General features: G+C 37.2%; 1 protein-coding gene across 1 annotated transcript; it reads left to right on the top strand.

Annotated features, from left to right (window-relative positions):
• The first annotated feature begins 36,141 nt into the window (after window positions 1-36,141).
• On the top strand, window positions 36,142-65,274 carry LOC138987573 (protein piccolo-like). Its single transcript, XM_070368856.1, has 6 exons — window positions 36,142-36,411; window positions 37,356-37,448; window positions 42,470-42,516; window positions 42,599-44,252; window positions 61,772-63,169; window positions 65,221-65,274. The coding sequence occupies exons 1-6, from the start codon at window positions 36,142-36,144 to the stop codon at window positions 65,272-65,274; spliced, it is 3,516 nt and encodes a 1,171-aa protein (XP_070224957.1).
• The last annotated feature ends 6,815 nt before the right edge of the window (window positions 65,275-72,089 follow it).

The raw sequence follows: 72,089 nt of genomic DNA, 5'->3' as shown, positions 1-72,089 counted from the left end.
AGGAAACTATAAGCAAGGTGAAAAGACAGCCTTCAGAGTGGGAGAAAATAATAGCAAATGAAGCAACTGACAAAGAATTAATCTCAAAAATAAACAGCTCATGCAGCTCAATACCAGAAAAATAAATGACCCAATCAAAAAATGGGTCAAAGAACTAAACAGACATTTCTCCAAAGAAGACATACAGATGGCTAACAAACACATGAAAAGATGCTCAACATCACTCATTATCAGAGAAATGCAAATCAAAACTACAATGAGGTATCATCTCATGCAGGTCAGAATGGCTGCTATCAAAAAGTCTACAAACAAGTGCTAGAGAGGGTGTGGAGAAAAGGGAACTCTCTTACACTGTTGATGGGAATGCCAACTATTACAGCCATTATGGAGAACAATGTGGAGATTCCTTAAAAAACTGAAAATAGAACTGCCATACAACCCAGCGATCCCACTGCTGGGCATACACACTGAGGAAACAAGAATTAAAAGAGACACATGTACCCCAATGTTCATCGCAGCCCTGTTTACAATAGCTAGGATGTGAGACAGCAAAAGAGACACAGATATAAAGAACAGACTTTTGGACTCTGTGGGAGAAGGTGAGGGTGGGATGATTTGAGAGAATAACATTGAAACATGTGTATTACCCTAGGTGAAATAGATCACCAGTCCAGGTTCGATGCACAAAACAGGGCACTCAAAGCCGGTGCACTGGGACAACCCAGTGGAATGCAATGGAGAGGAACGTGAGAGGAGGGTTTGGAATGGGGAACACATGTACACCCATAGCTAGTTCATGTCAATGTATGGCAAAAATCACATTATTATAAAGTACTTAGCCATCAATTAAAATAAATAATTAATTTAAAAAACTTATCAGTATAAGTGACATTACAAAGAACACTACAGAAAAGTGCAAGTTTTAAAATCTACAATAAAGAGAATAAAATTTTTGTATAAAATTTCCTTGGCAAGTTTTCCTTTTCAGTTTTTGTCTAAAAACTGAAAGAAAGAAAGGAGGGAAGGAGGGTGTAGGGAAGAAACACCAAAAAGAATTGTTCTTTAATTTATTCATTAAAGTAAAACATTTCTTCAAATTATAGGTCTTGCTCATTATCCTTAAGTGGCAAGGAGTAAAAATAGTCAATGTAGATACTTATTTTTCTTCAAGAAAAAACTTGATATTTTCTTTCATTGACCTTACTTTCTTTGTCACCTTGGGGCCTCTGTAAAGCTGATACCAAGCTGGATCTAGATATGCAAATGATTTATGGGAGAAATGCATGTAAAAGATGAATAGGGGAGAGAGCCATGGGAGACCCCTCAGATGGATGTGTCACTGATGCCTGACACTGGACACACATGACAGGAGGAAGAGAAGGACGGATTGGGAAGGAGGAACTTTCTACTGCGGTGGAGCCTAAAACAGTCTTGGTAGGGCCTGTCTTTGAGCACTGGTTGTCCATTAGGGAAGTCCTGGGTACAGGCAGAAACAGGCCTGCTCTACACCGGTGTTGTTCCCAGTGAACGGCCAGGAACCATCCCGTGTACATGCGGCCTTGGCAGTTTGAGCTGATGAAAGTAAGAAAACAGCTGCTGGAGGCTGTCCTGTCAGCAGGTAGCCACCTTGCAGCACATTCTTTTGAAGAGAGTTCTGAGTCATGTGACTCCATAACTACACATCTTTTTTTCTCACCTGCTCTTTTCATGTCTTTTTTCTCTCTTATACTTATTTTGTATAAGCACCAGTCAATAGGAAATATTTTCTCTTTGTATTTATCTGACTGAATATTTATAACCTCATCCCACTTTTGGTTCATTGCTGACAACATAGTATACTGTAGCCCCCAGCCAAAAGGGGGATTTAATGGAAGTGATGTTTCAGACTTCTGACTCTTTGAACTTTAGCAATTTGGTGGCTATTTTAATGTGAAAAATGTGATTGATTTACAATTTTCAAACCTTTGTTTCCCATGCCTAGACAGAAATGCTTCTTCTTAACATGGGAATTTATTACCACACACGTGTAGGAAGTAAATGCGGACTGACTGTGGTGAGTTCTCTTAGCCCACATAATTACAGAAAAGCTGTTGAAAACAACCTCAGCTGTGAAGTTGAAATAAATTATTTTACCTTGATTAAGTCTTAAATTCTTTAGCTTAAAAACACATGGTATAATTTGATAGACGATTGCAATGGGGTTTATGATTGACAAACTTTATGAAGGACTATTAAGGAATATCTCTTTGGTAGAATTGCTGCAGGTTGTTGTAGGGGCTTTAATTTTAGGTAAAAGAAACTATGTATTATAAAAGGATTTATTACACAAGAGCTCTCAACTAAGGACAGTGAAAAATCTTGATGGACCTTAACAGAAAAGCCTAGGAAGGTTAAAATACCCATTTAAATAACTTGGGATGATTTGATTTTTAATCATGGAGAAAGAATCAAGAATTGTTTTTTGGTCCAATAAGAGGTTAGCTCTGAGATATGATAAAAACTACATAAAAATATTGAAACAAAAATTTTTGCATGTACTTGGAGTATTTTAATTGTTAGACATAAATATGGATAAGAATAGAGATATGATCATTTCTGGACAGATGATTCAAAAACTTGTGCTATGCACATGTGAAAAGGATATCATCACAGAGGATATCTCTTTGTTTTCTTGGCAAATGGTGTGAATTTTTTGAGAAAAATATGTTCACTCATCTAGTATTTAGGTCTTAAGTCTTCATCAATATAATATTCAACAAGGTGTAGCCCATAATTCTCTGTTTCCCCGTTTTCCTCCTGCCCTCAATCTTTCCCAGCATCAGGGTCTTTTTCCAAGTGATGATGATAATACTCTAAAATTTGGGGCGGTTGCCATTTTATGGACAAATTAGTCAAAATGTTTACAGTATAACAACATGCTCTACCCACTGCAGTAGTCTTACTCAGAGAATTCCAGGGACAGAGGAGCCTGGTGGGCTACAGTTCATGGACTCACAAAGAGTTAGACACAACTAAATGACTAACACTTCACCTTTCATAACAAAATGTGCATGCTGATATGGGCAGTACCTTTACCACTAATGGTAATTTCTTAGGTAAATAGTTAACTTATTACTACAAGATCATTTCAAATGGCAGAATTCATGAATCTTGTTAGACCACCTTTGTATTTTGAGATAAACAAATTAACTTTGAGATTAACAAAAAAATTCTCTAAATATAGCCCTACTACAGACTTATGAGCCACCAGGGGCTTCCCTGGTGGCTCAGACAGTAAAGAGTCTGCCTGCAGTACAGGGCACCAGGGTTCAATCCCTGGGTCAGGAAGATCCCCTGGAGAAGGAAATGGCAACCCCATTCCAGTATTCTTGCCTGGAAAATCCCATGGTTGGAGGAGCCTAGCAAGCTACAGTCCATGGGGTCGCAAAGAGTTGGACACGACTGAGTGACTTCACTTTCACTTTCACAGACTTCTTTCTTTATTCTGCTTCTTGGTCAGTCAATCATTTACATGAAACTGTTAGAAGTAAGTCTTGTTTAGGGGCATGAAGAGATAAAAACAGGGAATTGACTGTGCCATCTAACTTATTACAGTTTCCAGTAGGTTTTTCATCTATTTTATAATGACAGTTAAAATATGATGTCCTTCTTGCTGTCTGTCTGGTTCACTAAACTGTAAGTTTTTTGAAGACAAGGACTCAGTTTTATATTTAATCACTGAATGATGTTACTTAACTGATTTTCTTGGCTGATGTATAACCTTAAAGAGTCTGTATTTTAATAATCTCAAACATATGAATTAATATTTACAAATATGAAATAACTAGGTTTTTAAAATGGTATAGAGAAACATTGGTTTAGATGATTACAATAGTTCTCTAACTCTACTAAATCACAGTTTAAAATATCTATTTGGAAAATGACCAAATATTTTTCAAAATGTGGATTAACTCCCTCAACAAGAGAAGTCATATTAATGTAAGCATTTATTTTGTTAGGAATATCATTCTTAAATTTTCTCTAATTAAAAAAGAAATATTTTGGTAAGACTATTTAAATAAGTTGGGGTAAACAAATATATATATCCACCTCCTGTAACCATTTCTGCTAACAGCTGAAAGTATATCTTCTAAAATATATTCACATTTAAAGTTATTTTAAAAATCCAACAATAAAAGAAGATGTTCCACAACATATTGTTTTGCAAATTGTTAAAAAAAAATCCTGATACATTTTGTCTTTTCTGACATTATTCATAACTCACTCTCATTCTCAGTTTTGCATGATATTGTGTTTAATGAGTTTTCATGATTTATTTTAATCGAATTCCTATTTAATGATTTATTGTTTAAATCTCATTTGGTTGAAAGTAACTGACATCTGCATGGGGTTGGTTAAGGTAAAAGAATTAATTAGACTGTTCCTGAGATATCACATCTAATCCTAGGAAGAGCTGAAAGAGTCAAATCTAGGAAAATGAGAGGAGAGAACTACTAGCTTTGGTGGTCAGGGTTGCAAAGCAGCAGCGTGATTTATAGCACCCAGTCTTCAATGGGCAGTTCTTCCAGAAAAGGGACTCACAAAACACTTAATAGGTGGTTTTTCACAATATTTAAATTGATTGCAATTCTTTAAATTGATTGCAATACTAATACAGGCAATATTATAATCACAGATGTAATGAACATCAGATCAATACCGGCTACATAATTTGCATGGCCCAGTGCAAGCAGAAAACGTGAGGCGTCTTGTTGAGATGTTAAAAGAATTTCAAAATGGATGACAAGGAAGCATTGACTAAGCCAATTTCTGAACACAGAGTCCTCTGTGACAGTACAGATACATGCTCATGAAACTATCCCTGGATCTGAACTGTCTGCCGGAATTACATAAGTTATTTTTATAAATCTTCCTAAAAATTGAAAAGTAAAGAACAATAAGTAAAATTCATATGAGTTAGTATGCATTTATCTGTCCTCTTCCAAAATTATTTTTCTACACAAGCTTGAAACCATTATACATAGGACACTTTTTCTAGCTAGATAGGCTTCACAATGGAAAGTTAATATGGTAAAATAAGAATATTTTTCATTTAAAATTTAAAATTTAATTTTGCTCATGCAGGTCAAAGCATATTTATTCCTAGGAGTAATTATCTCCCCAGTTGAATTCTTATGTCATTATAAATCAATGTTGTCATTTGATAGTCAGTATAGGAGCAATTTTATGGTTGGTTTAGCCGATGAAATATTTAATAGTAAATTATTCAAGGCATGTGGATGTTCTATTGTTAGTAAATAAACACACCTGAGAAAACTAGTTCAATAATCTAGTTACATTAGCTATTGTGTCTTTTAAATTCAGCCTATTTGTTGACAATCAGAGCTGTTTATTTTACTTGAAAGTCTTAGATATCTGTAAATTAAAAGCAAATGTTTATGTAAATCTATGACGTGCTTCTGTTTATTAAAGACTGTTGTGGTGCCATAACTCAACCAACATCTGGCTCCCCACACTCAAAAGAGTAGCAGCACTGACATAGTGGGGAGCTATTAAATAAATGAAGGGCAACAATCTGGAAACTGACTGAAAAAATGATTTCTAGAGGGTGAATAATCATCCTAATTATCTAGATTTGGAGGTATATGTGTGACTTTCTTTAAAGCATGGAAATTTTTTTAATAACATTTTTAATAACAAAATTATTTTATTTGAATTTTCTTCAGAGAACCTTTGCCTCTTTCTTTCCCATTAATTACGTTCAGAATTCTCACTGAAAGGTAACAAGGTACTCGAAAGCAATAAATGAAATACTACTTGCTTAACAAGTTATACTTTTAATCAAGTTTAAGGAAATTATATGTAGTATATCTGAACCCTATATGCAATTTAAGTTATGGCAGTCTTCTGTCATTTTTCAAAGCAGCTCTTGAGAGGCAAGCAAATTAATACAACTTTGAAAAACTATATTTTCTCTTTGGTTAGTACAGTGTTTTCTAGATGTGGCTGCTCTCTATGGAGATTATTCATATGCAAAGAAAATTTAGTATAAGTAACAGCAGTTTTACAAAGAAAGAATGGTTTGGGAAAGTAATGAGAAAATACAGAGAATTCACTAAGCCACACAACATGGAAACATTGGTGTAAATATTTTAATCAAAGATCTGAAGATCATTTAATTCAGGTATCATTCAGTTCTAGATCTTAGACAACAAAATATCACCTGTTGACTTAAAAATATAACATCGTGTACAATCACTGTTTTTATACATAGAATCAGTTCACTGACACCTGGTTCATTGCTACTCCTTCCTTCCTCAGCTTCCCCTCACCCCGTATATATGTGTGTGAGCTCCTTAGCAATGCGTTAAGGACCCAAACCAAGGCTGCCTTGCATAGTTCCTGGAATATCAAGGTGCTAACAGCCTCTTTCTTTAAAGAAAACATTTTATAGCTGTTAATATAGAGGTTCAGCAAGGGTTAGGGACTTATCCAAAGGTGTGCAAACTATGTCTAACAAATAAATCTAGGGTCACTGCCCACTGTGTCTCACCAAGCTGTCCGCTAGTGTGGAAGTCTCGACAGTTAAATGGTTACCAGTATTATATATGAGTCGAGAAGATAGGAGCTCAACAGCACTAGAGGACTGCCAGGCTATCAACCACATAAATTCTGCTCTAGAACATTGTTGTCAGTGTGGATTGGAATCTAAAACTGGTTTTTTTAATTTGCTAATTTGGATGAATATTTTTTTGAAACCTTCATTGAATGCTAAGTATTCCTTAGGTTTTTTTTTTCAAAAGTTAAAGTTCTTTGTATTACCAAATGGAGTTGATATTTCAAAATTAGTTCACTTAATTTAACATAGTCAAGGTCCTAGGAGGTATGTCAGATTTGATTCAGATCATGTCATGATTCAAGATCATGTCAGATTTGATTCAGAAATCTGAGTTTAATAAAAAATAAGATAATCTCTAAAACTTCGTTGTATGATTCCAGACAGTATACAGTAGCTACTCTGTCACCAGCTTAGCAAATGTCAACACTTACCTAAATTTATTATGTGAAAGGTTTTTGACATCCTTTGAACCATACTTGAATTTATTATATTATGACAGTAGGAGAGTGTATAGTATACTCAACCACAGCATCATTTTGTACAAGTGTAAACTGAGGAGAAGAAATGGCCATCTACTCTAGTATTCTTGCCTGGGAAATCCCATGGACAGAGCTGCCTGGAGGGCATGGGGTCACAAACAACTGGACATGATTTAGCGACTAAACAACAAACTGAGGTTTAAAGGTATAGTTTTGGGGTTAAGAGTGTGAGCTCTGGTTTTGGATGACCTGAGATTAGTCTCAACTCAACTACATGAGTGGACATGGAGAAGCAAAGTAAACTCAATTTCCTAATCCGTAAAGTAAGTCTCTGCTGCTGCTACTAAGTCACTTCAGTCGTGTCTGACTCTGTGCGACCCCACAGACGTCAGTCCACCAGGCTCCCCCGTCCCTGGGATTCTCCAGGCAAGAACAATGGAGTGGGTTGCCATTTCCTTCTCCAATGCATGAAAGTGAAAAATGAAAGTGAAGTCGTTCAGTCGTGTCCAACTCTTAGTGACCCCATGGACTGCAGCCTACCAGGCTCCTCCATCCATGGGATTTTCCAGGCAAGAGTACTGGAGTGGGTTGCCATTGCCTTCTCCGAAAGTAAGTCTCTAGTGAAGTTTAAATGACATAATGGTTTGAATGCGGGAATCCTACACTAGTGCCCTACGTTGGTTGGCTATTTCTCCTCCTCAGTGATTTGCACAGGTTACAGAGCAGAGCTAGGTTTTGAACCTTTGTGTTGAAGCCCGAGATTGACTGGGCTTCTCTGTTACTGCTACTTCTGTCCCCGTTGTCCCAAGATTCCCAACAGGATTATGTATCTCTAGACATTTGAGGAGCGGGTTTCTGAATACAGAATGAATCTCAGTTTCCTCATTAGAAGGGCACAGGATCTTATGGTCACATAAAACTGTGACCCTTCTGTTTTTATTTTTTCTTTTATATATTAACCATTTTTCTTGAAATATATTTATTAACCATTTTTTATTGAAGTACAGTTAATTTACAATGTTTGTTAGTTTCAGATGTACATTCTGTTATCCATGTATATACATATTTTTTTTCAGATTCTTTTTCCTTATAGGTTATTATGAAATATTAAGTAGAGTTCCTGTGCTATACATTATGCTCTTGTTATTTATTTTATATGTAAGTAGTGTGCATATGTTTAGGCACCCCACTCCAGTACTCTTGCCTGGAAAATCCCATGGATGGAGGAGACTGGTAGGCTGCAGTCCAGTCCATGGGGTCGCTGAAGAGTCAGACAGGACTTCACTTTCGCTTTGCACTTTCATGCACTGGAGAAGGAAATGGCAACCCACTCTAGTGTTCTTGCCTGGAGAATCCCAGGGACGGGGGAGCCTGGTGGGCTGCCGTCTCTGGGGTCGCACAGAGTTGGACACAACTGACACGACTTAGCAGCAGTAGCAGCAGCAGAAGCAACTTAGAAGCAGCAGCAGCAGCAGTGTGCATGTTAATCCCAGACTCCTAATTTATCCCTTCCCACCCTTTCCCCTTTGGTAACCATTAGTTTGCTTTCTATGTCTGCGGGTGTATTTGTTTTGTATGTAGGTTCACTTTTCTCCTTTTAATTGTTTTATCTGCTTGTAAATAAATGTATGACATAACAATATTGAAAGTTCCCCTAAATTCTGGGCAAGGAAACAAATTACCAAAGTCCACAAAATAAAGCACAGTCATTTAATCTAGAGCTCTATTCAAACTGGTTTGAAATATGACTGTGAACAACCAGAAAATCAGGCTTCTAACTTTGACATTGAAAAATACAGTTCTAAAAAGTATGTCTGATATCTTCTTACAACCCATTAAAAAAAGGCATGTGATTTGATGACATCCTTGTTCATTTTTCAGTCTACTATAACTACATTTCTATTATATACTTAAGTAAAAGGATAATGAATATTTCTGATATAGCCATGTTTAAGTAACATATGCTTTTAGAAAAAAAAAATACATTTAACAGGTTAATTATACTGTACTGGGTACTGACTGAATGTGATATGATGGGATATGTATGAACTTTATAATTAATTATATGATTATTCATTGAGCAGATTTCCTTACAAATAATAACTGGAAGAGTAATCATGTATTCGAAGTTCATTTTATAAATTGTAGAGAAATTTTGTTTGAATTAAACAAACATTTATTTTACATTAAGGATTATTTATTTCATTATCCATATACAGTATTAAGAGAGAGAATGTATTAATTTGTTCCAGGGAGGATGGAGGGAGACTCGCTAGACCAATGTCTGTTTTACCTGCTTGTACTGAGAATATGCCATGAAAAGAATAATTATGCATCCAATCCTCTTTAGAAAGTTTCACTAAGGAAAATAAAAGTTTTGAATGTGTGAAACCACAGGAATTAATCATATGACATTTTTTCTGCTTGTTAAAATATCCCATCTAAATAGAAAGACTTTTAAAAGGCAAGATTAGGAATCCCACATACCTAATATTAAGAGACTTAGTAACTAAATCTTAGGTATAGAAGAATGCTACTGACATCACAAAAGCCTTTTTTAATTGTGCTAATGATTTTTCATGCTCTAAATGTAGGAGGAATTAGTAGGAAGTACAGTTACTTACTGTAACTTACTGTAAAAACAAGACCAGGAGCTGACTGTGGCTCAGATCATGAACTCCTTATTGCCAAACTAAGACTTAAATTGAAGAAAGTAGGGAAAACCACTAGACCATTCAGGTATGACCTAAATATTAATCCCTTATGATTATACAGTGGAAGTGAGAAATAGATTTAAGGGGCTAGATCTGGTAGAGTGCCTGATGAACTATGGACAGAGGTTCGTGACATTGTACAGGAGACAGGAAACAACACCATCCCTAAGAAAAAGAAATGCAAAAAGCAAAATGGCTGTTTGAAGAGGCCTTACAAATAGCTGTGAAAAGAAGAGAAGTGAAAAGCAAAGGAGAAAAGAAAAGATATACCCATTTGAATGCAGATTTCCAAAGAATAGCAAGGAGAGATAAGAAAGCCTTCCTCAGTGATCAGTGCAAAGAAATAGAGGAAAACAATAGAATGGGAAAGACTAGAGATCTCTTCAAGAAAATTAGAGATATCCAGGGAACATTTCATGCAAAGATGGGCTCAATAAAGGACAGAAATGGTATGGACCTAACAGAAGTAGAAGATATTAAGAAGAGGTGGCAAAAATACATACAAGAACTGTACAAAAAAGATCTTCATGACCCAGACAATCACGATGGTGTGATCACTCACCTAGAGCCAGACATTTTGGAATGTGAAGTCAAGTGGACCTTAGGAAGCATCAATATGAACAAAGCTAGTGGAGGTGATAGAATTTCAGTTGAGCTATTTCAAATCCTAAAAGATGATGGTGTGAAAACTCAATATGCCAGCAAATTTGGAAAACTCAGCAGTGGCCACAGGACTCGAAATGGTCATACTCACTCCAATCCCAAAGAAAGGCAAGGCCAAAAAATGCTCAACTACCACACAATTGCACTCATATCACATGCTAGCAAAGTAATGCTCAAAATATTCCAAGCCAGGCTTCAGCAATACATGAACCGTGAACTTCCAGATGTTCAAGCTGGTTTTAGAAAAGGCAGAGGAACGAGAGATCAAATTGCCAACACCTGCTGGATTGTCAAAAAAGCAAGAGAGTTCCAGAAAAACATCTATTTCTGCTTTATTGACTATGCCAATGCCTTTGACCGTATGGATCACAATAAGCTATGGAAAATTCTGAAAGAGATGCAAATACCAGACCACCTGACCTGCCTCTTGAGAAATCTGTATGCGGATCAGGAAGCAACAGTTAGAACTGGACATGGAACAACAGACTGGTTCCAATAGGACAAGGAGTACTTCAAGGCTGTATATTGTCACCCTGCTTATTTAACTTATATGCAGAGTACATCATGAGAAATGCTGGGCTGGATGAACCACAAGCTGGAATCAAGATTGCCAGGAGAAATATCAATAACCTCAGATATGTAGATGACACCACCCTTATGGCAGAAAGTGAAGAAGAACTAAGAACCTCTTGATGAAAGTGAAAGAGGAGAGTGAAAAAAATTGGCTTAAAGCTCAACATTCAGAAAACTAAGATCATGGCATCCGGTCCCATCACTTCATGGCAAATAGCAGGGAAACAGCAGAAACAGTGGCAGACTTTACCTTTTGGGGCTCCAAAATCACTGCAGATGTTGATTGCAGCCATGAAATTAAAAGACTCTTACTCCTTGGAAGGAAAGTTATGACCAACCTAGACAGCATATTAAAAAGCAGAGACACTACTTTGCCAAAAAGGTCCATCTAGTCAAGGCTATGGTTTTTCCAGTGGCCATTTATGGATGTGAGAGTTGGACTATGAAGAAAGCTGAGCACAGAAGAATTGATGTTTTTGAACTGTGGTGTTGGAGGAGACTCTTGAGTCCCTTGGACTGCAAGGAGATCCAACCAGTCCATCCTAAAGGAAATCAGTCCTGAGTGTTCATTGAAAGGACTGATGTTGAAGCTGAGACTCCAATACTTTGACCACCTGATGCAAACAGCAGACTCAGGAAAAGACCCTGATGCTGGAAAAGATTGAGGGCTAGAGGAGAAAGCGACGACAGAGGATGAGATATTTGGATGGCATCACCGACTCAATGGACATAAGTTTGGGTAAACTCCGGGAGTCCATGATGGACAGGGAGGCATAGCATGCTGAAGTCCATCGGGTCTCAAAAAGTCGGGCACGACTGAGCCACTGAACTGAACTGAAGAGCAATGCATTCCTAATGTGAAATTTCTACTCATATGTATTCAGATAATTATAAATCTTTTGTAATGGTTAGTCAGTAATGAAAAAGTTACATTGAAAATCACATTAAGCTCAAAATTTTCATCGAATCACTAATTTAGTTATTAACCAGTCAGAAAAGTTTTTATTTTAGAAATTAAGAGTTTAACTTATTTGTATATTTTATTTGTTAATATTTGATTTCAGAGATAAATAATATTATATTTTATTTTTTACTCTTAGCATAACCCTTGATGTGTCCCTTATTTTTAACAATAAATTCTAACATGAGCGACTGAACCATTGGTATACATTTTTAAATCAACCTTCAAAAGCTTTCCTTCTTTCCTCAAGGTCTTTTCTAGGGTACTCTATGAATGTTTCGTAGTAGCTGGGCATAAAGAGGTTAAAAAACAGCTTCAATGACATGTGAGAAGGATGAGCAGATAAGTTCCCATTTCCTAAAACTCTTATGAGTACGATGATTCAGCTGCTCTAAGGGAAGTGGTAGAGGACTATCCAAGAGTGTTACCAAAATCTCTCTATGATGATTTCACTCACTTTGTTTTCCGTAATTCTAGTTTATTCTACTGCTCCCTGGATCACCATGTTCTTCATGAGTCCTGGATATTCACTCCTCCTTGTCCAATTTTTTCTTACATTTTCATCTACTCCTGGTATCTTTCTTCCCTTACATAGATCTCAACTTTATACTTATAAATGATTAATAAAACTGTTAATAACTCTGCTAATATATTTGGTTGGCCAAAGTATTCATTTGGGTTTTTAAATAAGACTTTTGGTTAACCTAATATAAGCATGAACTAATATAAGCATGAAGCTAATATAAGCGTGAACTTCCTGATGTTCAAGCTGGTTTTAGAAAAGGCAGAGGAACCAGAGAGCAAATTGCCAACATCTGCTGGATCATGGAAAAAGCAAGAGAGTTCCAGAAAAACATCTATTTCTGCTTTATTGACTATGCCAAAGCCTTTGACTGTGTGGATCACAATAAACTGTGGAAAATTCTGAAAGAGATGGGAATACCAGACCACCTGATCTGCCTCTTGAGAAATTTGTATGCAGGTCAGGAAGCAACAGTTAGAACTGGACATGGAACAACAGACTGGTTCCAAACAGGGAAAGGAGTATGTCAAGGCTGTATATTGTTACCCTGCTTATTTAACTTATATGCAGAGTACATCATGAGAAACGCTGGACTGGAAGAAACACAAGCTGGAATCAAGATTGCTGGGAGAAATATCAATAACCTCAGATATGCAGATGACACCACCCTTATGGCAGAAAGTGAAGAAGAACTCAAAAGCCTCTTGATGAAAGTGAAAGTGGAGAGTGAAAAAGTTGGCTTAAAGCTCAACATTCAGAAAACGAAGATCATGGCATCTGGTCCCATCACTTCATGGGAAATAGATGGGGAAACAGTGTCAGACTTTATTTTTCTGGGCTCCAAAATCACTGCAGATGGTGACTGCAGCCATGAAATTAAAAGACGCTTACTCCTTGGAAGGAAAGTTATGACCAACCTAGATAGCATATCAAAAAGCAGAGACATTACTTTGCCAACAAAGGTCCGTCTAGTCAAGGCTATGGTTTTTCCTGTGGTCATGTATGGATATGAGAGTTGGACTGTGAAGAAGGCTGAGTGCCGAAGAATTGATGCTTTTGAACTGTGGTGTTGGAGAAGACTCTTGAGAGTCCCTTGGACTGCAAGGAGATCCAACCAGTCCATTCTGAAGGAGATCAGCCCTGGGATTTCTTTGGAAGGAATGATGCTAAAGCTGAAACTCCAGTACTTTGGCCACCTCATGCGAAGAGTTGACTAATTGGAGAAGACTCTGATGCTGGGAGGGTTTGGGGGCAGGAGGAGAAGGGGACGACAGAGGATGAGATGGCTGGATGGCATCACTGACTCGATGGACGTGAGTCTGGGTGAACTCTGGGGGTTGGTGATGGACAGGGAGGCCTGACGTGCTGCGATTCATTCGGTCGCAAAGAGTCGGACACGACTGAGTGACTGAACTGAACTGAATATAAGCATGCTTCTCCAGCTTAGTCAAGATTTAGACATTTTATTGGTAGCAGTTCACACACACACACACACACACAAACAAGTTGTATTAAGATGCAACTGAAATGAGAACTGTTGGGGAATAAAGTTTAGGTAGAATGGGACCTTGAAAAATGTCCCTCAAATTGTCTCCATACAAACAGCCCCCTTCTTTCCTGTTGACTAATAGGACTGGCTGTGACTTATATCAAAAAATAGTTACAATACTTTCCTATAAGAAAAAAAAGATGGAGGCAGGGTTCAGCTGTAACATTTCATCAGATTTTCTTTAACATTTAAACTCTGAAAGAATTTCAAGTAAATGAAGTCAGAAAGTTCTAAATCTCCCAACAGGGCAGCTTCTAAACTCTCCTAGGAAGGTATTCTTTGGCCCCTTGAATATAATTTTTCAAAGAAGATGACTCTCTAATTTCTCAGAGTAAAGAGTACAAGTCTCACAACCATTAGTTTGAAAATATGCTTCCTAAAAAATGTTTGAAATTTAGCAATTTTCTCAAAGCTAATTCAAAACAAAACAGTTGTTCCAGGTAAAGCTGAGTGAAGCAGGATATTTTGATGCAGTCATTCCTATATAGCCTTTATAAAAGGCAAACTGTACTTCCCGGCCAAAAGTCACTAAATTATTGATTGATTGATATAAAGAAATAAGACAGCTGATGCCCTGCATCCTTATTTCCTTCCCAGTTTCCTTCTCATACAGGAGAAATTTGGTTTTCTACTATGTTTTAAAATCTGAACCCCATAGAGAAAGGTGAGAATGATGCCATCCTGTGGTTTATATTTTAAATGATGTTTGAGTAACACTATTAGGTACACACAAATCCAGACTGTTGTTGCAGAATCCGCTTGAGAAGGTGAGAATTTCACGACTCCTTAAAGAAGAAATCTGCAGAAGGCATATTCTACAATGAAAAAGTAAAAGTGTTAGTCACTCAGTCATGTCCGACTCTTAGCAACCCCATGGACTGTAGCCTGCCAGGCTCCTCTGTCATGGAATTCTCCAAGGAAGAATACTGAAGTGAGTAGCCATTGCCTTCTCCAGGGGGTCTTCCCAACCCAGGGATCAGGCCCAGGTCTCCTGCACTGCAGGCAAATTCTTTACAGTCTGAGCCACCAGGGAAGCACATATTTTGGGATAGAATCAGTAAAAAGAGATTCCAGACTTCCTTGAAATTCAGAGTTTTTCTATGGGACATGGTAGAAAACTGTGGCAGATTATTGAACACTATCTATTCATGGAAACTGTGTGTAGATACATACATATCTACACCGCTTCTTGCCACTGCTCTTTCCAAACTGGTCCATGCATCACAATGTTTTACCCAGTTTTTTGAACAAGCTTCTAATTGGTCTCCCTGCTTCCGTTTTGCTCACTGGAATTTATACACAGAGGGCGAAGTGATCTTGTTCAAATTTAAGTCACATAATGTCACTCCTTTGCTCACAACCCTCCACTGGATTTCCATCTCATCCATAGTAGTCTTCACAATCCAGCAGCTCCTGTGTGTCTGCAGCTCCCACTGTTTTTCTCACTGCATCTCTCACCACCTCTCCTGCCTGCTCTGTCTGCCCTAACTGCTCTGGCCTCCGTGCTGCTCGGGAACGAGCAAGGCAGCCTGCTGACACAGGATTTTTTAATTTGCTTTTCCTGATTCAGATTCTCTTTCTCCAGTTACATGCCTGGCTTGCTCCCTGACTTCCTTCAGATCTTTGCTTAAATACCTTCTCCTCAGTGAAGTTCTCCCTGGCTATCCCTGTTGGAATCCATCCTTTCCTGTAAAAGTGGGGATTCTTCTTTCATTCATTCATTTATTTAGGAAATTGATTGCTTACTATGCTCAAGAAACTAGGGATAAAGTAGACAAAAAATCCTGCATTCATAGAGCTAATATTCTAAAGCATGGAGATGAAGCAAAATGAAATTAATGAATATGTATGTGTGTGTTAATTGAGTGTATTGAGTATATTTCAGATGGGTTTTAAGAGAAAAAAAAGTGGGGAGAAAAGAGTGGAGGTAAAGGGTGCAATTTTACATAGTTAGATGTCTTTGAGCTAGACCTCTTATGCCAATATGCATTACTAACATAATAAAAATAATAAATTATAAAGGTAAACATTTTTTTTAACCATTGAGTTAGACCCTGGGGTGGGAGGTTAAAATCTTCCCAAGTTATCATTATGTATCAGTGTATATCTATGTTACTGAGAGGTGGTATGCTGCTGCTGCTGCTGCTAAGTCGCTTCAGTCGTGTCTGATTCTGTGCGACCCCATAGATGGCAGCCGACCAGGCTCTGCCATCCCTGGGATTCTCCAGGCAAGAACACTGGAGAGGTGGTATATAATAGTTTAAAGGTACATACTTTATAGTCCAGAAGACTGGATTGCCATGTCATCTCTTAAACTTGCTAGCCACACGAACTCAACATACTTTACTTCATTACCTTACCTTCAACCTTCATCCTCATATTTCATCCCTCATTGTGGTGGTATCTACCAGAATTTTTCTTTTCATTCTTTTTTATTTTGAAATAATTTTAGACTTACAGATAAGTGAAAAACAGACACTTCTTATATATTCTTCACTGAGCTTCTGATGTTTGTCTTACAAAACCACCATATATATTGAAACTAAGAAATTAACATTGGTACGATACTATTAAGTAGACTGTAGATTTTATACAGATTTTACCAGTTTTTTCCAGTATTGTTCATTTTCTGGTTCCGTATCCAACTAGGATGCCATGCTGCATTTGGTTTTCACATTGCCTGAATCTCTTCCTGTCTGTAACAGCTTTTCAGTCTTTCATTATCTTTTTTGACTTTGATACTTTTGAAGATCATCGGCCAGATACTTTGCAGAATGTCAGTCAATATGGATTGATATCTGGTGTTTTCTTATAACTGGTTTGAGCTTATCCCTTTTGGGTAAGAGCGCCACAAGTGGTCGTTCTCATCACTGCAACATGTTGGCAGTACATGATGTTGATAGGTTATGGTATGTTAACTTTGATCATGTAGTATCTGCTGGGTTTCTCCATTGTAAAGTCACTGTTGTTCCTCCTTGTGGTTAATAAATATTGGGAGGGAAATATATTGAGACTAAGAAAATGTCCTGTTTCTTCTCAAACTGTTATCCACCAAATTTAGCATCCATTGATAGATCTTGCCTGCATCATTGCTGTAGTTCTTAAGTGGTAAACTTATAATTGATAGAGTTGTTCAGTGATTTAAATAGGTTAAATAATAAAAGCATAGTAGATTCATTATAATGTTAACTACTTGTATTTTATCAACTAATATTGATATTGGATACTATTTATTGATAGCTTACTCTGTGTACTGTCCTATATATTTTATAAATATCACCTGCTTAATCATCACAGTAACTATATACAGAAAGCATAGTTGGTATCCAGATTTTATGCAGAAAAAAAAAAACAAACTCGTTAAGCAAGAAAAACAAGAAAAGTCTTTTAGCTACTAAAATGAGAAAATATTTGTTGGGAATTTTCTATGCAGTCTGGAACTCAGAACAAAGGGCATTGAAAGAATCACATCATTTCTATGGTGTTTTTACCAAAAATGTATAGCCCAAATGTGCTCATGAGAAAATGTCAAACTAAAATTGAGGAGAGTCTGCAAAGCAACTGACCAGCACTCTTGAAAAGACACAGAAAGCCATTTTTGCAACCCTACCTCCTGAGGGTTTGATATTTGTTCACGATCACACAAAGTCAATGTAATCAGGAAACCTAATAATGAGAGATATGTCTGCCTTTGAGTTTCCAATAAAAAAATCTTAATGCCATTAATAACCATGCAACTCTATTTACAAATTGACACTAGTAAAACCAGTTTTGAGAAAGAAGCGAAATCTGAATAATGGTTTATTTAATATAAAAAGGAACTTTGACAATTTGTACCTTGCTTAAGAATGACCAACCTAGACAGCATATTAAAAAGCAGAGACATCAGTTTGCCAACAAAGGTCCCTCTAGTCAAGACTATAGTTTCTCCAGTGGTCATGTATGGATGTGAGAGTTGGACCATAAACAAAGCTGTGAGCTGAAGAATCAATGCTTTTGAACTGTGGTGTTAAAGACTCTTGAGAGTCCCTTGGACTGCAAGGAGATCCAACCAATCAATCCTAAAGGAAATCAGTCCTGAATATCCATTGGAAGGACTGATGCTGACTGAAGCTCCAATACTTTGGCCACCTGATGCAAAGAACTGACTCAATGGAAAAGATCCTGATGCTGGGAAAGATTGAAAGCAGGAGGAGAAGGGGACGACCGAGGATGAGATGGTTGGATGGCATCACTGACTCAATGAATATGAATTGGCACAAGCTCTGGGAGTTGGTGATAGACAGGGAAGCCTTGCTTCATTCCATGGGATCTCAAAGAGTTGGACACAACAGAGCAACTGAAGTGAACTGACTGATGTCTCGTTACCACTAAGGTGGAAATCTCCCAATTATACATCTGTACTGCCTGAGGTCCATCAGATACTGTCAGAATCTTTCACAGTAGATTGTGACAGCAGTCTAATGCCCATGGCTAACCCTGGTTTCTCTTCAGGCTTGGGAGCACTGTCATTCCCTGATTGCTAACTGGTAAGGAGTTAACTGGTATTGAAGGTGGGAGGAGAAAGGGATGACAGAGGAGGAGATGGTTGGATGGCATCACCGACGCAATGGATATAGGTTTGAGTAGGCTCCAGGAGATGATGATGAACAGGGAAGACTGCCGTGCTGCAGTCCATGGGGTTGTAAAGAGCTGGACATGACTAAGTGAGTGAACTGAACTGAACCTCATAAAATGAATAATATTTCAATCTGGAACATGATATATACCAGATGATAGTTTCAGAAAGTAATACAGTAAGCAGGATTGCTTTCATGAAGGCTATGCGTTTGAGAAAGTCCATGAAATTTGGGTAGGATTTGGATAGACTTGCATGGGAATAAGAACACAAGATCAGGGCACGCTTGCGCATCAGTGAAGAAAAGGGGTAATATGAGACATTTTGGAAGGGAAAGTGTTCATGTAGAAGACAAGGAGAAAATAAGTCAGTAAGAGTGTATTTGTTCTAGAGATTTTGCACTATATAATTTAACAACCTTCAGGAAAGGAAGGTGCCTCAAGTGACTCACATATTTCTTACTTGGGTCAGATTTTTTTTTGAAATAAGTTTAAAATGTGTTATGGGCTTTAAAGGTTAACTAGAATTTTATTTTAATATCAATTTATGGCCAGATGTATGACATGTTAATTTTTCAAATTATCTATAAGAGATTTAAAATATTGCTAACTTCTCCCCAAAGTTAGTAAGTCCTGCAGAATTATGAACTCCAGAGACTAGGGTTCATAAAAGAAGACAGTCAGTGTTAAGTTTTCACCTCAAACAGAGTTTTAGAAATAAGAAGATTTACATGGAAAGCAAATTTGTGTCTGACATTTATTATTTTTAGAGGGAAATGTTCTGTGTGGCAAAAGGAAGAGATTCATTACCAAAAAAAATACCTCCAGACACTAAGTTAGGAGGCTGACATTTCTCTCTTATATTGCCATCACTGCTTTTCTACCTAAATGATCATTAACTGCAAATCTGACACATGCAGGTATAAGGGAAGTTCAATCTGTCACTACTTATAATTCAAGCACACAAACAAATGTGGTCAAAGAAAAATCAATGGTGGAATCAGTAGAGATGCAAAGGAGAAAATGTGGTTGATGTCTATAGTGTAATGCAGGTCTCATTCCTTGTCTTTTAAAATTGTAGTTCACTTGACAGGTTTAAAATCAATTAGGAATTTCATAAGCCCTAGCTAGTTAACTCTCGGAGAAGGCAATGGCACCCCACTCCACTACTCTTGCCTGGAAAATCTATGGACAGAGGAACCTGGTGGGCTGCAGTCCATGGGGTCACTAAGAGTCGGGCACGACTGAATGACTTCGCTTTCACTTTTCACTTTCATGCATTGGAGAAGGAAATGGCAACCCACTCCAGTGTTCTTGCCTGGAGAATTCCAGGGATGGGGAAGCCTGGTGGGCTGCCGTCTATGGGGTCGCACAGAGTCGGACACGGCTGAAGCGACTTAGCAGTAGCAGCAGCAGCAGCTAGTTAACTCTAATTGATAGAAAGATTATGTCCTCTCGGTAAGAAGTAGAAACTGTGGAATGGTCAAATACAAAATTTCTATAAGAGTCAGGGTTCGAAAATTAAACAACAAGTTAGATGGGAGCAAGTCTGAAGGAGACACTGCCAGCCCATCACAGTCGATTGTTGCCAAATAAGATTGGGTTCAGTGCTGTTAGTTTCATTTTTACCTGGAAGCAAGAAATCTGAACTTTTAAATGGGAAATCTCTCAATTAAAAAATGCATAAAAAAATCACTGTGTGAGGAAGATAAAATATCTGTGGGCTACACTCAGTCCTCCAGTAATTGGCTTGTCATCATAGCCACTATTGGCAGAGGAAATGGTGTGTGGTCACCATTTCATCCTGACCTATGTCTGGATAAGGGTTCCTGAAGCTTCCCAAAGGTTCTTGCCAAAAACCCAATTCTCAAGATGAATGTAAGGATTGTTCACTTCCTATTTTTTGTTTGCTTTCACTTAATTTGTTTTCATACTGGCTCTACCATGATAATAAATGTTTTATGAGCAAATTATAATAGTGTTGCCAAAGAAAGAATAGACAGTTTTAAAAAGTTGTAAAAGATTTTAATAGCACATCTTCATGCACAGGGGCTTCCTTGGTGGTGCAGACATTAAAGAATCCACCTGCAGTACAGGGGACCCGGGTTTGATCCCTGGACTGGGACAATCCCCTGGAGAAGCGAATGGCAACCCACTCCAATATTCTTGCCTGGAGAATTCCATGGACAGAGGAGGCTAGTGGGCTACAATCCATGTCATCACAAAGAGTTGGACATGACTGAGTACTTAACACATACTTTATGCTTAACATTAGAGTTTATCAAGGTAGTACAAAAGTTTCTAATCTTAAAAACATAGTTAAATTATTTTTTGTTTTGTTTTGTCAATTATTTTATGACCATAATCAACTACTGCAAACCATTCTCGGTACAAAGCAACAGAAAATAGGTCCAAAGATCAAGGTACTCCCATAGCAAGGCTGAAGATTTCAGGCTCTGGCATCTGGAATTGAGGCTGAAGTCCTGGCTTTTGGATGAATTATGGTGTGCATGGCACAGTCCATGTTTTTAACCAGATTTGAACAGGTGAATGGCCGCTTGGCCCAGGTAGAAATAAAGTGTTTGATTTCTTAACTACCAAAGTTCCTCTTCAGCTGCAGTGCTAAGTAGGGTTGTACTACTTGTCAAACTCTCTGTGGGTCCACAATGTCCTCTCTGCTGTGTTTTCCCAACAGCCGAGTAGAGAAATCTGACATATCTGCCCTTTTGATTATGATTTTCAGTCTTACATGGTTGCTATTGAATAGGGGCTGGCTGACCACAACAGTCTTTTGGGAATCTTTTTCATATTTAGCTTTGCTTGTCATGCCTTGAAGATTCTGTCCAACATTATGCTCATTATGCTCAGTAGAATGATTACTGGTTCTGGGCTCAAGATACTGAATTCCAGTTACACCCCTACTATAATCAAATAGATGCTATGTCTAAATGCTCACATTCTCTAAGCCAAAGCATTAAGTGCAAGGGAAAAATGAACTTTGGTGATACAACTTCCTTTCCCTGATTAACTTTATGCCACAGGATTTGAAAACGTTGAAACACCATCTTTCCCAGTGCTTATGTTAAAAACTACATGGGCTCTAAAATAAAAATATGTAGCATACACATTTCCAGCAATTTTCTTCTTTCTCTGATAGATTTTCCACTTCATTATTTTTAAGGTGCATATGAATCACCTATGGATTTTGTTCAAGTACAGATCCTGATTCAGTAGTTCTGGAGTCAGGCTTGAGAGTCTGTCTTTCCACAGGCTCTTAGATGGTACTGATGTGGAAGGTCCAAGGACATGTTGACCAGAAATATCACAGACAGCTGGGCATCTCTTACTACTCAGTGTTTTGTTTTGTTTACCCTTTTTAGTTTCTTTTCCCATTCTTCTCATAAGCTACTCCAGTCTTGAGCTAGATTTCTCCAGCTACCCTGAAATAATCTAAATCTCAGAATCGGACTTCCTCTCTCCCAGGAAGAGCCAAAATTTTTAGAGGTCTAGGGTGAAAATCCCTTCCTCCAGATAAGACCTTTATATGCTGTTGCCTTCCACATAATGATCCTTATAGGCCACTTTAACATTGAAAACATAAAATTCGAGGCTTAAGTTTTCCTATGTAGCTTGGGGAATCGAAAGAGAGAAATGATCCTCTTCTAGTTCACCCGTGCCCTAAAGCCCTTTGGTGTTCCAGTTTATGACTGGGAGGCTCTTACGTCAGACCCTTCACCATATGTAGACTCTGGGCTTTTATTTCAGTCCTCCTCACTGTACAAGGATGCTGAAAGGAAAGTTGAAATTTTTCTGAATCAGCAAATGCTCTCAGCCCTAAAGCAGCTTGCAGGTTCCTCTGTCCCTTGAGTTCAGGCCTGGTAATACTTCACCATATTTTCAGATCTGTAGTGCATTTTAATATTCTTCTAAATGTATTTTTGACCGACTTAGTTTTTTTCAGCAAGAGGACTTATCTAGATAATCTAGTTTGCCATTTTTGAAAATAAAATAAGCACTCTTATAATTACTTGGAAAAATATCTGTCTCTCCCCGCTACATGATACACTCTTTAGGCACAGGAACTAGGAAAGCTGCTTGAATCCTTTGTATCACACTGTGTTTCTACCATTAACACATAGTAGCTTATCAGACTGGCTGCTGAATAAAGGAAGTCTGCCCCACTGAGCAAAGCCAGGAGGTCATCACTAGCCAGTAAGGCAGGCAAGCAGGAAAGAAATGATTCCAAGCTGAGCTTCTTGGCCATGTAAAGCAAATGGGTGGGTTGTGAGGTATGACCTTGTTTCTGGTGCCGCATCATCTTTTTTCAGAATGCATTTGAGAATGAAATGATACCTACAAAATGACTAGAAAGAAACTATACTGTTCTCTTCAGAAGGAGCCTTTCTTTGTGGAAAATCTCTCTAGCAGCTTCTATTTGAGTCTACTATCTATGATAAAAATAGACACCATTTCCTGCCAAGAGTGGCAAAGAAATCAATAAAAGACCATGATTGTCTATCTTGGAGTGTCATTTATTAGATTGATACAATTAGCTTTTTTCTTTGAAGAGATCAGATTTTGAATTTGTGATTGGTGTGTCTTTGGTCTTATGAGATGGATGCTGATAATAAAATGTGTGAAAAATTAAACTTCTCTAGTGGCAAGTGTAAATAACTTAAGAGTTAAGCTGGACACTGGCTCACTGATTCATTTCTGCAGTTTAACCACTTATACAACAGACCTGTGATACTTATTGCAGTATGTATGGCTGTCAGATTTCAAAAGTTGGAGATCCCTGCAGTGAAGGCCATTAGGAAACATGAACTTACTACTATTACTGGCAGATTATGGACCATCTGCCAAAAGTAGACACTGATTTTTTTAAAAATATATATTAGTATGAAGTGGACTGGAGGAAGACATGGGAAGCCTCAGGCAGAACTGTATAAAATCCTTTCCACCCTCTGCTTGCTCATCAATAATTAACCTGGCCAATCTAGAGCTTGGTTGGAATAGAATTAAATGTTCCCTAAATGGCTCCTGAAATGGTGAACAATAAAATTCTTACCATTATTTGTGGCAAAGACATCTATCATTAAATGCCAAATAAAATATGATAAATTGATCATGATAAAGACAACTTTAAAAATTAAATTATCCTAGAGAATCATAATGAGAAAGTTTTATTACTTCTTTTAAATATATTTTTCCCTATCCTTGGCTATATAGGATATTTCTTTTACAATTAAAATTCTATATGTAATTTTTAAATTATTATACTTTTTATTAAAGTATATGTATACTTCTAATATATTTAATGCATTAGCCAAGTTCCAAAAGTGGCCGCAAGACACACCATGTTATATAGACTCTTTAGCAGTGACTGGCTTTTCCATGTAGAAATGGATGATATTTTAAGTAAAGAAAGCAGTAGTTATGAGATTCAGATTGAGTTAGGTTTGAATTTTCTCTTGTTATTTATTGGTTAATTGACCTTAAGAAATTGAAATAACTTTATTGAATTTCTATTTTTCACTTATAAAATGGACAAAACTGTAGTTAAATGACAAGACTATGAAAAGAATTAACTGAGATAAAAAATAGATAAAATACCTAAGAGAGACCTTGGTAATATACTAAATATATTATTTATGGGTTAAAAACTGTACCATTACAGATGAGGATTCCTTTATCTCAGTGAAAGCATTTCCTTACCCCCTGCCTTGTAGACATCCTCTGAAAAATAATCTAATGCATTTTTTGAATTATTCACCTTTTAACCTGAAGACTCCTTGCTAAGTAATGTATTTAATGTCTGTTGGTTTGAGCATTCACTGTGTGCACTTTACTGATAGGATTGTAAAAGAAACAAAAACATTGTTGCATCATTTCAAGACCTCAGTTCTGAAACAGTTAACCAAATAAAGGAAGAACTTATGTAAATAAATGTCAAATAGATAATAAGATTTTCAAATAATAATTGAGAACAACAGCAGTTTCAAAACATGAAAAGATCTTATCATGATAAATGGCCCTTGAGGTTGGCCTTGAGAAATGCACTGATGTACAGAGGTGGGAGGAGAATTTTGCCAGATTACAAAAGAACAAAAACTGGAGGAGAGGCGAGCAGAGTGTTTTCAGGGGTCAGTGAAGCACCCAGATTTATCCATCCTGCTCTTTCAAAAGAAAAATGGAACCATGATCACTGATGTGGAATGGATAAGAGGGGGATGTATTTTATTAATGTTAGTTTCTCTTGTATAGAATTACCTCTTGCTATCATGGTTTAGTTAAGATAATGCTGACTACTTTAAGAACCAAAATGAAAAATGTACTATGGTTCAAATATAATATATATACATTGTCCCCTCATTTACAAAACTGTCCAAGGAAAGTGTAGTTAGTAGTGGAAGGCAAAATTCCACACATGGTCATCAGGAAACCCTCCTGGAGCCTACCTGATGGCTCTGTCATCTCAACCCAGAAGCCTACTCCAGTAGACCTGTTGTCTCCATCTCCACCAACCACAGGAGATAGAACACCAGAATCACTTTGGGCTAGGCCTGGAAGGAGCACTTCATTAGGTGCAGCTGCAAGAGATGTTGGCAACTGTGGCTTAACTACTTGCCCCAAAGGGGAAAAAAACGGATATTGCCCCAAAGGGAAAAAAAAACATCCATCATCCTAATTTGAGATGTAAATAAAACCCATAAATAAATTATATCCTGTTCCCTCCCCCACCCCCGTTTAAGCATGACTTTTCTGTGTATACAAAAAACCTCTTAGTTTTAGTTTACCAGATTTCGGTGAATATTTCAAATTCATATTCTTCAGTAAGATGCTTCAATCTTACTAGATTTCCCCATTCAGACTTCTAGATTGAAGTGATTAATATTGCTTTTCCTTTAATTTGCTGTACCTTTCTAGCTCTAATATGCATTTTGAAAATGCAGTGGCCAGAACTGTATCTACATTCCAGATGCAGATACACTACCATTTTGAACAGAGTAAAGCTGTGTCTTTTACCTTTTTCTTCAAAATTTATTTCTGACGATGGCAACTATGCTGTGGATGCCTTTGACTGCAGCTTCAAAGGAAAGTCTACATTGATCCCCAAGTGCCTCTTTCTTATCTTCAGTCTTGTAATTCTGATACTAAAACCCACTCTCCTCTCAAAGCAGTAGTTCTCAACTCAGGCTGTATACTACAATCATCTGGGGAGCTTTAAAAAGTATGAATGCCACCCCCTTCCTCAACATTCTGCTTTAATTTGTTAAAGATGAGGTCTAGCTATTGATCTTTCTCAAAATGTCTGTGTAAGATCCTTTCAAGGCTGTGAACCATTGTTGTAAGAGTAGTTTTTCCAGTTAGACTTTACATATTGCTATTGAAATTTCCCTCTTCTTTTTCTCCTTGTATACCGACAAGGGCAAAATTTTGCAGTTTTCTTTCGTTAGTTTTGAATGATCACATGGGAAAATTATGGGACTCTACAAACCATCATAAACCTTGCCCTTCAGCATGTATGATAATACTGACTGAAACACAGATATCAGATGTCCTTTATCCTTCAGCTCCTGTGTATGCAAATGATATCTTATTGCAGATATGTGTGTGTGTGTGTGTGTGTGTGTGTGTATTTAGAGATAGTAACGTTTTCTTTAGAAGTTTTAGACAGTTTAGCAAGGCTTCACCAGAGGTGCATTACTCAGGTTTTACACATGTATCCAAATCAGTAATGAATAATTTCCTTAAGTATGTAATAAAGAACATTCAACTTCCTTAGTTATATTTAATGTAGGAGTTATTCCTGGAAAGATAATGAACCTTACTGTGTGTACTAAACTGATTCACCTATTTATGTATCATATTCCACTAATTGAAAGGCATTTATAAATAAAAATGTCAAGTCAAAGGAAATTATCAAAGTCTTTGCCACTCTACATGGATTTGAAAAAAAATATACAATAACTGTTGCATAGTGCCCATATTTTTAGTGTTTCTCAGCTTGGATATAAAGCTTTGCGTCTTTTTCTGTGCCATCTCTCACCTCTCAAAGAATCCATGTACAAATGCCTTAGAAACATGGACTTTTCTGGAATTTGTGAGAAACAAAGCTGGTACAGTGAGAACATTTCCATTTCTCCTTTCCTTAAAATAAGTGGCATCAAGTCCTTTCCTTCCCTTATGTGTTTCTCTACTTTTGTCTTCTAATCCATACTCCTCAACCAATTCAAATTGCTCTCTCTTTATTCTGCAGAGTAATTCACATAAGCCCTAGCTGGTCTTCCAGAATGTCTGCACTCCAGTAGGCTAGATAAAAATAAGTATCCTCTAGTTGATGTGATCCCAACTCCTTTAGAAGTTAATGTGAATGTTAACAGGTCTTCCTGGATATATATTAAAGGCACAATTATATAATGGGTAGTTTATGTATTGTATCAACTCTATAAAATCCTGAAAATAACTTTGAACCTCTGATCCCAAGTGTTTAATTCAGGAATCTACACTTCTGTAATCTAGCCACCATTTTGAATGGGACCTTGAGTGTCCTCCACTTCTGGCAATTTCTCAAATAAATACATTGATCTTCCTTCAGATATTCTCATGAATAGGTTTTCCATCTTTTCATATAACTTTACATTATGGTAGCATTACCTAGTTAAAAAATCATCTTCCCACATATTTTCTTGTTTGAGCTTTTCACATTGCAAGCATGTAGGGCTGTTTTAGGATTTATTGGGTGGCTCAGACAGTAAAGAATCTGCCTGCAATGTGGGAGACCTGGGTTAGATTTCTGGGTTGGGACGCTCCCCTGGAGGAGGGCATGACAACCCACTCCAGTATTCTTGCCTGGAGAATCCTCATGGAACAGAGGAGCCTGGCGGGCTACAGTCCATGGGGTTGCAAAGAGTCAGACACGACTGAGTGACTAAGCACAGCATACAGCAGGGCTGTTTTATAGTTTAGAAGGGTAGAATTTGGAAATTTTTAACAAACAGCTCAAGTTCAACTGGACAGTAAATGGGGTAACAGTCAGTAGCATTTAAAGAGTAAAGGAAATTGAGACATTATACATAATGCTAATGTATAAAAACTAGATGATCAATTAAGTAGTTTAACTACAATCCCCAAAACTTAATGACTTAAGATAATAATGATTATAATAACTATCATTTTGTCTCATGATGCTTAGGTTGATTGGGCAGTTCTTCCAGTTTCACATGGTTCAATGGGGTGACTTGCTGGCAAAGTGCTCCCGAGGACTCCTAAAACCTTGGTTCAGATGGCTGGAGGTTTGGGCAGTTGGGCTTCTCTCCTTTATGGAGTCTACACCTTCTGGGCTTATTCCAAGCATGGAGGTCTCCTGGTATGAAAAGGGCCAGGTTGGAAGGCTAGTCTGGGAAGTTACATGCCTCTCCTACTGCATTCTTTTGCTAAAAATAAGGCAGGGGTTCATTTCTACTCAAGGGGTGAGGAAACAGACCCTACCTTTGATGGGACGTATGGCAATCCCACTGTAAAGGTCCGTGGACACATGGAAATCTGATTTATTGAGGACTAGTGTTGTAACAATCTACAACAGCTGTGCTAATGTGCTTCTTAATTTACAAGTGCATTCACGTCTTTTCTGGTCTTTTCACAAAGACCCTGAGAGGTAGAATATTATCTTCTCTATTTTTACAGTTGACAAACCTCAAGTTCTGGAAAAAGTCAAAGATTTACTAACCCCAAAGTAAGTGTAAGATAGCAGAACAAGGATTTAAAGTCAGACATAGCCAATCCAAAAATCATAAAGTAAAGACATGTATACTCATCTGGATCTTTCAAAGAGTAAGTTCTGAATTTTAAAGCCTATTTATAAAATGGGTGAATAAGTAATACTGAATAATCTGTTATAACCTCATAACTTATTATTAATTTTCAGTTTACAAAGTAATACTGTAAAGTGACATAGAAACTAATTTTATTCTTAATATTTTACACATTTTATGTCTATAAGTACTTTTTTTCAGAAAGATTTATTTTTTAAAATTTTTATTGGAATATAGTTGATTTACAATTTTGAGTTAGTTTAGGGTATCCAGCAAAGTGAATCTGTTATACAAATACATATATTCACTTTTTAAAAGACTATTTTCCCATATAAGTCAGAGTATTGAGTAGAGTTCCCTGAACTATACATGCAGGCCTTATTAGTTATCTATTTTATATATAGTAGTGTGTATTTGTATATACATTTCCATTTTATACACAAATTGTATATATTTCCAAATTGTATTTATTTGGAAATGTATATATTTCCAAATTGTATTTGTCAATACATTTCCAATTTATTTCTCCTCTCCCATATACACTCTGTAACCATAAGTTTGTTTTCTACATCTGAGGTCTATTTCAGTTTCATAGATAAGTTCATTTGTAGCCCTTTTTCAGATTCCACATATAATCAATATCATATATTTGTCTTTCTCTGTCTGACTTATTTCACTCAGTATGACAATCTCTTGTTCCATCCATGTTGCTACAAATGACATTATTTTGTTCTGTTTTTTACTTTGGCCACCTGATGCGAAGAGCTGACTCATTGGAAAAGACCCCGATGCTGGAAAAGATTGAAGGCAGGAGGAGAAGGGGACAACAGAGGATGAGATAGCTGGATGGCATCACCAACTCGATGGACATGTGTTTAGATGAACTCTGGGAGTTGGTGATAGACAGGGAGGCCTGGCGTGCTGTGACATGGGTCACAAAGAGTCGGACATGACTGAGCAACTGAACTGAATATTCCATTCATATATATGTACCACATCTTCATCCATTCCTCTGTTGATAGACATTTAGGTTACTTTCGTGTCTTGGCTTTTGTAAGCAGTGCTTCAGTGAACACGGGTGCATATATCCTTTCAGATTATGGTTTTCTCTGGATATAGGCCCAGGAATGGGATTGCTGGATCATATGTTAGCTCTGTTTTGAGTTTTTAAGGAATCTCCATACTGGTCTCCATAGTGGTTACAACAATTTACATTACCACCAACAGTGTAAGGATTCCCTTTTCTCCAAACCTACAGGAACATATATTAAATACAAGCAACTTTCTCATCTAAATTATGGATTTACTTTGGAAAGAAGTATAAAGGGAAGGAAACTGCCTGATATTCCAGATGTCAGAATTCAAAAATATATTTGTCAAACTTTCCTCTAAAAGACTTCTCATGTTTTTTTCTCTCAAAATCGGGAAACCAATTCATAACCAACTGTAATCTCACTTGAATTTCTATCATTCTAGCTACAAATCTCATTTTGAAGCAGAGCTCACAAAAATGACTGAGCACAGCAATTGAGAAAGAACTCAACCATAACAAAAAATAAGGTTGTAACTTAAGCTAGTGCATGTTCATCCTCCACTAAATTAACACAATCCTCTCTTGCCTTCTAATAGAGGGAACATTAATAAATAAATAAATATATATATATATATAGTCTGTGTGTGTGTCTATATAAAAATGTCATATTTTCTATACTTCAGTTCAGTTCAATTCAGTCACTCAGTCATGTCTGACTCTTTGCAACCCCATGAACTGCAGCACACCAGGCTTCCCTGTCCATCACCAACTCCCAGAGTCCACCCAAACCCATGTCCATTGACTCAGTGATGCCATCCAACTGTCTCATTCTCTGGTGTCCCCTTCTCCTCCTGCCCTCAAACTTTCCCAGCATCAGGGTCTTTTCAAATGAGTCATCTCTTTGCATCAGGTGGCCAGAGTATTGGAGTTTCAGCTTCAACATCAGTCCTTCCAATGAACACCCAGGACTGATCTCCTTTAGGATGGACTGGTTGGATCTCCTTGCAGTCCAAGGGACTCTCAAGAGTCTTCTCCAACACCACAGTTCAAAAGCATCAATTCTTCTGTGCTCAGCTTTCTTTATAGTCCCACTCTCACATCCATACATGACCACTGGAAAAACAATAGCCTTGACTAGATAGACCTTTGTTGGCAAAGTAATGTCTCTGCTTTTGAATATGTTGTCTAGGTCATAACTTTCCTTCCAAGGAGTAAGCATCTTTTAATTTCATGGCTGCAATGACCATCTGCAGTGATTTTGGAGCCCAGAAAGATAAAGTCAGCCACTGTTTCCATTGTTTCCCCACCTATTTGCCATGAAACGATGGGACCGGATGCCATGATCTTAGTTTTCTGAATGTTGAGCTTTAAGCCAACTTTTTCATTCTCCTCTTTCACTTTCATCAAGAGGCTCTTTAGTTCTTCTTCACTTTCTGCCATAAGGGTGGTGTCATCTGCATATCTGAGGGTATTGATATTTCTCCCAGCAATCTTTATTCCAGCTTATGCTTCTTCCAGCCCAGTGTTTCTCATGATGTACTCTGCATAGAAGTTAAATAAGTAGGGTGACAATATACAGCCTTGAAGTACTCCTTTCCCTCTTTGGAAGCAGTCTGTTGTTCCATGTCCAGTTCTAACTGTTGCTTCCTGACGTGCATACAGGTTTCTCAAGAGGCAGGTCAGGCGGTCTGGTATTCCCATCTCTTTCAGAATTTCCCACAGTTTATTGTGATCCACACAGTCAAAGGCTTTGGCATAGTCAAGAAAGCAGAAATAGATGTTTTTCTGGAACTCTCTTGCTTTTTCCATGATCCATCGGATGTTGGCAATTTGATCTCTGGTTCCTCTGCCTTTTCTAAAACCAGCTTGAACATCTGGAAGTTCATGGTTCATGTATTGCTGAAGCCTGGCTTGGAGAATTTCGAGTGTTCCTTTACTAGTGTGTGAGATGAGTGCAATTGTGCAGTAGTTTGAGCATTCTTTGGCACTGCCTTTCTTTGGGACTGGAATGAAAAGTGACCTTTTCCAGTCCTGTGGCCACTGCTGAGTCTTCCAAATTTGCTGGCATATTGAGTGCAGCACTTTCACAGCACCATCTTTCAGGATTTAAAAAAAAGTGATTAGTAATAATTACCAGTGCTCTTACACCACAAAAACCCTATACATTCACTTTGGAAAATATAGAAAATTCTACAGAAAAAGTAAGATTACCTATGGTCTTGCCATTAAATATATATGGGTTGTGTTCACTGATTTGTTTCCTATTATTTCTATGCATTTTAATGGTTTCATTTTTTGTACATTTGAGTATGTAACTTTATGAAAATTTAACCCAAGTACACTTTGAGAAATTTTCCATGTTATACTGAGCTATTTAAAAGCATTATTTTAAGCAAATATCTTCATAAAATACTTTCATCTAGCTGTACCAGATTCTACTTCTCTGTTTTTCTATATCAAGGAGTAATGACTGGTTTACTTTTCGTTGTTTTTGTTCAGATGTTGCTCAGTCATGTCTGACTCTGCAACCCTATTGACTGCAGCATGCCAGGCTTCCCTGTCCTTCACTATTGCCCAGAATTTACTCAAACTCATGTCCATTTAATTGATGATGGCATTCAACCATCTCATTCTGTGTCACCTCCTTCTCCTCTCCAGTCTTTCCCAGCATCAGGGTCTTTTCCAGTGAGTCAGCTCTTCGTATCACATGGCCAGAGTATTGGAACTTCAGCTTCAGCATCAGTCCTTCCAATGAATATTCAGGGTTGATTTCCTTTAGACTGATTGTTTTAATCTCCTTGCTGTCCAAGGGACTCTTCAAGAGTCTTCTCCAGCACCACAGTTCGAAGGCATCAGTTCTTTGACACTCAGCCTTCTTTATGTTCCAACTCTCACATCCATATATGATTACTGGAAAAAACATAGCTTTGACTATGAAGACCTTTGTTGGCAAAGTGATGTCTCTGCTTTTTTACTTTATTGCTAGTGTAAATAATACTACAGTGAACTTTTTTCACAAAATCATTTTTATAACTCAAATGATCCCTTAGGACTGGTTTCCAAAAGTGTATCCTAGATTAAGAATCTTTTTAAGGTTCTTGATAAGTACTGCCAAATTATTTTCCAGAAAGGTTGAATCTATTCTTAAACTCAAATTTAGCTTATAAAACACTCACTAGCATTATTATATAGGTCTTAATATGGAAATAATGGGCATATAATAAATAATCCAATACTCAGATTATGCTTGCTAGAATTTCATAAACATACACTTTTTAAATAGATTTTGTTAAAATTATATGGCTCTTAATTGTATAATAAATTTTTATAAACTAATGAGACTACATGTTCTACTATATTTGATGAAGATTATTCTAACTTCAATTCTTGAGTCCCTTAACTTATTCAAGTTTTTCACATATAGATACAAGGTAGATCTATTTTATTTTATCCCTGTTGAATGATATCTATAAGGACTTGGATAGACTGGGCCACCCCATTCCAAGGAATCATGACCTACTTATGTTCAGCTGTTAACTCCCACATTTAGATTGATTAAATCTATTGAAATAGAAACTACCTGGAAAATTGAGACAAAAAAATCAAAAATATCTCACTTTCTGGAGGTGAGAAATCATTTTAGAAAGATATTATGGTGGTATATAACAATAGAAGTTTTCAGAAACTGATTCATTTCATGACCTACCTATCAGGCTGAGTGAATGGGTGCTGAACTATCACTTGTTAAGTTAAATTGAGATTTAAATAAATGATCATTAGAGTAACTATATAATCAATAGGATGCAATAATCAACAGGAAGCTCCTCTGTGGACAGAGGAGCCTGCGGGGGCTAGAATTCATGGAATCACAAGGGTTGGACACAACTTAGCAACTACACTGCCAACCACCATTAGTTAATTTGCAGAATGAAAGTAATTATGATAGTTTTCTGAGTCAACAAAGAGAAACTCCATAGTTACCCAACAGCCTTTTTTTTTTTTAACTTGTCATCCTCATCCCCTTAGAATTCTGAGGATTCACATAACAGGAATGCACCTGGATTCTGCTCTAGCATTTCTGTTTAAATCAGAAACACCTCTCAACTATTGATACAAGCAACTAAGTCCAAATAAAAGACTGAAAAAAGAAATGTTATTTGAAACTCAACAGTTATAAGGGTTACAAATGCAAAATCATTTGAAAAAGTCAACAGCCAGAATATTTCCCAGTGTCACCATTATATCTCCTATTTTCATAGTCCGTTTAGTGGTCTCACCATATGTTCCATTTTCACATTTTCTGATGATATTTGCTCCTGGGAGACAGAAGGGAAAGAGAAAGTCAATGCATATATTTGCTCAATGGGTTATAACATTCCCATCTTACAAATTACTGCCTATCAACATTACTTTGCATATTGATTATCAATTTTTATTTATTACTTTATAAATTCCATTTCATCTAAATTGGCAGATAACATGAAGTTAACAATACATTTCCTTAGTTTAGATATTATTCTGAGGCTTCCCAGGTGGCTCAGTGGTAAAGAATCTGCCTGCCAATGCATAAGACACAGAAGATGCAGGTTACATTCCTGGGTCAGGAAGATCCCCTGGGGTAGAGAATGAGAACCCACTCTAGAATTCTTGCCTACAAAATCCCATGCACAGAGGAGTTTTGACACCTGTAGTCCATGGGGTCACAAAGAGTTGGTCACAACTGAGCACACAGAGTTTGAAGGGGTATTTATCTTACCAGTTTAAGCCTGTGGTTTGTGAGTCTGAATACATTTTATTCTCATAAAACTTGAGCATATTATGAGAAAATAGTCAGCATGTGAATCATCTCCTTCCTCACCTCCATCTAGAGTGTTACTGATTCCTAGGGCAGCCTGGGCTGTGAAGCAGTTACACATTTTGTCAGAGGAGGCATTATGATTCAGAATTGTATACCTAATTATCTCCTTTATTGAAGCAAACTCCTTCCCAGGAGGTATGACAGGGTGTATTTGCCCCCATATCTAGCCACTAGAATGTCAGGTTGCCTCAGCTTGATTTGTTTGTATTAAGTGTGAGCATTCTCTTCTTTATTTAAATGAATTATACTCTCTGCAGTTTTGACTTTAGAAGTCACTTCTTAGTATGTTAAATGTTGGTAGGAACTCAACCAATAATATCTAATCTGATGACTAGTCATCTTTCAAAGCAGTAAATTTAGTACAAGCAGTTACAACTGTGCCATTACTTAGTTTTGATATAAGTGGAATGCACAATAACAAGCTTATGATTATTACAAAACCTTGGAAACTTTCTGAGCAGCTTATTTGTTTGCATATTTATTTCCAGTTGTTAGCTTTTGACTTTATTCTCAACAACTGGAACATTAAGTCCACTTTGTTAGGAAAGGTGGTTTGCAAAATTAGGGCTGCAGATCCAGGGCTAAACTCAAACAGTCCTGTCTAAAGAGTGTATTAATAATAGCAAGAAAAAAACAGTATGTGAGGGTTGGTCTGAAAGAGTGTTAGTTATACCTCTGCTGCTAACCCGTTCTGTGACTTTATACAAATTATTTTTTCTATTTGGGCCTACAGTTATAGAAAAAAGGGACTGAACTCATGTCCCCAAAATTCACACTATTGTAACATTTTAATATTCAACAATCTGGTTCTTAACTACAGTATCCTAACCACAGTTTTCCCAAATCTTTACTTCTGCGTATTCCCTTTAGGAAACAACACAGTATTCAAAAACATTACCTTCTTACCAATACTGTATCTAAAATTCTAAAATAATTGTTCTGGGAAAGTTCTAAATAAAGGGCCAGTTTTAGCTCCATTGGGGAAATTTGCCCCAAAGGTATCAGAGGTTTCTCTAGTTAATCTCCAGCTACCTGAAAACATTTCTCTAGTTAATCTCTAGCTACCTGAAAACATTTCTAGGGTCTTTTAAAAGCTTGCTTAAAAACAAACTACAAATCCCATGAGTCAAAGATGGATTAGAAACGGACACCTCCCCTCCAAACCCTTCCCGGTTCCCTAGAATGTAGTCTGCTAAAACTCAGGTTGAGGCATCCTGAAATATGCCTGAAAGAAACGCCTGCTGTTTCATCCCGGTTTTTAATCTGTCCTCTAGCTTGGCTCCTTTAAATCGGTGCTGAGAATGAGGAAGGAGAAGGAGCTACGCAGAGCGGGATGGGCGCGGGTGTGAGCATCACCTGTTCTGAAAGGGGCATGCGCACTGTGAGGGCGCGGACGAGGAGGCGGGGCGCGGTGGGAGGGGCCGACGGCGCCTAGCTGGCACCACTCAGATCTGCTTCTGCCCGGCTTGGGGCGCTGAGGCGGCGTCGGGAGTTGCCTTCTGCAAAGGTTGCCTGGCGTTGTCCAACATGGAGGAGGCACTGGCCTCGGGCATCACCTGCAAGCGGGACTAATCTCCGCCTGGCGTTCAGGGCAGCGGTGCCGGAGTTCCCGAGCCCAGGGACTCCGCCTGCACGCCCTGAGCCAGACCCCTGCTCTGGTTGCTCCTCCGGCGGCGGGTTTCCCGGCGGGGACGCAGCGCAAGGAGGGAGCGCGGCGGCTCCGGGTTTCCTTAAGCCATGGGCAACGAGGCGAGCTTGGAAGGGGAAGGGCTCCCCGAAGGACTGGCGGCGGCGGCAGCGGCAGCAGCCGGAGGAGGGGCTGGCGGGGCGGGGAGCCCCTTGCACACCGTGATCCCGGCCGGCATGGAAGCGGATCTGAGCCAACTGAGCGAAGAGGAGAGGAGACAGATCGCTGCTGTCATGTCAAGGGCGCAGGGGCTGCCCAAAGGAAGCGTTACCCCGGCCGCTGCGGAGCCGCCTTCCATGCACAGGCACGCACAGCATGATGTATATGTTCGGGCATATATGTACAGCTTCTCGTGCACATATGTGCCTGCCCATATGTGCCATCACAGCAGTACATATATGTCGCTTCCGTTCATTTTATTCTTCCTAATGGGGTGGCTATAAACAGAGACCATAAGCATTCTGTTGGGTAGAATAAAAATGATGCATTACAGAGTTTCTAGTGGGATAGTCAAGGGTTGCATTCTTGGAACTGTGATTTTAGGTTGTGATTTCTGGCCTTTTGGAACCTTTTCCCTCTAGGGTGGCGTGGAGAGACGCCCTCCAGTGTTTTACTAATCTGGAAGTGTTCCATTAATACAGAACGGACGTGTTAGGAAATGGATAGAGCTGGGTGTTTACCTCTGTTTAAACCTCCTCAGTCATTTTGGGGTCTTTTTCTCTTTGAATAATATCTAAATATTTCTGTAACGATACCTTTAATTCCCTTAGAGGTGATTTGTCTTTCCTTCACACCCCACCCCCAGAGGAGAACAGGAGCTGTTTAGGTAGAAGGCATAGAATGAATACACCTTTTATATTCAATGAGAAACCCTAAATTATGTTGTGGCGTTAAACAGATGATTTGGTCACAGCAGTGCAGGTGCTGTACATGTATTTATGAATTAGCATATACTATTTTCTAAACCACTGCTGTTTTATGTGGAAAAGGATCTTACAGTTTATGGAAGAATGTGTGAATTTGTGTTATCTTAAAATTAGTTTCCAGTACATACTTTTAAATACAGAGCAAATAACATCTTGCATAGGAAATTAAGAGCTGATTTGTAATATTAATGTATGCATTTCCCCCTCTAGCTCGCTATTTTCCTACATCCCAGTGAACTGGTTGTTTTCTAATTAGAGTACTTAGAGGGTGTAATCACTGTGCCTGCCCTGCCTTTATTCTGTAAACAAACCCTTTAACTTCCCACCCTTCCCTACAGAACAGTTCTCTGACCATGGTCCTGAAACCACTCCTGCTTTATGGCAACCTAACAATTTTCATTAAAGATACTGGAAATATGAAAAATCTTGATGTAGGTGTAGGCTTTTATCCCCTACTTCATAAAATAAATGCACTTTAACTTAGGAGCTATAAGTATATGCATATAATTTTGTCAAGTAACTAATACAGGATAACTGTAAAATGTTTTATGGATGATGACAACATTTTTCACATAAAATCTTAAATGCATAAATTGTATCAGCTAAAAACCCATTTTCTTGAAGGGAAACCCAACACTACTGGTAAAAACTGGCTTTTTCATATTGAAATTTTTTTCTGTGTTTTTAAAATTAGTGATATACTGGGCTATTCCTTTGGCATTAAGTCTTTCTAATACATTCCCTTAAGAATACAGTTTATGATATGTACTGTTTTTTTCTACTAATTAAAACCTGACTTAGAAAAAAATTTGAATGTTCATATAGTAGGTTTTTTTTAGGTTAATAATGAGGTACAGTACTTTTATTAACCTTTTAAAAAATGTATGCCAGCTCTGCTGCAATTTTTCCTAAGAGCTACAAGCAACAGGTTTAGCATGCTGGTTACAGATACCAGGAAAAGTGAGAACTTTGATTTCTAAATTCCTTACTTCTATTTAGAGGGTGGCTAAAAAATAATACTTCAGCCTATGAAAGTATAGTGTTTTATGCATTATTTGTATCAGTAACATAATTTTAAAGCTCTCTACTGATAGTTTTGTTACTGTAGAATTCTTAGCAATAGATTTTCTGAGTCTAAACAGTTATTGACAAAAGCTTCATTCAAATATATAAACAATATGTGCATGATTTTGGCAAACTGTTTACATTTTACTGAAAGATTTCTATAAAAATCTATAAGTTTGGAGAGTTATTCCCACGTGTGATAACCAAATAAATACTTGGCTTATGATTTAGATTTTTAGAAACATATTAATTCAAGTATATATAAGAAATTATATCCAAATCATTTCACAGTTTAGAAGGTTACATGATGTGAATTAGACATGGTGGGGTTTTACTTTTTTTTTTAAAGAAATAAGGGTTCACAGCCCAAAGACCTTATCTGATTGTTTTTAACTGACTCATAGCAAATTATATATGATTCACAGTCATATATGCCTATGTTTCCTTGCCTCTAAATAAGACAATAATACTTATCTATCTTGTAGAGCCATTGTAAGGATCAATTAAACATTGACAGGACCATTTCTGCTTGGATTTTAATTTGAAGTAACCTTATACATATAAAAAGTAGTATATTGCTATCAGCAGTGAATGGCACTGGCAGTGATGGCTGCAGACAGGTTGTTGGTTAAACTATTCATTGTTATGAGTTATTTTGATATATCTATATCTATATTCTTTGTATGTAAAAGAAGTCAGTGCAGCGTACTGGAAATCCTGTCCCCCATCCTCCCCACCAGGACTTAGGACTCCAGATTTCTATGACTAACTAGTTTTATAACCTTGAATTAATATCTTTGCCTCTTAAATCCTACTATCCTCTACAATGTAAAAATGAATAGAGATTTCTAAAGTTGCTTATATTGCCATTATTATAAAATTTTATGACTCAACACTGTCAAGTGTCATTGCTTTTTGTGTTATATTTAAAAATCTTTTAGTATTCCAACTGCTTTTATAGTCTGACTCTCTAACGCATTTTTTTTCTCATTTGTAGCTGAAACATTTTTTTCTGTTAATATGTGAAAGAAAAATTTGAATATGAGGATGCCAATAGTGAAATGAAAAAGAGAGGTTGTATAAAACTTGAAAAGTTAAAAGCTAGAAGTTAGAGCTTACAAATGAAATAGTCCTGGATTTTTTATTCATTGTTGATCCAGGGAAATGCAGTTTTATGACTTCTTATCCTCATTCTATTTATACCTACAGATGTAACATATAGAGGAACTTTCCTGAAAAATACTTCTGATTAGTGGAATAGTGTCAATTCTGACTGAATTGATTATTTTCTTTAGCATTCCTTGAGGCCTCCGCTACTGGGTAGACACCTCCACAACTGTTTGTCTTCCTAGAGCAGCAAACTAAAATGAAAACGAAATATTTCCATTTATATCTCAGAAGACCAGTAGAAAAAGTTAAAGTGAAAAGGATTCAATAAACAGTAATCAACAGGGAAACAAAAACCTGATATGTTCATTCATTTGTTCTTTTGCTATTATTCATTCATTGATTCATCAAACATTAATACTCATCGACTAGTTACGAGCTTTGGTTCTAGTGATGCAAAGATGAGTAAAACACTTTCTCTCCCTTGGAGCTCATGATCTAGTACATAAGAAACAGATTACATTTTAATCATTCTTGTTTTTAACACAACTATTATACCCAACAAAAAATCATCAAAAGACCATAGTTAGCTAAGGCATCTTTTTTTTGTTGTTGTTCAGTATTAAGCCTATATTTTCTCTTAATGATTATCTGTTTCTCACTTCCAGACATCCATATTTTATATTTATTTATATTATTATAGCAACTAAAACTAAATTTAGTTTGCCTACCTGTATAGATATTCTCTTACAGGGGGCTTCTATAACATAATACTACTTAATATTTATAAGACACACATGCAGTTATAACTTTTAATGCAGGCAGCTTGCTTTAACTTTTGGTGTTTATTGTTATCACAGATATTTGGTACTCAACAACATTTATATTTTGTTTTATATAAATGAATTAAGTGAAGCAATATCACAGAAAAAATGATTATGTTTAATAGTATTTTCAGGGCTTCCCTGGTGGCTCAGATGGTAAAACGTCTGCCTATAATTCGGGAAACCTGGGTTTGATCCCTGGGTTGGGAAGATCCCCTGGAGTAGGAAATGGCAACCCACTCTGCATAGTATAGTTAAGAATAGATTTTTAAGTACTCTGTTTACCTATGGATTTCTTCAATAAAATGCCTAAATAATTCTTTATAGGATAATCTCTTAAGTTTGTGCCCCACAAGGGAGTGGTAAACTTTATTAATTGAAAAAGTAACATTGCTAGAATAATGTGAAAACATAAACAGTGGAACTTTTAAAATATAATCGATTTTGGATTGTTTACCGTGGCTCTTCAGCCAAACCCACTCCACTATTCTTGTCTGGAGAATTCCATGGACAGAGGAGCCTGGCAGGCTACAGTCCATGGGGTCACAAAGAGTTGGACATGACTGAGCAGTTAACACTCTGTCTTTGTATGGAATGGAGCAAATGGATAATTTTAGTTCCTTTTTTAAGTACAGGCTTCAGAGACAAGTTTTTATAACTTTTTTTACCTGGAGGAAATTTCCAGAACTAAGCCTTCTGTTTATTAATCTTTTACTAGAAAATAACTTTGTGGCATACATTGCCGTTTATAGTTTATTTTCTTCTGACTCATTGCTATCTAGAAGTAATATGTCTGTGTTGCTTCCTACTGTGCCTTACATGTTTTTTTTTTTTTTTTGAACAGAGAAATTTTTATTACAGGGTCATGCAAAGAGATGGGTGGCTCATGCCTTAAGGACCCCAAAGTTACTAAAAACTTTCCACAAAGCCCTTTTATAAGAAAGGTGAGGGAGGGACATGGTTAGTTGCTACAGACTACTTGGTGTCAAATCCTTTGTTCTTGAAGTCAAGTCATGATCAGTCAACGATGTTCATATAAATCACTACCAAATGAATGTTATTCTCTGCATCCTGGTTGTAGCTAACAGGAGGCAGATCTCAGTTGTATGTCTTACATCTTGATCTATCCTCAGATTTCTGTGCCATTGGGTGAAATTAAAAAATGTAATTCATATTAAGTACCAGATGACCTGAAAAGAAAAAGTTATAGTCTGGTCTATTGGCAGGTAAATTTTTGACAAAACAAGTTAAAACCTATACAATGTTGTGATCATCTGATATTTTAAGTGCTACTGAATCACTGTTTAATCTCCTTTTCTTTTAATTAAAAAGAAATCTTTTTGAAAGTTAGAAATTTACATATATCAAAATACAGTTTGATTTATCCCATAATTCTGATGCAGCTTGTTCTTATTACTTGAAACTTTATCAGTAAATAGCTTATTTGGAGACTAATATACTTGATAAAAGTATATATGAGAAACAAGTATTTTAATTATTTAACCATCATTTAGAATTGATGTTTCCAATTTTTTTTAAAAAAAACATCTTGTATATTTGTCTATGAGTTAAAAGAATTTTTGCAAATTACTTTTTAGTTTTTAAGTCATTGTCAATAATAATAGCTAATAGTGGTAATAGTAAATGTTATAGAAGACATTAAGTAAGAGATCTTTATTTCTTTTCTTCCTCTGAGTAAAGTAACAGTACTTTTCAAAAGTGGGATGACAACCATCTTGTTGCTCTTTGTATATCAAGCTGTATCTCAGGATGCTTTAAACATCTTATTGTTACATTAAGGGACCTCAGATTAAGAATGCAATTGGAAAAATAATTGAGTGATATAACACTATTTTTTCACAAGAAAGAAAGGTTTCTCAAATTTTTATAATTAAAGTAGCAATTCTTATTCTCCAAATTTAGTATGATAATATTTGATGGATATTACATTTTTGACAAAATAGGGTAAAATTGAGTAGATGATCAAGTTTCCAGAAACACCTAAAAACCTCCTTTACCAGATCATTTGAGGTCACATTGTGTCTTATGTAGCTAATGTAAATTCTAATATTAGAAAACAGTTGTTTTTAAAATTAATATTTTCACTTCTTGGTATGCTAGTGTTTGGGAGACTAACATTTTTTGACCATAACCTTTGCTTAAAAAGGATATGTCCTGTGAACATGAATGTGTGAATGTACTGGAATATGTCTTTGCATTGTTTTGTGAGTTAATATATTTGAACAGACTTTAAGTATGGCCAGATTCTATTCTTAACTATTAAGTGTAAATGTGAATTGTTTTTTGTTATAAGTAGTTTCTAACTAGATATTTTAGTAGTTCATCACTTATAGTAGCAAGTATTGGATCTTTCCCCCTTCTCTTCACCTCCATGTTGAAAATCTGAACCCATGTAAAGAAAATAACAGACATTAAAAATCTTATGTTACTTACAGGATGATGTAAAAATGGATTTTAGTTATATGATCAAAATTTTGAAGATGTAAGAAAGTAACAGCTTTTTCATGTAATTTTGAGTTGTATAATTTCCATTATTTTTACTTCTGTTTGTTTCATTCTTCTAGGAAACAAGAGTTGGATAGTAGTCAACCTCCAAAGCAACCAGGAAAACCACCAGACCCTGGGCGTCCAATTCAGCCTGGTCTCAGTAAGAGTAGAACTACAGACACTCTGAGGTCAGAGCAGAAATTGCCTGGAAGAAGTCCTTCCACTATTAGCTTGAAAGAATCGAAATCCAGAACTGATTTTAAGGATGAGCACAAGTCTAGTGTGATGCCTGGCTTCCTCTCAGAGGTTAACCCTTTAAGTGCTGTCTCCTCCGTTGTAAATAAATTCAATCCTTTTGATTTGATATCAGACCCTGATGCCTCCCAGGAGGAAGCCTCCAAGAAACAAAAAATAGCTCAGAAGGAACAAGGAAAACCCGAGGGAGTCACAAAGCCTCCATCACAACAACAGTCTCCCAAGACAGTTCCTAAGCAGCCAGGACCTGTGAGGGCTCCGCTTCAGCAGGAAGGTTCTCCAAAATCCGGATCCTCTCAGCCACCAGAAAAAAGTAAATCACAACCTCCAGAAACAGGAAAGCCAGCTCAGGGCTTCCCCCAGGCTCCTCAGACAGACCAGGCAAAATTGCCACTTCAGAGAGATGTATCTAGGCCTCAGACTAAACAGACAGACCCAGGAAGGGGTGAGTCAGCTAAACCCTCACTGCAGAGCCCCTCCAAGCCACCTATTCAGCAAGGAAGTCCTGGAAAATCTCCAGCCCAGCAGCCTGGACCTGAAAAACGTACCATACCACAGCCTGGGCCTGCAAAGCCCCTAGCTCAACAACTGGGGACAGCAAAGCCCCTGGCCCAAGCTCCAGGGGCAGCAAAATCCCTGGTTCACCAACCCGGGCCACAGTCTCCAGCTCAGCCGCCTGGGCCAGCAAAGGCTCCAGCTCAGCAGGTTGGGACAACAAAGCCTCAGGCCCAGTTGTCCGGCTTAGGCAAGACGCCACCTCAACAGCCTGGCCCAACGAAACCCCCTCCTCAACAGCCGGGCCCAGTGAAGCCCCCTCCTCAACAGCCTGGTCCAGCGAAGCCCCCTCCTCAACAGCTGGGCCCAGCGAAGCCCTCTCCTCAACAGCCTGGTCCAGCGAAGCCCCCTCCTCAACAGCCTGGTCCAGCGAAGCCCCCTCCTCAACAGCCTGGCCCAGCGAAACCCCCTCCTCAACAGCCTGGCCCAGCGAAGCCCCCTCCTCAACAGCCTGGTCCAGCGAAGCCCCCTCCTCAACAGCCTGGTCCAGCGAAGCCCCCTCCTCAACAGCCAGGCCCAACGAAACCCCTTCCTCAACCTCCAGGTTCAGCAAAGCCCCCTCCTCAACAGCCAGGCCCAACGAAGCCCCCTCCTCAACAGCCTGGTCCAGCGAAGCCCCCTCCTCAACTGCCAGGCCCAACGAAGCCCCCTCCTCAACAGCCAGGACCTGCAAAGCCCTCAGCTCAGCAATCTACAAAACCAGTAAGCCAAACAGGAGCTGGGAAACCTCTGCAGCCACCAACGTTTCCATCTGCAGCACAGACTCTAGTACACGGCCTCCCTAAAACCATCTGCCCTCTTTGCAATACCACTGAACTTCTGTTGCATGTTCCAGAAAAGGCCAATTTTAACACGTGCACTGAGTGTCAGACCACTGTTTGTAGCCTCTGTGGTTTTAATCCCAATCCTCATTTAACTGAGGTAAGTTCAGTTTTTTCATAATGTTCATGCTCTTAAAACGTGTCACCGTCTTCCACAAACAGTGGTTAGTTTGTCACTGATATGATAGGATGGCATTCTTTTTCTATGGTTCTTTTCTTCTTTTCCTCCTCCTTTCCTACGTTCCTCTTTTTCTTCTCTGCCAAATGTAAATTAGAATTTTTTCAACGTTTCCTTCAGTAATAATATTTCTCTAAAACATTACTATAATTTCTGATAAATTTGACACATAAAGGAAGTATGAATTGATTGAAAAATGCAGAGCATTTACTCATTGCATTCTGGGTGTAAAGTCCACACTATTATTATATTACATTAATATACTACATTAACTTTTAAATTCATGCTCCTACCTACCTACCATGTAATACTCTTGATATGATATTTTTATATGGGATCCTGTTTATGCTTGGGGAAAAAGCAGACAAGGTTTTTAGATTCTAAATACAATTTTAATATAAAACAATACATTTTTTCAAACTACACATCCCCTGCCAGTGATTTTTGCCATAATCTATGAGAGGATGCTTTCCTCTTTAGTTAGAATCATTCATAAAAGTATAAATCACATCATAAAATGAAGTCATTAGAGCAGGTTCAACACTGATTGTTTACATAGAAAGATCACAGTTTGTAATTCTAGGTCATTGGGTAAACATTCCTGGCAGACTGAGTCATGAACGGGCCAGTTGTGACACAAATGAGTTTAAGATTGTTCAATCTGATTCAGGTTAGAAAAGTTATTCTCAGCAAGCTAGTTAATGTTAACTTAGCATTTAAAGACCTTGGATAAAGTAGCATTTTAATAGGTAGAGATTTGGGGGAATTTTCAGGGAAGGGACACAAAACATAAAACTGCAGAACTTAGAAACTCTCTGGAGTTAAGAAATAATACAGTGAAGATGATATAATAATACAAACTAAGTGAGAATAAGAGGGGTTAGGATCCAAAGGAAGATGTTTTTAAAAGAAATGCAGTAGTCCCTCCCCGATAAGAAAGCACAGAAACCATTTAGTCCATCTGGAGAACAGCTGTTAGTGGGCTGTGTGTGCATGGTGTCTGTGAACAGCCCAAGAAGGAATGGAGGCAGCAGTCATTGAAGGATTGTGTGATTTAAATATCTCCAAGAGTGGAGACTCACGTACTGTCATTCTAACTGAAATCCCTTTTCTGGTAAAAACAACAGTGATGATTATTGGTAACTGTTAAGTTCATTTGGATACTTACTGTGATGAAAGATGATAATGATGTCCATTTAAAGTATGTCAACCTGTGATTTTTTGCCAAAGTATTCTTTTTACCAGAAGTCATATTGAGTACTCTACCATTTTAGGTAAGGGATTCTTTAATGGTAAAATTGGAATTAACAAGAACATTTATGTTGTGGAGGAGATCAGATTATAAATAGTTTGTTTATATATTTGTAGCTTTTTTTCATATCTTAAACTTTCCTGCATTCTTTTCTTGTTTTTTAAAAAATTTTATTAAAGTATAGTTGATGTATAAAATTGTTACAGGTGTACAGCATATCATTTTACAAGTTTAAAGGTTATATTCCATTTATAATTATAAAGTGTTTGCTGTATTCTCCATGGTGTACAATATATTCATATGGCTGACTTCATGTATAATAGTTTTATACTTCTTAATCCTTTACCCCCAAGCTTCCTCTCCCCCTTTTCTTCTGCCCACTAGCAACCACTGGTTTGTTCTCTATATCTGTGTGTCTGCTTCTTTTTTGTTATAGTCACTAGTTGTATTTCTTAGATTCTGTATATAAGTGATATCATACAGTATTCATCTTTCTCTATCAGACTTATTTCACTTAATGTTCTCCAAGTCCATCCAGATGGTTGCAAATGGCAAAATTTCATTCTTTCTTCTAGCTGAGTAGTATTCCATTGTATATGTGTGTGTGTGTATTTATACATTTTGATGAAGATGTGTTTCTGCCCATAGTATACCATCTTCTTAGGAATGTGTAGTAATAGTGACTTCAAACAGTAGATGGTCATTTTATAAAATGTTAGTCATGACTTTGTGACAGTTTGTAAGACAGAAACATGTACTTGGACCTTCAAGCTAAATATATTATTTGAGTACCTACCAAGTGGAAGGTATTTTACTATATGTGTGGTAGGATATAAAGATAAGTAAAACATAATATTGATCTCTACATGATTCAGGTATACTAGCTTAGATAATACATGTACAAGGAAATATAACATGTGGTCAAATAAAAGCTGTGAAACACATGAGCAAACATTATGGCCTATAGGGCAGGAAGTGTCATTAGGGTAGGAAGTCGCCCATTCCAGTGGGTGAGATTAAGGAGAGATTTGTGTAGAAAATGGCATTTGTGCTAGGTATGTAACAATGGATATTACTTCAACAGGTAGAGGATGTGAAAGGGAGTAATGATTTGGTCTAAGACCTAGAGCCAGAATAATGCAAAGTGTATTTAGAAAATTGGCATAGCTCTAGGTTGGCTGAAGTGATGGGGAGGAAATGAGCAATGAGATTGGAGAGAAGTTGAATTCAGATTTTGGCATTCCACATCAGTAGCAGTGAACATTCTGCTTTTTGAAACTTACCTTAATTAATGTAGTCATATTTCAAATCCTTCATTAATTTTACAAATGTATGTCAAATGCCTAGTTGTGAAACACTGACATGTACTTTGATAGAATCAAGTATTCATTAGATATGGTGTTTTCCTTCAATCAGAAAATAGAGGAAATAAAATTTGTAGATAAGAAAGGGGAAAAACAAATATATAAGAAAACTTACTGTAGGGCTTTACAGTTCACATAGTTCTTTCCTATTTATTTTATCAAAATTAAATTTCCAAGTAATTCTGTGGTTATATAGTCTGTTTTCTCTGTTATATTTTCTTAATTATAGAAAAAATTGGTTTTCAAGTGGTTATTATGGTTGCTTTACTTGTTAGGATCAACCTGATAGTAAATAACTAGGACCCAAACTAAATCTTCTGATTCCAAATCCATTTACTCATGGTAAGAAGAAAGAAAGGGCTATGATATCAAATGAAGTATCCACGACTATCTGTAACAGTATCATAACTTTCTTCATGGAAATACAAGTATTTGACATGGGAATGTGAAGAATGATAACTTGGACATATTTGACAGAAGCTTGGAATGTGGGGGCAGGTAGAAGATCTCAGTGGCTTAAAAAAAGAAAACATCCCCATTATTAATGAGATGAGTGTGGGCAAATCATTTACACTTTGTCTATCAGTAACACCAGATGAACAATAGAAACAATATGTTCTCTGCTGAACACAGTGAATTGTTAGGATTAACTGAACATTTGTATGAGAAGGTATTTTTCAATATATGAAGTTCTTTTGAAGTTGTAATATTATCTGCCATGGATAATCTGATATTTTAAACAGAGTTGATTTTGAAAGTTTACCCTCAAATTATTTTCTACAGATACAATATTATAAATTGTTGGATTCTGTGATAGCAATCAGGAGCCATTTGATCTAGAGTGTTAAAACATTTCATTTTAACTTTGATTTTCAAAAGGAAATGAAAAGAGGTAGCACTCCTCTCCTACCACAGAGTGATATAAAGGAGAAAACAAATAAAACATTTCTCAACCAGGAGTCAAATGCACGAAATCTATTACTCTCCTAGTAAAGCTGTCCTTAATTTGGACACTGACCCTCTGCCATCCTATTTTCTCATATTCAATGGAGAAGCAGAACAGAAATAAATACAGAAAAAAACTCTGCTGATTACCCATTTTGAATGATGGAGACGTTCATTGTAAATGAGTGGTTTGGAGAGACTCGCTTGACATTTTAGCAATACCACCACATGAAGGATATAGAGGAACTACTGAAAAACAAAACACCTGACCTCAAGGGAGAGCATCTACTCAGAAAATAAAAAGAACTTGTAAAATTTGTATGATTCATATTCCATCAATAATTAGCATACTCCAATTTCACTGTGCTGACTTGAAGATAAAAATGGACCCAGTTGATGTTTTGGAAAAGAGAGACCCAGAATTTTCCCATCAAATTATCTAGCTGCTTAATTGAGGACCTACTATGTTTCAGGCACTTTCTGGACTGTCCTAGATGTAAGAGTGAACAAAATAGCCAAAAAGTGTATATTGGTCAGAGTGGCAAATAGAACGAATAGAGGGATGGATGGTAATAAGTGTTACGGAGAAAAATGAAGTAGCAGAAGGTTATAGCACAAACCAAGGGAAGGGATTGATGATATATTGGTAAGGTCCCTTCATTCCCTGTCATTCGGGGATTAGCATGTGGGAGTTGATGGATGACTCAGGAATCTGGAATTTTTAATGGTAACTAAAGGTCTAATTTATGTGTATAGTTCTAACTGAGGCTGAGGGTTTGAAAGGGGCTAAATAAGGAAAGGGTGGGAATGTACCCAGAAATGTTTAGAGTTCTGAGATCCCCCTCTTTACTCTTCCCTGTGGGTTGTGGAGGCTGAGAGTAAGCATTTTATCTCCAGTACAGAGAGCTCTTTCTAAGCACCTTCCCATGAAATTGTAGACATTTTGAGGAGGTGGTTATCTGAAATTCTGAGGTTCCCTTGGGACTCTGAGAGCTCTGGGGCTCTAAGAGAAATATTTAAAAATTATGGAAATTATATCTAAGAGCTTATTATTTCTAAGAGTTCCAGCTTATTATTTCTAAGAAATTATATCTAAGAGTTTCAGAAAGAAAGAATCAAGGCTCTAGAAAAAGGAAGTCTTCAGATTTTGATCCACCAGTAGTCAAGCATGATTAACAAAATGCCTGATAAATATATCCTGGTGAAATGATGTGATTTCCAAGGATAAGGAAAACATTTGAAAGACTTCTACAGAGAAAAAAAATATCATCTGCAAAAAGATGAAAAATCAGGCATCAGTATAATAGTCATTATCAACACAGAAGACAGCAGAGAGGGAACAATTTCTTTACATTTCTAGAGATTGTGATATGATGAATTCTCTAAGTAAGCAATCGAGAGGGGGTATGCGAGCAGCTTAAGAATTTTTTCATATTTAAGAGTCCATAAAAATCATTAGCAGTCCATATAAGTATATGCATACTTCCCTCATAGCTCAGTTGGTAAATCATCTGTCTCCAATACAGGAGACCCGGGTTCGATTCCTGGGTCGGGAAGATACCCTGGAGAAGGAAATGGCAATTCACTCCAGTGTTCTTGCCTGGAGAATCCCATAGACAGAGGAGCCTGGCGGGCTCCAGTCAGTGGGATCTCAAGAGTCAGACACCACACACGTGTACACAGGTGCACATATGCATATATCACAGTCCCTGGAGTTCTTCTATTAAAATGGAAAATGAAGGGAGTGGGATGGAGTAGCTGACCCCAGGAATGAAGAAAACTAGACCTTATCATTTTTTCGAAAATGTAATTGTATAATAGTAGTGGAATGTGAGATGATATTAGATGGTATTCAAATCAAAGTAAAATGCATTATTTAACTGTGTGTTAAAATATTTAATTAATATATCAGTTATATATTTTTTGACTTTGCTTAGTGAAGTGAAAGTCACTTAGCTGTGTCTGACTCTTTGCAACCCCAAGCACTATACAGTCCATGGAATTCTCCAGGCCAGAATACTGGAGTGGGTAGCCTTCCCCTTCTCCAGGGGATATTCCCAACCCAGGAATCGAACCAGTGTCTCCTGCTTTGCTGGCAGATTCTTTACCAACTGAGCTATCAGGGAAGCCCTGTCATTGCTAAAGACAGTTCTAAAATAGGTGGTAATAAATAAGATTGTTTTTTGAAAAAATGTAGCTTTTAAAGGAGAAAATATACATCTTAAATTTATAAACCACAACTTATTATTTGATACTATAATGGCAGCTACAAGCAAACGTCAAAGCAAAAGTTGACACTGATCAATTCTGAAGAGTAAGACTTGGTGACCTAGAGACAGGCTTTTACTTTTAATGTCATATCTTTTTGTGTTATTTTTTAGCCTTATAAATCCATCTTATAATTAACACTTCAGTAATTTAAAATTTTCTCATTTATCACATGATTGGTTAAACAGTTTATATAAGGTGAAGGAAAGGGTAAATTAGATTCTCAATTTTCACATCTTTAGCCTTGGCATCTACTTGGTGAAATGACAAGAATTTTTAGTTCTAAATAACAGTGATGATTTGAAATGCTTTATGCCTGTCATGCCAAATTTGGTCCGTTTTTTTCATTTGTTCTTTGCTTGTCACAGCCATGACAAGCAAAAACTGGTACCATTCTTATATGAACCCAATAAAGATAAATACAAGTCCCTTGATGCTAAGCATAAAATTTTTATTTAATAGAAGATAAAGAATATTTTTTTTTTTGCTACTCTCTAGTAATGCTTATGGTACCTTTCATAGTATGTAATACAAAAATACCCTAACTATAACAACCTTAATTTCTCTATCTAAAGTAGTTTTCTCATGAATTTAGAGGAATAGAAATAATAATTTAAAAATCTGTATTACTTAAATATGTTCACAAATGCCATGTTTGTTTAGCTCGCATTTTCCGCGAGGTCCAGTGTACAGCATTTTCCTCATGACTTCAGTGTTCCTCATGTAAAATAAATATGTATTCCTCATGCTCTACCTGTAAGTTTAATCTTTAGCACCAAAGCCTTTTTTTCACTTGGAGCTTTTAAATTACGAGATGTTTCAGGTGTCCTTCTGCATGTCCAGCTTTTATATATACTAAGCCAATTGCTAAATATCACAACTAGTATGATGGTCTGTATAGCTTAGTAAGAACAGGTGTTCTGCCATGAAAGTAGATACCCACAACTAACGGAATCATTTACTGGATCAGTAAACTTAATACAGTGATGGGATAACTTGCTCATTGTTCATATCCTTGAGAAATCACACATACAAAACACTGTCTCTCCCGTTACCATACCTTAATTAGCTTAGATAAAAATGGACCCTTCACACATTTCAAAAGTGCTGTATTGAAGGAAAGACGTAAAAAATCTATTCAGTTCAGTTCAGTTCAGACGCTCAGTCATGTCCGACTTTTTGCAACCCCATGAAGAGCAGCATGCCGGGCCTCCCTGTGCACCAGCAACTCCCGGAGTTTACCCAAACTCATGTCCATCATGTTGGTGTTGTCATCCAGCCACCTCATCCTCTGTTGTTCCCTTCTCTTCCTGCCCCCAATCCGCCCCCCCCCCCCGCCCCAGCATCAGGGTCTTTTCCAATGAGTCAACTCTTCGCATGAGGTGGCCACAGTACTGGAGTTTCAGCTTCAACATCAGTCCTTCCAATGAACACCCAGGACTGATCTCCTTTAGGATGGACTGGCTGGATCTCCTTGCAGCCCAAGGGACTCTCAAGAGTCTTCTCCAACACCACACTTCAGAAGCATCAATTCTTCAGCACTCAGCTTTCTTCACAGTCCAATTCTCACATCCATACATGACCACTGGAAAAACCATAGCCTTGACTAGATGGAATTTTGTTGGCAAAGTAATGTCTCTGCTTTTAAATATGCTATCTAGGTTGGTTATAACTTTCCTTCCAAGGAGTAAGGGACTTTTAATTTCATGGCTGCAATCACCATCTGCAGTGATTCTGGAGCCCCCAAAAATAAAGTCTGACACTGTTTCCACTGTTTCCCCTTCTATTTCCCATGAAGTGATGGGACCAGATGCCATGATATTCATTTTCTGAATGTTGAACATTAAGCCAACATTTTCACTCTCCTCCTTCACTTTCATCAAGAGGCTTTTTAGTTCCTCTTCACTTTCTGCCATAAGGGTGGTGTCATCTGCATTTCTGAGGTTATTGATATTTCTCCCGGCAAGCTTGTGCTTCTTCCAGCTCCGCGTTTCTCATGATGTACTCTGCATAGAAGTTAAATAAGCAGGGTGACAATATACAGCCTTGATGTTCTGCTTTCCCTTTTTGGAACGAGTCTGTTGTTCCATGTCCAGTTCTAACTGCTGCTTCCTGACCTGCATATAGGTTTCTCAAGAGGCAGGTCAGGTGGTCTGGTATTCCCATCTCTTTCAGAATTGTCCACTGTTTATTGTGATACACACAGTCAAAGGCTTTGGCATAGTCAATAAAGCAGAAATAGATGTTTTTCTGGAACTCTCTTGGTTTTTTGATGATCCAGCGGATGTTGGCAACTTGATCTCTGGTTTCTCTGCCTTTTCTAAAACCAGCTTGAACATCTGGAAGTTCATGGTTCATATATTGCTGAAGCCTGGCTTGGAGGATTTTGAGCATTACTTTACTAGCGTGTGAGATGAGTACAATTGTGCAGTAGTTTGAGCATTCTTTTGCATTGCCTTTCTTTGGGATTGGAATGAACACTGAACTTTTAAAGTCCTGTGGCCACTGCTGAGTTTTCCAAATTTGCTGGCATATTGAGTGCAGCATTTTCACAGCATCATCTTTCAGGAATTTAAATAGCTCAACTGGAATTTCATCACCTCCACTAGCTTTGTTCGTAGTGATGCTTTCTAAGGCCCACTTGACTTCACGTTCCAGGATGTCCGGCTCTAGGTGAGTGATAACACCATCATGATTATCTGGCTCGTGAAGATCTTTTTTTGTTCAGTTCTTCTATGTATTCTTGCCACCTCTTCTTAATATCTTCTGCTTCTGTTAGGTCCATACCATTTCTGTCCTTTATTGAGCCCATCTTTGCATGAAATGTTCCCTTGGTATCTGTCATTTTCTTGAAGAGATCTCTAGTCTTTCCCATTCTATTGTTTTCCTCTATTTCTTTGCACTGATAACTGAGGAAGGCTTTCTTATCTCTTCTTGCTATTTTGGAACTCTGCATTCAAATGGGAATATCTTTCCTTTTCTCCTTTGCTTTTTGCTTCTCTTCTTTTCACAGCTATTTGTAAGGCCTTCCCAGACAGCTATTTTGCTTTTTTGCATTTCTTTTCTATGGGGATGGTCTTGATCCCTGTCTCCTGTACCATGTCACGAACCTCCATCCATAGTTCATCAGGCACTCTGTGTATCAGATCTAGTCCCTTAAATCTATTTCCCCTTCCACTGTATAATCATAAGGGATTTGATTGAGGTCATACCTGAATGGTATAGTGGTTTTCCTTACTTTCTTCAATTTAAGTCTGCATTTGTCAATAAGGAGTTCATGATCTGAGCCACAGTCAGCTCCCAGTCTTGTTTTTGCTGACTGTATAGAGCTTCTCCATCTCTGGCTGCAAAGAATATAATCAATCTGATTTCGGTATTGACCATCTGGTGATGTCCATGTGTAGAGTCTTCTCTTGTGTTGTTGGAAGAGGGTGTTTGCTATCACCAGTGCATTTTCTTGGCAAAACTCTATTAGCCTTTACCTTGCTTCATTCTGTACTCCAAGGCCAAATTTGCCTGTTACTCCAGGTGTGTCTTGACTTCCTACTTTTGCATTCCAGTCCCCTATAGTGAAAAGGACATCTTTTTTGGGTGTTAGTTCTAAAAGGTCTTGTAGGTCTTTATAGAACCATTCAACCTCAGCTTCTTCAGCATTACTGGTTGGGGCATAGACTTGGATTACTGTGATATTGAATGGTTTGCCTTGGAAACGAACAGAGATCATTCTGTTGTTTTTGAGATTGCATCCAAGTACTGGATTTTGGACTCTTTTCTTGACCATGATGGCTACTCCATTTCTTCTGAGGGATTCCTGCCCACAGTAGTAGATATAATGGTCCTCTGAGTTAAATTCACCCATTCCAGTCCATTTTAGTTCGTTGATTCCTAGAATGTCGATGTTCACTCTTGCTATCTCCTGTTTGACCACTTCCAATTTGCCTTGATTGGAAAACTCAGCAGTGGCTACAGGACTAGAAAAGGTCAGTTTTCATTCCAGTCCCAAAGAAAGGCAATGCCAAAGAATGCTCAAACTACTGCATAGTTGCCCTCATCTCACATGCTAGTAAAGTAATGCTCAAAATTCTCCAAGCCAGGCTTCAGCTATATGTGAACGGTGAACTTCCAGATGTTTGTTTTCTAAAAGCTGGTTTTAGAAAAGGCAGAGAAACCAGAGATCAAATTGCCAATATCCGCTGGATCATCGAAAAACCAAGAGAGTTCCAGAAAAACATATATTTCTGCTTTCTTGACTATGCCAAAGCCTTTGACTGTGTGTATCACAATAAACTGTGGACAATTCTGAAAGAGATGGGAATACCAGACCACCTGACCTGCCTCTTGAGAAACCTATATGCAGGTCAGGAAGCAACAGTTAGAACTGGACATGGAACAATAGATTGGTTCCAAAAAGGGAAAGCAGAACATCAAGGCTGTATATTGTCACCCTGCTTATTTAACTTCTATGCAGAGTACATCATGAGAAACGCTGGACTGGAAGAAACACAAGCTGGAATCAAGATTGCCGGGAGAAATATCAGTAACCTCAGATATGCAGGTGACCACCACCCTTTTGGCAGAAAGTGAAGAGGAACTAAAAAGCCTCTTGATGAAAGTGAAAGAGAAGAGTGAAAAAGTTGACTTAAAGCTCAACATTCAGAAAACGAAGATCATGGCATCTGGTCCCATCAGTTCATGGGAAATAGATGGGGAAACAATGGAAACAGTGTCAGACTTTATTTTTGGGGGCTCCAGAATCACTGCAGATGGTGATTGCAGCCATGAAATTAAAAGTCCCTTACTCCTTGGAAGGAAAGTTATGATCAACCTAGATAGCATATTCAAAAGCAGAGACATTACTTGCCAACAAAGGTCCTCTAGTCAAGGCTATGGTTTTTCCAGTGGTCATGTATGGATGTGAGAGTTGGACTGTGAAGAAAGCTGAGTGCTGAAGAATTGATGCTTCTGAAGTGTGGTGTTGGAGAAGACTCTTGAGAGTCCCTTGGGCTGCAAGGAGATCCAGCCAGTCCATCCTAAAGGAGATCAGTCCTGGGTGTTCATTGGAAGGACTGATGCTAAAGCTGAAACTCCAGTACTGTGGCCACCTCATGCAAAGAGTTGACTCATTGGAAAAGACTCTCATGCTGGGAGGGATTGGGGGCAGGAGGAGAAGGGGACGACAGAGGATGAGATGGCTGGATGGCATCACCGACTCGATGGGTGTTGAGTTTGAATGAATTCTGGGAGTTGTTGAGGGAAAGGGAGGCCTGACATGCTGCAGTTCATGGTGTCGCAAAGAGTCGGACACAACTGAGCGACTGAACTGAACTGAAACTTTACTTGGTATCTAATACAGAGGTAAGAGTCATCATAAGAAGTGATTACTTTTTTAAAGAGTATGTGAGGACAGGAGAAAAGAAGAATTAATTGGAAAAGAAAAGCAATATGTGGGTCTGAATGCTGTGGTTCAGACTATCTAGTTGGGATAGTTGAGAAGGGGCAGACCTTATAGTGGATAATGGAATACTAAGTTATAAGGCTGAGAAGTCATTGTGGATCATAAAGGTTAGGAAGCATTTAGGTAAATGGAGGAGGAGTACAAATTTTGAATCATAACTCAGGTAAGAGATAATGAGAACACTCCCTTGATGGAGTAAATGATACATTTAGATCTTACGGTTTGCAGAAAAGTTTAGTTATGATGCATCGAGAAGTAAGGACCTAACAGATTTTAGTAGAAGGGCAGGATGAATGTATAATTGAAGAAAATATATTCTTAATTTGAATAGTATGAGAACACTACAAATATAAATTCCTAATATTGCGTTCATCTTTTTGTTTTTTAGCTGACTTCAAAAAACTCTAAAGTTTACTTATTTTTTAAAAATATTTATTGGATTATAGTTACTTTACAATATTGTGTCAGTCTGCTGTACACCAAAGTGAATCAGCTGTACATATACATATATTCCCTCTTTTTTGGATCTCTTTCCTACTCAGGTTACCACAGAGCATTGAGTAATGTTTGCTGTGCTATACAGCAGATTCTTATTAGTTATCTATTTTATACATACTATCAATAGTGTATATAAAAACTATAGTGTATATATCCGAGTCTCCCTACTCATGCCACCTCCCCTTTCCCACTTGGTATCCATACTTTTATTTTCTACATCTGTGTCTATTTCTGCTTTGTAAATAAGATCATCTATACCACAATTTTCAGATTCTACATGCTATGTTGTTGAGCAGAGATTTCATTGTAAACTTTAAATAGATTTTGTGTTTAAAATTTTCAGTTCGGGGCACATTGAAGGGCGGATGTTAGTCACTATGCCTTCTGGAGCCTTTTTTTTTTTTAATTCCTGAGAAACTTGCATTCTCTTTTGAAGCTAAATAGATTAATAATAGTTCCAAGTAGGAATATGCTTTAATTCTGGAACCCCAACATTTGCCAACTCACCTTATTTGTTAGATGTATTGTGTTAACTATCTTGAATTATTAAAGACATACACTTAAAAATCAGTATCTATTTTTCAGTACTTTTTTGATAGTGGCACCAATAATTGAAGGTTTATGTGAAATTCACAATTAAACTTTCAAGTGGTACCTCTTGAAACATTTAATAATATTTTTATGATTATCCAGCAAAAGCCTTAGTCAGTGAAGTTTTATTACTATATTTTATATGACTCAGCTCTGATACATAACTCACCAGAAGGCTCAGAAAAAGGGAACCCTGGGAGATTGGATTTAACAGGGAGGTGTGTTAATAATTATCAGCATTCACCTTAGAATACAGAGTGACCTCAGCAGAAATCCTGGTTGAGTCCTTTCTTATCCCTATTTATGTAGCATATTAAGTCAGAAGACTGAATGAACAATTTTATGCCTTTTTTGTTCCTTTCCATACAGCTAATTGAATTAGAGTAGTTCATTAAACAGTTGTGTCTCCGGTTCTTGAATTCCATTTATTCACTTGCTGTAAGCAATGTGGGGAAAGGAAGAAATGACAATTTTTTAAAATCATTTGTCATATAAAATCTAGAATTTAGGAATAGTTAAAGCATGGCATTCTTATCTAACACAAATACTTTCATTTTAGTGCCTGTATATTGAAGGTAAGCTCTAATGTTCACATTGCAAAGAGACTTAAAAATTTACTGATAAAACCAATGCATCTAAAGAAATTGGTTGAAGGCAGGTTGAGGGGTAACTTGCAGGAAGAAAAGGAAAAAAAAGGATTCATGAAAGGCCAGATCAGAGACATTGGCTTTGGAAATACTGATATAGTAGAAGGCTCCCCTGGTATTATTTATTGCCTTTCTCCTATTTGTTGAATGGATGTGGGTGAATAGAGAAAGTAAGTACTATGCGTGTCAGGGAACCGGGAAGTCCTTTATGAAATGTTGGTGAAAGGCTTCTTCTCAGTTAGGCTTGTCCGTGGATAGTGTTGGACTTCTTTAGCATAGGGAAGAGGAATAAGGACTAACGTCTTGTAAGATCCACATTCATGGCTGCAGTGGAATGAAGACCCGATGATGCAGAACTAGGGGAACTGGCTGTATTATAGTTATGGGTACCAAGTGGAATGGGCATCAGAGGTTTGAGCCAAGGATGGTAGTAAATTCAGGTTCGTCTCTGCTCATAGTTACAGATAAAAATGTAATTTTAGAAGTTAAATAAGACAGTAATTATCTCCAAGCCCTGAAAATATGTATGGTTAGCAGGCGTGTTAGTTATGGGTGTTCCTTCAGTTTGAATCAAAATGGGAATACATGGTCCATGGCCAAGGTATAGCATACGGAGAATGGCATGCCACCAGAAAATGAAGGCAGAAGCTTGTCATTCAGGCTAGATTAACAATGGGTATTAACAGAGTAAACACAGAAATATTGTAGCTTGAAGAGCATGAACATCTTAATTTATTTAATTCCAACAACCTCAAAAAATATTTGTGAACATCTATGATGATTAAAGGGGCTTCTCTGGTGGCTCAGAGGATAAAGTGTCTGCCTGCAATGCAGGAGACCTGGGTTCGATCCCTGGGTTGGGAAGATCCCCTGGAGAAGGAAATGGCAACCCACTCCAGTATTCTTGCCTGGAGAATCCCATGTACAGAGGAGCCTGGCGGGCTACAGTCCACGGGGTCGCAAAGAGTCAGACATGACTGAGCGACTTTACTCACTTATGATGATTGAAAGGTCAGACCATACACGTAGTGTTTATAATTGTTGCTGACAGTCTTTGGGGAGATATAGAGCTGGAGATATCAGAATTAGGTAAGTGCTAACATAAGGACAGTAACAAAACTATAGATTTTAATTTCCTGCAAAAAATTAACTGTTCACAGCTATTGGAGAGTATTGAGTTTTGATGGGAGATAGAGTCAACCTCTTCTGTGGTGGTTTGTTTTAAACAGGTTAAATTTGGTGGAGATACAAAATATTTTGGAAATGGCAAGGGCCAAATGAGGGACAGTGGCTTTGGAACTATGAACAAGTGGGAAATTAACTTTCACAAGCAACACAGACCTTGAAGAGTAACTGAATATGTAGTAAAGATATTACAGGGTTTTTAACTCAGATGACTGAGAGGGCAAAGGTGCTATTACTACTTGTAACTCTCCCTCCGTGCATTGTGGAATATTAGATGGTGATTCGTGATGTTAATGTTGGGGTGAGTTGTGGACTTTGTCATTTTCTCAGTGTAATAAGAAAGATTTGTTGTTGTTGTTTTCACCTGAATCGGGCAATTGGAAACACTGCTGTGTTCAGTAGTAGAGTAGGTTCTGAGATAAAACTCATTTCTATTTTCAACAGATTTGGCCAGTAGAATTAAAAAGAGGCTCTTTCTGAAAAACCCTAAGAGGATAAAAAGCTTTTCACATTGTGAAAGCTATAGACAATGATTTTAACCTGTATTTTCACAGTGAGGAGGAACATTGAAGGATCAGATGTCTTTTATGTGTTGTTTATCAAAGTGAAGAAAATGGGGTCATGAAAAGGACAAAAGTAGGGCCAGTGGAGTCTGTTCAGAAACACAGTGTGTTAAGAGAAAAGCAGAATTATGTCCCTATGAAAAAGCAATGACCTGTGTTTTCCACCCCTCTTTTCCTAAGTCCCTCCTTGTCTACATATTTAGAGACTTGGTCATATACGTTTATAAACTACAAGGAAACGTTTGCTTTTGGAATGAGGACAGTACAGAATATGTGTCCCAGTGTTGATATAAATCGTACATTAGATATGCCATGGTAGTGTTCTAATTTTGCAGTGGTTCAGAGATGGAGTGAAAGCCTACCAGCCAGCTGTGCATGAAGCTCCAGTGTTCACATGGCAAACAGACTTAAAAGTTTACTGATAAAACCAAATGCATCCAAAGAAATTGGAAGGATGAGAGTTGAGAGAGAACTTTCAGAGGAAAGGAAAAGAGGACTTATGACAGTATCATTATCAGATACTTATTTTATAAGTAAAGAATTATCATTTTAATTATATTTTCTTCTTTCATCTTGTCTGACTGCATGATTATAAGGTGACATGGTGTCATTTAAGATTGAAAACAAATGAGAAAAAGTAAATAGTGGAACAGCAGAATTGACATTGGCATTAGGAGAGATGGTTGAGTGGATAGATGAGTGTTTATGGAGAAATTTCCATCCATCAAGAAGGGGGCATGATGGAGTGGATTTCCTTACATTCAAGCTAACCCTTTAGTCATACAACTTACATTAGTAACAGTGGATTGTTTATGTTTTGGGATTCAAATATCTGTATGTTTAAAAAGTTATTTATTTTGTGAAATGCCTCAAACATAGAAAAAGGTAAACATAAGTACTTAATACTCATATTGAAAATGAATGTAATAAAAACCCAAGTGCCTCTTAACCTGTAGGTAACAAATGTTTTAATTTTGCTTTTTGATTCAGATTTTTAAACAAATATAACTTGTCAGAGTTGAAAATCTCCTTCAACCTTCTCCAAACAAAAGTTTGCTTTCCATGAGATTATAAAATAAGCCCTGTTATACTGGTACCTTAGGCTTCCCACTGGTGTCAGTGGTAAAGAACTCAACTGCAAATGCAGGAGACATAAGAGATGCAGGTTCAACCCCTGGGTCAGGAAGATCCCCTAGAGGAGGGCATGGCAACCCACTACAGTATTCTCGCCTGGAGAATCCCATGGACAGAGGAGCCTGGCAGGCTATGGTCCATAGGGTCACAAAGAGTCGGACACGACTGAAGCAACTTAGCACACATGCATACTGGTACCTGAGTTTAAATAATTTTGATATCCTTTCTTTAAATTTTAAATTCATTTTAATGATTCAGAAAAAGACACAGGAGTTTTTTTAAATTAAATGTTAACAATGTAAACTGTCAAGTGGAAAAATAGTTTTTAAAAAAAGTTAGGAATGCTTAGTTTAGTTTTTTTTACAAAAGGGAATTATTTCAAGTAAGAGTATGTTGTTTGCCCACCTAATACTTTACAATTTTGTATTCTGCAGAACTTTTTTGGTACTTATGCACCATATATTTAGTTTTGCATCGTGTAGAATTTTGAACAAAGAACTTCAGTGCTAAACTGGTGACATTGGTTATTTTGGGAGTTAAAGATTAGGTTGTATAAAATTTACCCTTCTAGATTACTTTGGTAATATTTAAAATTTTGTATAATGAGCGTATATTATTTTAGAATAAAATAGGTAAATGTGGAATATACATTTTTTAAGATTATCTTCTAAAATATATTAGTACCAATTTCACCTTCTCCTTTTAACAATAAATGTGATGTTAAAGAAGAAATGCATTTACACCTATACATGATATATATATATACACACACACACATAAATATATACATATATATACACACACAATGTGTGTCTCACACATATACATATCTCACCAGTCAGGTAAATATATTGTATACATATATTGCTCTTTCCATTTATAAAAATTATGAGGAAGTAACTTTTCTCTTTTTGATCATGCTATATCTATAATAATTTCAGGGGATGCCATTATTTTTTCTTTGCTTTCTTAAGAGAGAATGTTTTCTTTCTAACCCACAGTGATTAATAGTTATGATTTTCTCACATTTGATTATGTTGCCTTGGAGGGGAGATGTGATTCTCTTGCTAATTTAAGAAATTAGCAATGTGCTAGTAATTTTGACAAGCATACTCTGGGTTATATAACTGAAACCTGTTTATGAGCCATCAACAGAGAAAATATCCAACATAACTAATTATGGAATCTAATATGTTATATTAATAATCATTTTCTTTTATTGTACATGGTTTTCTATTTCTGGGAGTAATCAAACTTTGAGTAAATCAAAGGCAAAAATAAAGCTAATGTTACAAGAAAATTTTCTGTGTTAATTTTATATTGCTTAAAATAAAGTGCTTACATCTCTGAGTTTCGTTAGTTATATTTTTGTATACTTAACTATATATAAATATATAAATTAACTAAAATTATTTGATCTAGATTTTATGGTTTGCATGATGAGAGACATAATTTCAAAAGCTACCAATGCAGTTTTAAAAATGCTTTTGTTTCTACCTTGTTATTGCCTTACTGACTGTTATTTTATGTTACTTCTAGATGAAAGAGTGGCTCTGTTTAAACTGTCAGATGCAGAGAGCTCTAGGAGGTAACCTGGCTCCAATTCCATCATCACCCCAGCCCAAACCGAAGACTACCCCTGTTCCTGCATCAGCAGTGAGCAAGCCACCCACTCCGTCACAGCAGGTTTCTCCAAAGAAAGACACTATCCCCAAACAGGATGTCTCAAAGGTAGCTGAGTCTAAAAAGCCCCCGCCACTAGTGAAACAACCAACCCTTCACAGCCCCCACCCAGTCACATCCCAGCAGCCTCCTGAGGCAGAGTCCTCATCCAAGCCAGTCCCTCCCAAAGAGCCTTCTGTCTCGTCTGAACCGGCCAAGGTCTCCACGGCTGATGATAAACCAGAGCAGCCCAAGGCAGGAAAGCCAGCCACAGACATTGTGTCTTCATCATCAACAGCAACAAGACCGGACATTCCAGGCCCCAAAATACCATCAAAGGATCAAGAGAAAACAACTCCTCCTCTAAAACCAGACTCCACCAAACCTTCTCAGAGTTTTCCACCAACAGGAGAAAAAGTTACCCCAGTAGATTCTAAAGTCATACCTCGACCTGCATCAGATACAAAAATTATTTCACATCCTGGACCTACTCCAGAGAGCAAAGATCAAAAACAAGTTGATCCAGTTCAGAAAAAAGACGAACCCAAGAAAGCACAAACCAAAATGAGTCCTAAGCCAGACACCAAGCCGATGCCAAAAGGGGCACTGACACCCCAAGGTCCACGACCCCCCACTGGACAAACTGCCCCTCTATCTCCACAGCCCCCAAAGCCTCAGGAACAGTCGAGACGTTTTAGCCTAAATCTTGGAAGTATTACTGATGCCCCTAAATCACAGCCTACAACTCCTCAAGAAACAGTGACTGGGAAACTCTTTGGATTTGGAGCATCCATCTTTAGCCAGGCATCAAATCTGATCTCCACAGCAGGCCAGCCTGGGTCTCATTCACAGGGTGGGCCAGCGGCCCCAACAAAACAAGTCCCTCCTCCTTCACAACCACCTACTTCTCAAGGGCCACCCAAATCCACAGCACCGCCAGCACCTGCAAAGGCTCTACCTGTGAAAAAGGAAACCAAAGCTCCAGTAATTGAAAAACTAGAGCCCAAAGCTGAACAAGTTTCAACAGTAAAAAGAACAGAAACAGAAAAGAAGCCTCTGCCTACTAAGGACAGCAAACCTTCCACGGCTGAACGTCAAAACGTTGTTCTTCCCCCCAAACTGGAAGAAACCCCCAAACCAGAATCAGCCTGTCCTCTCTGCAAAACTGAACTCAACATAAGTTCTAAGGATCCTGCTAACTTCAACACTTGCACTGAATGTAAGAAACAAGTGTGTAATCTCTGTGGATTTAACCCTACACCGCACTTGACTGAGGTAAGCAATAGTGGTATCACATATGAGTGTGAGTATATGGTGTTAATTCAGAAATGTTTTGGTGGTCAGTTTTCCTGGCAAAAAATACATTTCTGAGTAAATAAAAACTGATATTGTTATCTTTGAAGGAGCTTTAATTACTTATTAGGCTTATGCTTTCTTATTAAACATTCATGTAATTTATACTTTTCTGGTTTAATGTATCAAAAAGTAAGAAGATGAAATTAGCTGATAACTTAAAATAATGACTATCCCATTCTTTTATGAATTAACATCCTATGGTTTTCACCTGAAAACACAAAATAAGTATTGTAATTTACTGTTCCCACTGTCTCTCATCCTTCCAGTCTCTTTCATACATTAAAAAGAGAAGCTTGATTGATTGCAAATCCATAAACTACATGAGATCTGTTATTTTACAAAAGTTACGAGCTTAGTGTAAGTTAATAATATTGTCTGCTAGAAAATATTTGTTCAAATATATAATACTTAGACTTTTTATAATCCTGTTTAAGCTGTTATCTGGCATAAATATAATAGAGTACTTTATTAGGAACTGTGGAAAGAAAAAGGAATTATATGGATTTCAGTGACTAACGTCAAGGATTTTTTTTTTTTTTAATGGGAAGACCAAAACACTTCTTCCACAGTGTAAAAAGCAGATAACAATTTCCTACCTAATATAGTTATAGAAGAATGAATCAATAAGCATTAAGACTGTGTTAAGGCTGTTAGAGTATTTGGATCTTAGGAGACTGAGGGGTTGAATGATTGCTGCTTAGGTGAGTAACAGTGATATTTTAGTAAACATTTTGGGATTGAATTTAAATCATTGTTCATTATTTTTATGCAAATCAGTAATACTTAAGGATTATTTTATTTCCCCTCCTTGATTTTGTAATTCATTGGAATGCAAAAAAAAAAAAATTATATAGTTGGATTTAACAACTATACAAAAGAAGCTTTAGAGATTCTTGTTTTTGAGTTAAACTTTTTAACTTTTAAACTTTTTTCACTTTTGAAAGTATTTGATTGCTTTGACATGTCTAACACCATATAAAAGTATTGTCCCTATAGACTTAAGTTGATTTTTATCTTCTTTAACTGTGATGAATAATGTTAACCAGGATCTGTTTTAAAGGTTAAAAAAAAAAAGATGGTTTCTCTCAGCACCTCTTGAATGGTTACAAGTGTAATTATTACTTACAGTATTTGGAATTCAGTGCAAGACCAAAACAACTTTAAATTTCTTCCATAGTTTTAGAATTGTTTTTCATTGTATATTTATGAAGAGGGGAATTTCAGTTTTTCCAGGACAATTGTATTAATTTCATACATTTGAGAAGTTGTACCTTTTAATGAAGAGCTTTATGATATCAGTATTTAAATGGTTATAAAACAAACTGCAACACTAAAAACTAAAATACCCTGAAGAAGTGTATTTTGTACACTCTGAAGGAAGGGCTATAATGTGTGTATGTGTGTAAACACTTATATGTATGTATGCATTTGGGTCATAGTGTTTGTTAGAATTCTGTAAGTGTTTAGAGGTGTAAAGTGAGAGTTCTTGAGAAGAGGGACAATAAATCTCTCAGGAAAATCTTTGATTTTCTGTGTTGGCAAATTATATTTCAGAAGTGGTAATTTTGAAAGATTTCTTGAATCAATCAGAGAATTATTATCTAGGATGTGTGTGGAATTTCAATAGTTTGAAAATATAAGTGGTTTTAAGTTTTCAAATGGTGCATGAGAACTCCTCTATTTTAAATACATCAGTGGAATTTAGATAATCTGTCATTGTTCAGATTGTTTTTTTCTTTGGCCATTTCTTTGAATGTGGAAGATCATATTTCAAAGGAGAGAAAAATATGATGTAACAAAAGCAGTTGACTCATGTTCTTGTCTCCACTTGACTGTGTTAATCTGAGGGAAGTTTTTAGCTGGTCTAAGACCTTAATGCCGTCTGATCTTTAGGTAAAGTCCATTAGCTACCCTTACATCAAGGGAGTGAATGAAGGTTACTGGAGTTAATCTGTGTTCCTTATATGTAGCTCCTGCTCTTTCACCTAGAAGACTTTGGAGGACTGGCAGAAGAGACTGGTTGAAACAGACACCCCATGTTTGCATGTATGTGTGTGTATGTGTACATGTACTTGTATATTCAGGAAATTCTAAATTCAATGTATATGCTTTATTTGTTGTGCTGTCCCAGTGTTTATATTACTTACTAATCTCTCCTCATTTTGAGTGGTTAGAAAATATCTCATCCTTGATCCTTGTTTCCTTGCTTTGTTTCTGTGATTTCTTTGTTCTGCTTGTGATAATTTTCTTGTGATCCAATATTTTCTGCTGGACTGGCACTGTACTTTGATTCTAGTTTGAGAGAGCATATACTGAAAATACTCAGACTTTAAGCCTACAATGCAGAGAAATGGTATTCCTCAAGAAAGAATTCAACTACATATTTCCATTTATTTTTCTAGTAAAGCACATATAACATGGTATGCAGCCTCTGCTTCTCCCCCTCCCTTCTTATGAGACAGGATGTCTTGTCCTCCAGATGCCTCGCTGCCCTCCCCTTCTTCTGTTCTGTTCTAGTGGTGAGAAGAGCCGGTCCTGGTTTTTCATGGGTTGGGAACTATAAACAGTGTCTCCCCACTTCCCCATCCATTCATCAAACACACGTGTCTCTAAGGTTGTTTGCTGTATGTCCTTCTCAGCATCTCCCACAGCACCCGAAGAGCGCCAAGGCTGCCTGCAGGGCCCTGGGGTGATGCCAGGCTTCAGCCTAAGCCTTATGGTTTAACTGTTCTGTGCCCAGTGTGCACACATAATACTATCATCCATTAACCTCTGATAGTAAGGAATGGTTTTTTAGGCTTGAATTTCTGCCAAATCAAGAAATATTTTGTCTTTGAAGGAGTTTTATGAGGCAGCAAGGCTTTGTGAAAGAGCTAGTCTTATAGAATTTGGAAGCATGTTGAGAAAAACAGTGTAAATTGGCAATAAATTTACCTAGTGAATTTTAATTATTCCGGGTCAGTTTAAGTGCAGAAAGTCTACTCATAGTGGGTATTTTATTGTTTGTGTTGCTCTTTTGTAAAGGAAATTCTTACTATGAAAATACAACTTAAATTTGTTTCCACATGCTTCAAGGAGTCCTAGAGTCATATTTCTGCTTCCTTAGTAAGATAATTATGCATGGCTTGAATGATGTTGAAATAGCCAGCATATATTTGTCACCAGGCAACAAATGGGCCTTTTGAGCTGATTAAGATCCAGTAATGTACCTGAGTTCCCTTCAGATCTTTACTCTGTAGCCAAGGTGACTTCTGCGTTCTCTCTCAGACCCTCTCTTGGACCCTTCTCTCTCAGAAAGTCTTAGTTTAGTAAACAGGTAATATCTTGGTTTAACTTTAAAGACCATTGCTTAAAGTTTAAAAAATATATCTATTACTAAAATATTACGATTTTATAGTAATATCTATTACTAAAATAGATGTATATACACATACACATGCATATGTATATGAGCAAAAAAACTAAAAGAATGATTAGAACTCAATAAGGAGAAAATAATTCTACCAATAATCAGTTTTTAAAGAATTCCACAACAGAGATAAATACACATTCTGTATAAAAATTTCTGGCATCCCAAGAAAAGAGGGACATCTGTTTGCACTTTCTGGCTAACATAAGATAACTGATCAGTTTGTAGAAATAAAGTTTTTGCTTAATAGTCTTTAGAAGAAATTTGATATTACCTTTTTATTAAGTGATATCTAGTTGAAGAAAAATCCAAAAATGGGTTTAAAATAGAGATATTTTGTTTAAAGAAATTGAAACAAAAAAGTAGATTCTTCATTAGTCTTTTTATCTATGCATTTTTAAGTATTTAGCATTCTGCTCTATGTGGTAGTTCTATTAAGATATTCCATTTTTAATGTGATTAAACACTTCTTAAATATTACATAAAATGATTACATTCAGTTCTATGGTTCTTTGGTTGTATGTTTTTGTCATACACATTGCCTGGTATTAAGGACTTAATACCTTAGGTTTTTCATTTTTATTATGAAAAATAATAAACATTTATTTTAGGTTATTTTCATTTTTTATTATAAATAAAGTGAATATTTTGGAGTATAAATATTTGCATTTTAACTGTTTTTCAGAGAAAGCTTAGTGGTACTAAGGTTACTAAATCAAAGAATAAGAACCCTGAAGTTATCAAAATTTTTTTGGAGATATGATAGCAGTTGATGCCTTTCTTAATGCAGCCTATCTAAATTTGAATACTATCATTTATAATAAAATTGGTTAATTTGGAAGTTTAAAAATGCTATCATATGATTCCTTTGATTTGTATCTCTTGGATTACCAGAACTTTTATTTAGATATTAAATGTATATAGATGGTTCTAATTACAATTCAGACATAACATTGTGCAGACATTGTAGGAAAAAGTAAACTGGTATTTGACTAATTCTATGTGACACCCTTCCCAGGTGGCACAGTGGTAAAGAATCCTCCTGCCAATGCAGGAGATGCAGGTTCGATCCCTTGGTTGGGAAGATCCCCTGGAGAAGGAAATTGCAACCCACTCTAGTATTCTTGCCTATAAGGATTTTCATGGACAGAGGAGCCTGGCAGGCTACAGTCCATGGATCACAGAGTCAGATATGACTTAGTGACTAAACAACAACAGTATGTGAAACACATTGTATCAGGCATTTTTTCACAACAACCCTGTAGAGTAGATTTTAGAGCTGCTTTAGAGATCAGGAGAATGAAGATCAGACAGGTAGTTACCAAGCCACAGAGGTATCATTCAGAGGCTGAAACAATGCTTGATCCTCTAGACCATGTTTAAGTAACATGGAGAGGGAGATGGTGGTTCTTTAGTTGCTAAGTCATGTCCTACTCTTACGACTTCATGGAGTAGCCTGCCAGGCTCTTCTGTCCCTGGGGAACTGGATAACAAATGTCATTTCTTCTGTGCTTGTGTCAGTTGGTAATTACTAAGACTTTGATATCAACAAATTTGCTAAAACGTGCATCAAATCAGGTAACATTTGGGGCCCACAGAATAATGGTGGTTGTGTTATATGGCTGAATTTAGAAGCATATGCAGATTGAGAACTTCAGAAGCATAGAGGCTAGCATCATCCTTTTTCTGCATAAGCCTTTCCACAACTTTTATTTAGGTGAAAGCATATGACTGAATGATGAAATGATGTCCCTGCTTTCATGTATAGCACACGTGAGGTCAGAAAAGATAGTTGCTCCAACTGTAAGAAATACTGTCAATATTATATTCCTGTCAATGCATGCAAAGACTTTACTCCATGAAAATAATGTAAATGTTCCACTGGTGATAGTGGTGGTGGTTAATCTTTGCTTCTACCAACATTTTTGTATAGCCTCCTTTGTTACATTCCCAGGAGTGGGATTGCTGGAGCATGGGTTTTATATATATATGCGTGTGTTAGTTAATCGTGTCTGACTCTTTGCGACTCCATGGACTATAGCCCTCCAGGCTCCTCTGTGCATTGAATTATCCAGGCAAGACTACTGGAGTGGATTGCCATTGCCATGTATATATATCTTAAACTGGTTCTCCACCATAGTTTTATCCATTTTTAGTTTGATTAACTTTGCATGTGTGCTACTGTTGTTCTAAAGATGCATTGCCTAATAAGATAGTCACTGGACGAACATGGCTATTGAGCACCATGGGTCAAATTAAGATTATTGAAAGTGCAAAAACCACATTAGATTTTGAAACTTTAGTATGGAAACTGAAACTGTAAAATATCTCACTGATAATTTTAATTTGGTTACTATTGTGTAAGACTTATCCTTAAATATTGCTGTTATGACTGCCTTTTCACATGTCACTTTGCAGTTGCGTATGCATGCACTACAGTATACTTCTATGTAGGATATATGTTTTTCTCTTTATACAAGAAAAACACTATTACTATATTTATTGCTTCCAGAGCTTATTTTCTCTTCCAGAGCTTAATTTCCCCATATTATACAACATATCTGGTTCTCTTTCTGTGCTCTACTGAGCAAATAGTTCTTGAGGCTCTCATCATCAGGAGATAAACTACTGATACCTAGCCTGGCCCAGCCCAGCCTGATGATCACTATTCTAGGCCCTGCTAATCATCAGTATGAGATATCAGTACTATTGATAAGTGTACTGTGGTCCTACCAACCTTTAGGTCAAGATATCTTTTCTACTGAGTCTTCTGGTTTCCTCTATTCTATTTTTCCAAATATTTCCTCTATTCTTTTTTTCCCCCAGAACTCTTGGCCATCTTTATATTCTTCCTGTAGCTTTGGGTGAAAAATCATATATTTTGAGGTCAGTTGCTTCTAGAAGTGTCAGCAATGCATTATGTTAGAATTTGAATGTGTTGTCTGCTTTTTCTTCCTTCCATTTCTTCATGGCCATTCATTTTCTTTTAAAACTCTATTCCAATAATTTGTATTATAAAAGCATTATTCCTTATAACAATCCACAGAGTACTAAAGTATCTGAAGAAGCATGAAAAGCTTCCTCTTCCCCTTGTACGTTATGTTAATGCTTTAGTATCTCTTTAGCCTTTTTTTTGCTTTTTGTTTATTTATATAATGGTTATACAAACAGTGAAATGTAGACAGATTTCAGATCTTTGAAAAAAGTTTTATGAGCTTGTGTTTTCAGAAATAATGTATTTATTTGGAAATGAACATGTGTTCTTACTATACTTGTTTTCATTGAGTTTCTTTTTCACAAAATTTTGTACATTTGACATTCTTTCAAGTGAACTCTCATTGACTTGCCTAATTCTACTTGTGAGGGAAATAACTCTGCAGCATCTCAATACTGATGTACATTCTCCTCATGAAAACTGAGAAATTGAGGATGTTTTGAGTTTCTATTAATGTGCAAACAAGGCTACAGTAAAACATCTACACATACATTTTCCCGTTATATCTTGATATATTAGATAAATTCCTTGAAACAGGTGGGCAAAGTTAAGACAAGTGATGTTTAACAGAGTTTCCATATTACCTTGTTTAAAAGAGTAGTAATCATAGTCCTACCAACGAACTATTAGTGTGTCTAATTTCCACACTGACTAGTAGTCCATAATTATTGGTTTCAAGAGTCAGAAACTAAGCAGTATTGTTGTATAATATTAAATATCCATGCCTATTTTGAGAGTAAACATTATATATGTGAACATCATGAGCTTATCAACTACTTGTATTTTTCCTTTTTGAAGTTGCCCATTTATACCCATTGGTCATATTTTCATGTGTCTATGTCTGTGTATTTCTTAAAATATTTTAAATTATTGAATTCTTTGTCATCTTATCTTGAAATGATTTTCCATGTTGATCACTTGGGTTTTTTATGCAAAAAAACTTTATGAAATTTTCTTCTGTACATGAAATTAAAAAAAAAACTTTTATGCAATCAAATCTTTTAATTTTCCCTTGATTGCTTATTTTGCTAAAGAAGGCCTTTTCACATTTTTATTATAAAAATAGCCTTCTGCATTTATTCCTAAACATCTGTAGTTTTATTTTTTACTTCTAATCACATATTTATCTGTAATTCATTTTTTTTGGTACCATATGAGGTGAAGTGCCTAACTTTATATGTTCAAAATGTATAGCCACTTGCCTCTGTCTTATTTATTAAGCAGCAATTCATCATTTTCACTCTGGTTTTTCGTGTCATGTTTCACATAATAAATTTCCATTAAGACACAGTTTGCTTTTCTAGATTCTTTCATTTGTACTGTTAGTTATATATCTAATTTAGAATATTAGTGCTTTATTGTTTTTATTAGTATAGTTTTAGTACTTAAAAATATTAAATATGCACAAAAACCTTAGCAAGAGTCTAGTAATATGGCATTGTCCTGGCCAGAATTTAACTTTACTACTTACAAACTACTACTATTCTACTTATAAGCCAATAAACTAACTTGTTACAGTTTCATAGGTGCCACTAGTAGACATGACACTCCTAGGTCAGAGACAAAGAACATTAATACTCATAGCACAGGAGGCAGCATGAATGTCAGCATATTTGCATCCATTCTGCTTGTCCCCCACTCTTGGGGGATCACATGAGACATGGACCTAGATTGACATTACACATGCAGGTGTGAATCACAGGTAAGGAGCACTGAGCTTGTGGAAGCCACCTCTTTTATAACAAGCAGTAGGCCAGTTTGCTCTTTGTCCTGTGGAGTTATTACCTCATCCCTAAGGTTGCCTGTTGCACACAGAAGTTGAAGAATGGCCAAGGTGAAGAGCAGCCAGGGTCTTGTATTGTTGGCAAAGCCTTTTACAGATGAAGGTGCAGGAGAGTCCCATTGAGGATTGTCTTTTAATAAACCAATGGTTTTAAAGCTTAAAATATTGTATATTTCTCCTCCAAATAACATTAAATGTAGAAACCATGCAATGCAGGAGACCCAGGTTTGATCCATGAGTCAGGAAAATCCTCTGTAGAAGGAAATGGCAACGCACTTCAGTATTCTTGCCTGGAGAATTTCATGGACAGAGAAGCCTGGCAGGCTACAGTCCATGGGGTCGCAAAGAGTCTAATGTGACTGAGCAACTAACACACACACACACACACACACAGAGACCATGTGTAGAAAAAAAGTGGAACTGTAGATAAAAGTGGAAGTATGCTGGTTGGGGCCAGCTTCCTCTGCTTAACTTGGGGCTGGAAGCTGCTCATTTGGCTGCCTCTCTTATTCTTGGGCCTGATTCTTGCCTCTGATCTGAAACTCTCATGCAAAAAAGCTGCTTCTCAAACCTCATACTTTAAAAATGAAGCAAATTAGACTCAGGTAACTGAAGTTTTCTGCTTACAGTTGGGATCATACAGTAGTGCTTG

The sequence above is a fragment of the Bos mutus genome, chromosome 4, assembly GCF_027580195.1.
Source record: "Bos mutus isolate GX-2022 chromosome 4, NWIPB_WYAK_1.1, whole genome shotgun sequence".
Lineage (NCBI taxonomy): Eukaryota > Metazoa > Chordata > Mammalia > Artiodactyla > Bovidae > Bos > Bos mutus.
Note: the sequence above shows the minus strand (reverse complement) of the source record. Positions and strands in the feature narration are given on the sequence as shown.

Excerpts from the sequence above, each read along its gene's own strand:
- LOC138987573 (XM_070368856.1), top strand. The coding sequence starts at position 36,142 with ATGGGCAACGAGGCGAGCTTGGAAGGGGAAGGGCTCCCCGAAGGACTG. Across the intron at positions 37,449-42,469 it reads GAAATATGAAAAATCTTGAT|GATGATGTAAAAATGGATTT; the intron begins GTAGGTGTAGGC and ends TGTTACTTACAG. Across the intron at positions 63,170-65,220 it reads CTACACCGCACTTGACTGAG|CTCCTGCTCTTTCACCTAGA; the intron begins GTAAGCAATAGT and ends CCTTATATGTAG.